Below are 72,089 nucleotides of genomic sequence, written 5' to 3'. Positions count from 1 at the left end.
TCCATGAAACCGGTCCTTCAGCCAAGAAGGTTGATGACCCTTGATCTAGACAAAGATTTTTTAGATTTCTCATCAAAAGCATGATCCAAAAAAGAATGAACTGATAAGCTGGACTTTATCAAACTAAAAATTTTTGCTTTTCAAAAAGACTTTTTTAAGAGAATAAAAAACAAGCTGTAGACTGAGAGAATCATATAATTGATAGATCAAATAGTTGATAAGGGATCTATATCCTGATTGTATTCAGAACTGACAAAACTCAATCATAAGAAAACAAGCCAATAAAAGTGGTCAAAATATTTGATAGAACAGAACTTCACCAGAGACATACAATTGGTAAATAAGCATAGAAAAAAATTCAGTCATTAATTAGCCTTTACAGAAATGTAAGTTAAAATCACCTATCACTATGATACCTATTAGAATGGTTAGAACTTCAGATTGACCACACCAAGTGTTGGTGAGGATGTGGTGAAAATATACTGCTGCTGAGAATGTAAAATTGCACAGTTACTTTAGAAAATAGCTTGTCAGTTTCTTTAAAAGTTTAAAATGTACCTACCATATGAACCTACCATTCTACTCCTAGGAATTTACCCAGAAACAAATAAAAGTATATATTCATACAAAAATATGTACATGAATATTCATAGCAGCTTTATTTTTAATAGTCAAAAACTATAAGCAACCCAAATATTCATCAACAGGTGAATTAAACCAACTGTGATATGTCCATGCAATGGAATACTACTCAACAGTAAGAAAGAATAAAATATTGATACATGCTACAAGATGATAAATCTCAATGATGCTGAGTGACAGAAACCAGGCCCCACAAAAGTGCATACTACATTACTCCATTTTTATAAAACTGTAGGAAGTGTAGACTAATGTGCACTGACAGAAGGAGAATCAGTGGGTTGTCTGGGAGGTGCACGCGAAGACCTACAAGGAAGCACAGGAAACTTTTGAGGATGATGAACACGACGATTATCTCAATTGTGAGGATTTCACTGGTATAATTCCAGGTCTGCTGCTGCTGCGTCACTTCAGTCGTGTCCGACTCTGTGTGACCCCATAGACAGCAGCCCACCAGGCTCCCCCATCCCTGGGATTCTCCAGGCAAGAACACTGGAGTGGGTTGCAATTTCCATCTCCAAATTACACACTTTAAGTATGTGCAGTTTGTTCTATGTCAATTATACCTCAAAAGATTAAGTATAATAAAAAACTTTAACTGGATGTATAGATGGATGGATAAATGAGTGGGTGGATGAATGAATGGAGTCATCTTTACTTCACTTGTAGCCTAAAAAACAGGACATTTCCCCACCAAATTTTTTCAACAAACCTTTCTTATCCTGTTGGGGGCTCATCTGTCTCCCTGTTCATACTACATTGCCTGTCCCAACTCCTGCCACCTTAAGGACCAAACCCTTGATCACTAATCACATTGTCATTAGATTAGTCTCCCCTCCAGGACTGTATAAACTTTATTAGTTCAGAGCTTTTATTTCCTTTTTTCACCACAATCACAGGACTGGCCCTAGCACACAAAAACAAGTACTCAATAAAGATTTTCTGGTAATTGATTTATTGATTAATTAATTGGAAAAGCTATAAATTCTACAAGGTGTTAATTGTTTTCACAATCCAATGAGATTTGGGGAATTGGGTTTTTACTAGACTGTTTTACCTTCAAAAAAATTATGGGACCTTTGACTTCCAACTTCCTCATAATTGCCACATAATGCTTTGATAATCAGAAAACTGGCTCCAAAAATAACTAAATGAGTACCCATACCACTTAAATTTTAAAAACAACAGCCCAGCAGATTCAGTGGCAACTCTAGCCAAATTAGACTGGTCCTTCCACTGTCTGTGTTATGCTGGAGACTGACATCCCACCCTCCTCTCCTCTTTAAGCTTAAAGTGGTTCTGTAAGAGTCCAGCAGAAACCACACAACAAATTGAAACAATGGATTCATGGAACAGAACAATCAAGAAAGGAGCCAAGGCCAATCAAAGTGGTCTGCTTAGACAAAAACTGTGATCTAGCAAATTTCTCAGAAATATTTATAGCTTTGGAAAGCTTTGAGGAACATGGAACACTCAGGCAGGTGGAACCCTGGCTTTAAATTGTAGGGGGAACAAAGTGTTCCCTCCTGGCTTAGATTCCACAGAGCTGAGCGTTTGGTTTCTGAGTCCTTCCTGACCTCAAAGATGACATTTGGCCTTTCTGAACCCCTGTTTCTTGCTTTCTTTAGTGAAATTTATTTTGCCCTACTTGACTCATAAAGCACACAATAACAACAGCCATTGCTTACTTAGTATTTATTATATCTGAAGCAGCGGACTAAGAGTTCTTTCCTTTTTACAAACAGCGCTGTTCTAATGCTCATTCTACAGATGATGTAACTGAGGTGCATGAACCCAAGATTCATACTGCCAGGTAAGTGGTAGATCAAGGATTTGAACTTGGGTCTACCTGGCTCAAGAGCCCTAGGTCTCAACCTCTGAACTGATGTGGGGTTCAGATTAAATGTAATAAAGTATACACAGGTAAATGAAGGGAAATTTTACTGAGCCTCTCTTATGAACCTCATAACATCTTGACAGATATCACAATATGAATTGCTCTCAAGTTGAAAGGTGAAAGTAATATTATGGCCCTGCCAGGGTGGCATCTCTTTAGAGACAACCTCCAGACACTGCTTTTAAGCAAATCCCTCTGAAGACCCTTCCCAGATAATTGGATCCAACAGCCTAGGATCTCAAGTACAGATATACTTCGGAGGTATTAGGGGTTCAGTCCAGACCTCTGCAATAAAACAGATATCTCAATAAAGTTAGTTACACAATATTTTTGGTTTCCCAGTACATACAAAAAGTTATATTTACACCATACTGAAGTCTATTAAGTGTGCAATAGCATTATGTCTAAAGAAAACAATGTATATACCTAATTTAAAAATGCTTTACTGGCTCTAGACTGTTACTCCCAGCTTTGGGAAATTTTCACATGGAAAGCCATTTTAAAATTAAATAAAGCTATTTTATCAGTTTTGTTGTTCAGTCACTAAGTCACATCCAGCTCTTTGCAGACTCATGGATTGCAGCACACTAGGCTTCTGAATGAGCTAAAAAATGTTTTATTGCTAAAAATGCTAACCATTATCTGAGCCTTCAGCGAATCATGGTCACTGATCACAGATCACCATGACAAACATAATATCAATGAAAAAGTTTGAAATGTTGGGAGAATCATCTAAATGTGACACAGAGACATGAAGTGAGCAAATGCTGTTGGGAAAATGGCGTTGATAGATGTGCTTAACACAGAGTTGTCACAAATCTTGAATTTGTTAAAAAGTGAAAAAAAGCACTATCTGCAAAGGGCAATAAGGCAAAGCACAATAAAATGAGATCTGCCTGTATAAACTTAAAGGACACAAAGACCCACTTATCCTCCAGGGCAAGAGAAGAAAAAGAACATCCCATCCTTTTCTGATGAGCCCCCAGCTGAGAAACAAGACGCAGTTCATTCTTGGACAGGCTATTTTGCCATATTAAATTCCTAATGAATTGCACCACTGCAGCTACATTATCTCATTTAATCCTCACACTAGCTCCAGGGAGGTTTTTCTTCAGAGGTTTGAGTAGGGGCGCACCACTTTGCTGCACTCTATCCAAGAGGGCTCCTCCTCAGGGTGGAATCAGAGCAGGAGGGTCATCAGCTAAGGTCAGATACAGTTTTCAGAGGAAGGTAACACACAAGCGAGAGGGAAGGGGAGTCTTCCCCAGCAACATTCAGATCTGCCTAACCACCCCTCCACACCCGAGGGGCGGTGAGAGACATAATTTCCAGGTAGGAACTATGGTCACTGTTAATATTTATTAAGCAGTTATCACGCGTGTGTGCTTGCTGCTCAGTAGAGTCCGACCTTTTGCAACCCTATGGACTGTAGCCTACCAGGCTCCTCTGTCCATAGAATTTTCCAGGCAAGAATACTGAAGTGGGTTGCCATGCTCTCCTCCAGGGGATCTTCCCAACCCAGGGATCAAACTCAAGTCTCCTGTGCTGGCAAATGGATTCTTTACCATTAGCACCACCTGGGAAACCCAAGCACTTATAATATCCAGGTAAACATGCTTAAACATACTAGTCCACTTCTTCTCACAACAACCAAGAGAAGTGTCGTTATCCTAGTTTTGCAGATGAGAAAACTAAAGCTAACAGAAATAAAGATTTTTTCCCCTAAAAGATTGGAGCCAGCAAGTGCTAGAGGTAAGATATGAACCCAGGCAATCAGATTCCAGAGGTTGTACTGGCTCTCGCAGAATCTTTAGAATTAAATCCACGAAGCACTGTTATTACCCTCTTTTGACAGCTGAGCAAGCAAAGAGTTGAAGAGGTGAAATAATATCCTCAAATTAGTAGGTAACAGAGCCAGAAGCCCACCCTTCATCAAGGTCAGCTTGCTAGAATCTCTGCCCACTGTAAAGGAAAGTACTTGAAAAGCTAAGGAAAATGTGCAAACCTAAACTTCCCTTTTCTCCAAAATTTGAGTTTATCCTTGCCCCAAGGGGAGAGTTAGTAAGTCTGTTCTAGGCTGTTGTATCATGGGATCTGGAAAAGAAGAAAGGCTTGTGGTTCCTCAGAGGGCTCCACTCATACACCCTTTGATCTGTGCTAGCAAATTTTGTGAAAAACCTATGAAAAAATAATAGCCAGTTTTTATGTGGTGCTTACGATGTGCCAGTCCTTGTTCAAAGCAGTTATAAACATATTAACTAGCTAATCCTCTAAGCAATTTTATTAGGTCAATACTAGTGGTGTGCTCTGAAAATTTTAACAACCAGTTCCCAGGGGAAACATTTGCCTATGTGTCTGATATAAACATTCCCTCCACCACCAGTTTCACAATGCCAGTACGGAGCCCTGGACCCACTAGCATGTCTGATCGCTGCCCCCAACCAGATGCAACACACAGAAATCGCCTCAAGGACATATATAATAGTAAAATGAAGTCAAATGATTAGGAATTGATGAGTTTTGAGGTCTTATTGCTTTGATTTTAATATAATTTAACTCCAAGTTTATAGAATTTAATTTTTAATAATGGCTTTTTTTTTTTTTTAACAACCAGCTCACAACAGTCCTGATAATTCAACAATTGGCCTTCATGCGCTTGCGCTGGCTTCAGCCTCTCTGTAGTCAGCACGGTTACTGTTATTTGGGGCGAAGAGGCACACAAAAAAAGGCCAATTTGCACACAACTTGGAAACGGGCAAAGCCAGAATTCAGCCTGGGCAGTCTGGTTCCATCATCATCTTACCAACTGCTTCTCTCGCAAAACCTGGGTGTCTTTCTGTCTAGACCAGCAACCCATAGGCCTTTCTTTCCCCTGCTTGTCTCCGGACAAACATCCACTGCATTTGACCGGTGACTCACAGAAGGGCGTGAGACTTCTTCCTAGAATCTCGGAGAAGCTAAAGGCCTCCATCTGCCTGCACACCCAAGGGTCTCCAGCGCGGCGATGAGCTGCGCAGGACCACACCTGGCCATGCGCCGCATCCCGCCAGGCGGGGCGCTGCCCTCGAGGCTTGACTGCGCCTGCGTCCAACCGTACATCCATTATGGAAAGGAGGGTCCCTTAATGTAGCGCAAATTATAGCTGGAACACAAGCAAATTGCCGGCTTTTACTAGCACATAAACTGAGCGGAACCTTTGAGATGGATCCGCATTACCCTAAACGGCATCCATAATTCATACCTGCAGCAGCAATGCCTCCCTCTCGGAGGGCCGGAGCCCATCTATTATTGATGGGCCCCTTGGAAGGCCGCGACAGAGTGTTTCTCATGCTCCAGCCATCTGCCGGCGTGGTCAATTCCTCAGGCGGCGGCAGCACATTTATTCATCAGTATCAACTCCCAATTAGTTTCCTAGCAGGACCCTGGGGGGGATTTATTTGAGGAATCAAAGTGAGTGTTTCTAGAACAGTACCCCATTCCCACCCCCGCGACGCTGATCAATACACACAGAACCAGAGAGCAGTAAGCAAGCGTTCGTTTTCCCCGTGATTTCCATCACCGGGAGCAACGCTAAAGCAATACTCAGTTTCTCCCGGCGGAGGGTCTGGATGACTGGGGGCTTCTTGACGTCTATGAGGAGGTCCCTGAATATGGAGGTCCCAGAGCACAGATATCTGCGTGATTTTTCCATCACCTAGACTTTATGAAATGCCCATTATATTCTAAGTTCTTTGTAAAAGGCCTTGTAACAATTCTTTGAGATGGTTTACTTATTATCCCACCCACTCCTCTTTTTTATAGCGGGGAAACTGAGTTTAAATAACTCACCCAAGGTCACCCCCCTAGTAAGCCGCAATGCTAAGATCTGAGCCCAGGAAAACTGATTTCCAAAATCTAGGGGTTTAACCATTACTCCATGCTGCCACCTGGAGGAAGAGGGAAGGGAACCCACAAGTGATTTCCTGTGGGTCACAAATCCCTAGTGAAACTGGGACATTTAGCTACAATAGCACTACAATAAGGCTAACCAAAACCAACAGACTGGTTGAGTGTGGAGGTAAATGCTGGGTATATGTGTGTTTCGTGTGCCTACTCTTTCATGGTGTGATTTATTGTCTTATTGAATGCCTGATTTTTAAATGGCTAAATAAATTAATGGCTATTAATAAATAAATGGCTGTAAAAGACTAGATCCTTTAAGTGAGTCTCGGGGGAGGGGATATGGAGGATGAATTGAGTACCCAGAATTTAGAAGGCTGAGATCCACTGGACAAATAAAAAACCATTCGAGTTTAGAGCTGGAAGGAAAATAGTCATCAAACACCCAGGTCCATTAAACACCTGCCCAGGTACCAGGCTTTGTGTCTGGCTCCGGGGATACAAGAATCAATAAGATGTGGATTCTAATGTCCTCAACAGACTAATCAGGTAGATTAAATAGACAAGTAGATAACTGTAACATGTGGCAGAATAACACAGGGCTGAATATAAACAAGTCTCCCCACAACCATGCCTTCTCCTTCCCTCTGCAAGGCAGGCTGAGCACAGGTGGAGGAAATCACACCATGGTGTGGTCTGGTGAGACTGCGTGCTCTGCAGGGCTCTCACCGTGTCTGGCTATCCTTTTAAGAGTCCCTGGCCAGTTTCTAAAACCTCATGTCTTCCTTCTAGAAAATTGTGGCCAGCAGTAAGAAGAGCTTAAAGCTTCTACCACTTCACCAGAAAACTTCTCTACATCTGTGTCTCCCAACCTTTGTGTCTCGTCTCCATCATCTCCACCTGGGGACCGCACCACAGAGATGGTCCAGTTGGTGTGAGGTTCCTGATGGGCCCTAGGCCATGGAGCTGCCCCTGAACAGAAACCGAGATGGTGTCCAGAGTTGAGAGTGGAACAGAAAGGGGAGACTGTGGTGCCAAGGGGAGGGTTTGCATAACCATGGGAGATCAACTTCAAGGTCCAAAGGAGTTGCCCAAATGAGGAGACCTTCCAGCACATAAAACCAGGGATAGAAAACCCACAGACAGACGAGCTGGATGGTGGGTCAAGCAGGCTAGCGATTGTTTACAATACTTCAATGCCCCTATCTCCCATGACCTATAGGAGAAAGTCCAAAATGGGAAAGAGTGGTATGAAGGTAGGAAATGGAAATATCCCAAGAGCCCTAAATATTTCCCCACTACTTTTTTTTAAAACTGCCAGATAGATTATAAATAGCAGTGACTGCAGATGGTGAGAAGCAATGAGAGTGAGGTGCTGCCATGTTGATTGTGTCTGGCCCAGCCTGCTCAGGAGGCCAGCACCCCATCATTCCCCAATAAATCAGCAGGTCATTTTTCACTGAACTGAAGCTCAATACTCCCATCGTTTTCTCCCCTAACCAGCCCCGAGATTGCTCTGTGCTCTTTATTACCTTTCAATGACTTAAGCCCCTGAACTGAATAACTTCATCAAGGTGTCAACCTAAACAGATTTTCCCCATAATGGCCCAACTCTCACAGGTTCTTAATGAAAAATATTGATTCCCAAGGATTAGTTGCAGATTTATGTGTTGGGATGCTGATCTCTCTGTCACCTGGCACCTTATCAGGAGATGAAAGGACCTAGCTCCCCTTCGTTGTTTTAAAAAAGCAATCACTGGCTATGTCAGGGGGCAGCTTAGGTCCAGAAAAACAAATAAAATTCTGTGTCTGGATCCCATGGAATACTTAACAGATAGCGAAGGGAGTGGCAGGGCCTGGCACCAACACACCTGTCTCTCTTTCCTCATTAAGCATCTTCACTGGTTGGGTTCTGGGGAGACCAGGCATGGAGGAGCTGGGAGCAAATGTGACAAGCAGCCCTCTTGGTATGACTGATCTCTGGGACACAGTCTGGAGGCTGGTACACCCTGTCTGGGGCTGGAGACACTAACTGGAAGGAATTCAGCAGCTGCTGTCTCCAAATGGCATTCAGCCAGCATCAGCCTAAGTTGGCTCTGCCAACTCACTCTGATAAACATGACTCTCAAGGGATGAAGTTGAGACTCTGGCACCTAAAACCTCAGAATCTCTCCCATCACCCAGAGGTGGCTGGGATGACGTGATTCATCCTTTATCTATTTGATAAATATTTATGGAGGGTCTACTATGCGCCAGGCACTGTGCAAGGCATTGGGAACACAGTGGTCAGCAGAGTCAGATATGGGTTCCTCCTCTCGTGGAAAAGGCCCCCCCCACCAAAAAAAACCTACATAAATAAATGTAAAATGGCAGCTGTGATGAGACAAGGTCCCACGTGGGGATGAGCACAGGGCTGCAAGAGCCTGAGAGGCCCTACCTTGTGAGAGAGGTCAAGAGAGATTCTCCAAGGAAGTGATGGTCAAGGTAACACCAGAAGAATGGGGAGTGTTTTGGAAAAGAAGGGAGGCTGGGGAGCACTTTGGCAGAGAAATGGTGTCTGCATAACGCCTTTGGGGTCATTTTCCTAAGAACAATAATAAGCCATTGAAGGATTTTAAGCAGGAGGGTGACCTGACCTGATCTTTACTTTACAAAGATCACTTTGGCTGCTCTGTGAAGAACAGATGGAGCAAAAACAAGAAGAAGAGGAAGGCTTAGGAAGGTGATCTAGGCAAGAGACAAAGCAATGATGAAGATGGAGATGGAGAGAATGGACAGAATGAAGGAGACTTGGGAGGAAAAATCTACAGGCCTGATGCTGAATTGAATGTGGGACAGGGATAGGCTGAGGGGAAGGAGGAACAAGGATAATTCCCACAGTTCTTGACTGAGCCATTGCTTCTCTGAAATGATGGTCTCTCACTAGGGGCCCCCATGAGGTTCCCTAACCACTGGAAAGCACTGCAGAGCAATGTGCTCATGAGCTTTTCACCTCCTACAGCAGGGTTGGCAAAAGTCTTCCGTAAACAGCCAGGTAGAAAATATGTGTAGCTCTGAAAGCCATCCTTTCTCTGTTATTCAGCTCTGCTGTTGTAAAGTAAAAGCAACCACAGGCAATATGTAACAAATGAGTGTGGCTGTGTTCCAATAAAACTTTATTTACAAAAACAAAAGGCCAACAGGGTTGACCTCTGCCCAAGAGAACCTGGATGAATGGGATGCATGTGAAAACTCAGCTGACCCCAGAATTTCCCAGTCTCAGTAAACTGGAGTATTCCACTGAAACAGGGCGTTCATTCCCAGGCCTGGAAACTTTGGACCTGCCCAGGAAAATGAAGCGGAACATTGAGAACTCTGAGGGCCCAGGTCCCCACGAAAGACTTCAGGTCAGGGGAAGACTCACAGAGCTGGAGCTGGGCTCATAAAATAGAACTTCAGCTTCTTCAGGCCTCCTGGGGGGGGCGGGGGGCAACAACTTCCAGAGAGAAACCCAGGACAAGTCTTTCCCATATATATCCATCTGTATTTATAACAGAATTTTTTTTTTTTTTAAGCACCAGAAGGGTACATACATAAGAAACTAGTAAGTGCTTATCTATATGCCTGGGAGTGGAAAGAGACTTTCACATGTATACATTTGTATATCATTTTAGGTTTTGAACTCAAGCATTGACTACTTGAAAAAATTCATAAGTATGTTTGTTCATAAAACACCCTCTGTTTCTAGATAGAGTTGCCTAGTTGCCTACCATCAGAATTTTTTAACTATTGAAAAATACTCATACTTATCTGAAAAATCACAACCTAAAATTAGGCCTGGGCCACAGCTTCGCGAACATCCCTGTAAAGCTGGGCTGTAAGAATGAGGGGCACAGCCAGCTGCTGGGGTACAGAGCTGACTGTGTAACACAAGGGGCTTCAGAGCCTCAGGCAACCAGGAACTCCTGGAGGATGAGGTGTTGTCCCACGCCCCCTGTGCCTTCCCCCAGCCCTGGATTGAGTTGAATCAAGGACCAGCTGCTCTCCACTTCCCTGCTCCCACTCTGCCCTCTCACCTCCAGCCATGGCTCCTCTACCCGCCCTGGTCCTGGTGGCTCTGGTGTGCTGACTTGTAGCCCAGGCTCTGGACTGCCACGTATGCACCTACAGTGCAGAGAACTGCTTCAAGCCCATGTGCTGCCTGGCCCTGGTCACCTACGGCACAACTACAGACTTACTACACCCCAATCAGGATGAAGGTGAGCAAGTCTTATGTGCCCAGCTGCTTTGAGACCATATACAAGGCCGCTCCAAGCTCATATGCACCACATCCTGCTGCCATCCTGTAATGGCTCTGGCCTCTTGGCTCCCTGGACCCTGGCCCTGGCCCTCATACTCCTGGCCACCCTTGGGGGTCTGCTCTAAAGCCCTGTTGCACTGGCTACAGACTCACTGGGGGGCAAAGCACAGAGCAGCGTGGCCCCAACCTCTCCCACTGCACTCCCCACCCACCCTTCCCCTCCCCAGACCTCCCCAGCTACACACAGGACTATCTGCAAAAGGACCCTAGACCTCCCCCAACCACCCTGGGATCTGCTTCCAGGCCATGACCTGTTGTTTTTCTAAAGGCTGATGTGGGACCACAAAATAAATGGATAAAAATAAAATAAAATTAGGCATAAAGCAGATTTTAAGCACAGCTCCAATGTACACAGGACTGCAGATTATCCGGTAAAAGGTTAACAAAAGCACTGTTTTCCAGTTTGGTTCTCAGGTCTGCTGTCTCAGTTAGTAGAAGTCTGCTTCCAACTTCTCCCCTTGTGTTTTCAACAACTTCCTGTCTTCAGGTAAGAGCATCCACTTTTACTTAGGGAACTTACCCTAGTGCATTGAAGATTGTTGGCCAAGACTGTCAATAGAGAGGTTGCTGCCCTTCTAGTGTTGGTCATGTGACCCAGGCTAAGCCAATCAGATTATTTCTCCCTGGACTACAGCTGGAGGTGGTTCTTGCAGAGAAAGAAAAATAGTGAAGTTTCTTTGAGGGGTTTTCTGTTACTTCTTGTTGCCTAGATCTTTGGGGCAAATCTTTCAAAAATATGATTGTTTGACTTCTGTTTCAATTTTAATTGAATTTTTTAGCCTAGGTTGGCCAAAATCCATGCTTGTGGCTTAATACCAATGCTGCTGCTGCTGCTGCTAAGTCGCTTCAGTCATGTCCAACTCTGTCCGACCCCATAGACGGCAGCCCACCAGGCTCCCCCATTCCTGGGATTCTCCAGGCAAGAACACTGGAGTGGGTTGCCATTTCCTTCTCCAATGCATGCAAGCGAAAAGTGAAAGTGAAGTCGCTCAGTCGTGTCCGACTCTTAGGGACCCCATGGACTGCAGCTCCCCAGGCTCCTCTGTCCATGGGATTTTCCAGGCAAGAGTACTGGAGTGGGGTGCCATTGCCTTCTCCTAAAACTGATGAGGATATCCTATTTAAAAATCTCCAATATCTCCCTGTGGCTTGCAACACAAAGGGCAGGCAAGACATACAAATCCCAATGACCACTAGTGTGGCATGTCGCCCCCATATCAGACACCCTCTGCTTCAGCACCACTAGAATTTCTGCCTTCTCCAAATGCATCCATATATAAATCAGTGCTGTATTCCCACTTTGTCACCTGGGGGAAAAAAAAGTCCCTACTCATCATTTGAGGCAGCAGATGGTGGCAGATCAGGGTGTCAGTCCTGGTGTAGACAGGACTGTTGGCCAGCAGTTGCTTTTTGATAAGCCTTGCTCTCCAAATGTGAGATTAGCCAGGCTCCCTTCCCTTGAGAAACACATCAGAATCTATCAAGCTCTGAGACCCCCCTAAGCCCATTTTAGAGATCCAAAATGATAGCATTGTGATTAGGACAGCACTGAATTCAAGGGGTTCTGCCAGCCAACCTCTGTTCCTTCAAGGTCTTGATTTTCTTGTCTGTAACATGAGGAAATTAATTCTATCTATATCTTAGAGAGAGTTTATTCATATGTTTAACGAACAGTCTGCACCAGACAGTGTTCTGAATGCTTTAAATATATTAATTCATTTAATACTCATAACAACACAATAAGGCAAGTATTTTGCAGATGAGGAAACTGAGGCATAGAGAGGTTAAGTAACTCATCCAAGGTTGCAATGGCATGGGGATGAAATGGAAGATTGCATGGGAGTTACTTAGCACAGGGCCCAGGAGATAATACATGGTTCATAAAATGATAGCTATTTGTTATGGACTGAATTGTGTATCCCCCTCTCTGAATTCATATGTTGAAATCTTAACCCCCACTGTGACTATATTTGGAGCTAGGGCATTTAAGAAGTAACTAAGATAGATGGGGTCATAAGTGAGGGTTCCTAATTCAATATGACTGGTGTCCTTTGAACAAGAAAGAGAGACACCGTGGTGGGCATCTCAGAAAAAAGGCCATGTGAGGACATAGTGAGACAGCCATCTGCAACCCAAGGAGACAGGGCTCCGGAGAAACCAGACTTGTCAACAGCTCCATCTTGGACCTCCAGTCTCCTGAACTGTGAGAGGTAAATTTCTCTTGTTTAAGCCACCTAGTCTGCTGTGTTAGTGGGAAGACACACTACTGAAGAAGAACCCACCTTGTGGTGGAAATCACAGCTGCATTTTCAATCTTAATCCAACACTACCTCAGGGTGTAATCTCCTTCAGAGTGTCTCTGTCCCACCCAGGATAGAGTAAAACATCCTCTGCAAGATATATGCATGAGCGTTAAGTCGCTTCAGTCAGGTCCAGCTCTTTGCGATCCTGTGGACAATAGCCCCCCAGGCTCCTCTGTCCATGGGATTCTCCATGGGTTGCCATGCCCTCCTCCAGGGGATCTTCCTGACCCAGGAATCAAACCTGCATCTCTTACACCTCCTGCATCGGCAGGCGGGTTCTTTACCGCTAGCGCCACCTGGAAGCCCACATGGTATATACGGCCCTTGAAAATACCCAGATTCATCTGTCACCCATCCACTCTTACCCTCCATTCAACCACAACAAACTTCACACTTCCCTGAACGTGGCAGACCCTTGTATATACTATTACCGCCTCGTGTGTCCTCCTCCTCTCATGCCTTCACACGTCCCCTTTGCTGGCAAATGCCTATGCATGCTGCAAGGCCTAGCCTCAGTATTCCTTCTGAATCTTTCATTGAACTTCTCAGGCAGAGTTGGATATCTCCCTTCCTGTGCCACTACCATGCCTTGTACATGTGCTGTGCTGTGCTTAGTCGCTCAGTCATGTCCAGCTCTTTGTGACCCCATGAACTGTAGCCTGCCAGGCTCCTCTGTCCATGGGGCTTCTCCAGGCAAGAATACTGGAGTGGGTAGCTTTTTCCTTCTCCAGGGGATCTTCTTGACCCAGGAATCGAACCAGGGTCTCCTTCATTGCAGGCGGATTCTTTACCAGCTGAGCTTCCAGGGAAGCCCTACCTTGTACATAGTTCTATTACAATTGTTTTATCTTATGTCTCTATCATTAGAATTTTGAACCCCTTGAGGTCTTAGGTATCTCTGGCATAGTGCCTGACACAGGGTAGATGTTCAGTAGATGTCTAATGATGCAATAAATGAAAGAGAACCTGAATCCAGGTTAGTTTATTCTCCTTCCCATGAAAAGCTATAAAGCCAATCTTGATCCATCTCAAATAAGACTACTGATGGGAAGTTTCTAAGAAATTCTTCAGGATTAAAGAGAGTAGACATCTCTCTAAGGAATTTTACTCAAACTCATTCTCAAGCTCTTTCTTTTGGCTTCCTTGGGTGGTACATCCTCACCTAACTTTGGTTCCCACAAGACTGTCACGGTGGTATATACAGCCTCTAAGAGAATCCCCAGTGTTCCCCCTCCAAATATTCATGCCCTCTTTTTATCCCTTCCCTTTGAGTGTGGGTTGGATTTACTAATTGACTTCTTACAAACAGAAATGCAGAAGTGATGCCATGTCACATCTGAGATACAGTTATAAAAAGACTCTACTAGGCATACACCCCGAGAAAACCAAAATTGAAAAAGACACGTGTACCCCAATCTTCACTGCAGCACTATTTACAATAGAGAGAACACAGAAGCAACCTAGATGTCCATCGACAGATTAATGAATAAAGAAGCTGTGTTACATATATACAATGGAGTATTAGTCAGCCATAGAAAGGAATGCATTCAAGTTAGTTCTAATGAGGTGGATGAACATAGAGCATATTATATAGACTGAAGTAAGTCAGAAAGAGAAAAACAAATACCTTATACTAATGTATATATATATGGAATCTAGAAAGATGATACTGATGAAATTATTTGCAGGGCAGCAGTGGAGACACTGCTTCCCTTGTAGCTCAGTTGGTAAAGAATCTGCCTGCAGTGTGGAAGACCCGGGTTCGATCCCTGGGTTGGGAAGATCCCCTGGAGAAGGAAATGGAGACCCACTCCAGTATCCTTGCCCGAAAAATCTCATGGACAGGGGAGCCTGGTGGGCTGCAATCCATGGGCAGAGTCGGGCACAACTGAGTGACTAACTCTTAGTGGAGACGTAGACACAGAGAACAGACTTATGGACAGGGTGTAGGGGGAGAAGGAGAGGGGGGGATGTATGGAGAGAATAACAAGGAAACTTATATTACCATATGAAAAATAGATAGCCAATGGGAATTTGCTGTATGACTCTGAGAACTCAAACTGGGGCTCTGTGGAAACAGTGTCAGACTTTATTTTTCTGGGCTCCAAAATCACTACAGATGGTGACTGCAGCCATGAAATTAAAAGACGCTTACTCCTTGGAAGGAAAGTTATGTCCAACCTAGATAGCATATTCAAAAGCAGAGACATTACTCTGCCAACAGAGGTTAGTCTAGTCAGGGCTATGGTTTTTCCTGTGGTCATGTATGGATGTGAGAGTTGGACTGTGAAGAAGGCTGAGGGCTGAAGAATTGATGCTTTTGAACTGTGGTGTTGGAGAAGACTCTTGAGAGTCCCTTGGACTGCAAGGAGATCCAACCAGTCCATCCTGAAGGAGATCAACCCTGGGATTTCTTTGGAAGGAATGATGCTAAAGCTGAAACTCCAGTACTTTGACCACCTCATGTGAAGAGTTGACTCATTGGAAAAGACTCTGATGCTGGGAGGGATTGGGGGCAAGAGGAGAAGGGGATGACAGAGGATGAGATGGCTGGATGGCATCACTGACTCGATGGATGTGAGTCTGAGTGAACTCCAGGAGTTGGTGATGGACAGGGAGGCCTGGCGTGCTGCGATTCATGGGGTCGCAAAGAGTCGGACACGTCTGAGCGACTGATCTGATCTAATCTGAACAACCTAGAGGGGTGGGATGGGGAGGGAGATGGGAGGGAGACTCAAGAGGGAGGGGATTTGTGTATACCTATGGCTGATTCCTGTTGATGTTTGGCAGAAACCAGCACAGTTCTATAAAGCAATTATCCATCAATTACAAAGTAAATTAATTAAAAAAATTTTTTTAAGTTATAAAAGTACTGAGGCTTCCATTTTGGGCACTCCATCTTGCTCTCTCTTGGATCACTTGCCCTGGGGAAAGCCAGCTGCCATGTCACATGAAATTCTATGTCAAAGCCCACATGCCAAGGAACTGAGGCTTGCCAGCAACCACATAAGTGAGGTTGGTAGCAGATACACTTCCCTACCAGTCTAGCCTTCAGATAATAATAAAGCCCAAGCCAGTAGCCTGTTTGCAGGCTCATGGGAGACTTATTCCTGATCCACAGATGCTGTGGGGTCAATGTTGTGTTAAGCTGATACACTTTGGGATAATTTGTTATACACCAATAGATAATGAATACAGCCACCAAATGGACCCTGCCATAAGGCCAAGTCCAAGTAAGATATCCTTTCTCTTGCTTTTCATTCCTGGATTTGGATCCCTAGGTTTAGGGCTTGATAAGACACATATTTTTATATTAGCATCATTTTCCCCACCATCATCACTATCTTCATCATCATCATCATCTCTGAGATCTACTGATGTGCTATGTCCTAGTACTGCACTTAGTGGGTGACCTGCATCATCTTTCTTAAATCCCTGCTGTGACTTTGTGAATTGGACTTATTAAGGGGCTTTGGTTGAGGAAACAAAAACTGCCTGTAGGTAATTCAGACACAGGTGATTTACTGGGAGGAAATGGGGATTGGACCCTCTAAGGTCGCCTCCAGACTATACCCAGGCCTTGGAGTAGGCAGGAACAAAAACACCTCCACAGGTTAGGAAAGAGGAAGCTCAACCAAGATAGGATAGCCTGAGGTTTAAAGGCATGGTCTCTGGAATCAGATTTCCTGGTTCAAATCATAGCCTTGCTACATACTGGTTTTGAGGTTGGGCAATTTACTTAGAACCAATCATTTCTAGATGTACAAGCTGGATTTAGAAAAGGCAGAGGAACCAGAGATCAAATTGCCAATATCTGCTGGACCACAGAAAAATAAAAAGAATTACAAAAAAAAAAAAATCTACTTCTGCTTCACCAACTATGCCAAAGCCTTTCACAGTGTGGATCACAACAAACTGTGGAAAATTCTTAAAGAGATGTGAATACCAGACCACCTTACCTGTCTCCTAAGACCTATATGCAGGACAAGAAGCAACAGTTAGAACTGAACATGGAACAACAGACTGGTTCAAAATTGAGAAAGGAGTACATCAAGAGCTGTCACCCTGTTGTTTAACTTATATGCAGAGGACATCATGCCAAGTGCTGGGTTGGATGAAGCACAAGCTGGAATCAAGAATGCCAGGAGAAATATCAACCTCAGATGTGCAGATGATACCACCCTAATGGCAGAAAGTGAAGAAGAACTAAACAGCCTCTTGATAAAGATGAAAGAGAGAGTGAAAAAGCTGGCTTAAAACTCAACATTCTAAAAACAAAGATCATGATATCTGGTCCCATCACTTCATGGCAAATAGATTGGGGGAAAAGTGGAAACAGTGATAGATTTTATTTTCTTGGGCTCCAAAATCGCTGCAGACGGTGACTGCGGCCATGAAATTAAAAGATTCTTGCTCCTTGGGAAAAAAGCTATGACAAACCTAGATAGCATATTAAAAAGCAGAGACATTACTTTGCCGACAAAGGTCCATATAGTCCAAGCTATGGTTTTACCAGTAGTCATGTATGGATGTGCGAGTTGGAACCATAAGGAAGGCTGAGCACTGAGGAATTGATGCTTTCAAATTGTGGTGCTGGAGAAGACTTTTGAGAGTACCTTTTGGACAGCAAGGAGATCCAACCTGTTAATCCTAAAGGAAATCAACCCTGAATATTCATTGGAAGGACTATGCTGAAGTTGAATCTCCAATCCTTCACCTGATATGAAGAGCTGATTTGTTGGACAAGACTCTGATGCTGGGAAAGATTGAGGGCAAGAGGAGAAGGGGGCAACAGAGAATGAGATGGTTGGATGGAATCACTGACTCAATGGACATGAGTTTGAGCAAACTCAGGGAGATAATGAAGGACAGGGAAGCCTGGCGTGCTGCAGTTCATGGAGTCACAAGGAGTTAGAGGTGACTTAGTGACTAAACAACCACAACAAAGTTACTTACACTCTGCCTGCTTTGGTTTTCCCAACTATAAAATGAGGACAATAGTAGTCTGTGTCTTACAGCTTTGGTGTAAGCATTTATGAGTTTATAGAATTAGTGTTTAGGATAATGCTGGGCACTTAGTAGGGCTTCCCAGATGGTGGTTGTGAAAAAGAACCCACCTGCCAGTGCAAGAGATGTAAAAGACACAGGTTCAATCTCCGGATCAGGAAGGTCCCCTGGAGGAGGGCATAGCAATGTGAGGTACTAATGTACCTCACACTACACACAAACATTAACTCAAAATGGATCATAATCTAAATATAGGAGCAAAAATTTCTAGCAGAAAATATAAGAGAGAGTTTTGTGACCTTGGACTAGACAAACATTTCTTAGCTATGACATTAAAAGTACAATCCATAAAAGAAAAAATTGAAAAATTATACTTCATCAAAATTTTAACCTTTTGCTCTTTAAAGGATAACACTAAGAAAAATTAAAAGGTAAGCCACAGGCTGAAAGACAATGTTTGCAAAACACATATCTAAAAAAGGACTTGTATCCAGAAAAACGAATGCTTATGATTCAGTAGGAAGAAGACAATCCAATTTTTTTAATGGGCAAAAGATTTACATGAACCCTTCACCAAAAAAGATATACCAGTGGATAATCAGTGTATGAAAATGTGCTCAACACCATTAGCCATGACAGAGATGGAAATTTAAACCACAACACACCCTTTAGAATAGTTAAGTTAAAAAGACTGACAAATCAAGTGCTAGTGAGAATGTACAAAGCAACTGCAATCTTCATGTTGATGGTGGAAATGTTAAATGGCATAACCACTTCAGAAAACAATTTGATAGCTTCCTAAAAAGTTACTTACCATACAACCCAGCAATTCTACTCCTAGATGTCTATTCAAGAGAGATGAAAATACGTGTCCACACAAAGACACCCATACAATTGTCCACAGCAATTCATAACAGCCAAAAACTACACAATCCAAATTACTTATTAAACAAAATGTGATGTTTCCATACTAGCAATAAAAGAAAACAAACCATTGCTAAGCAGTGACACAGATCTCAAAAAGAGTATGCTAAGTGAAAGAAGTCAAACTCATAGACCACATACCGTATGATTCTATTTACATGAAACTTCTAGAACAGAGATGGCAAATACATCCATAGTTACCTTGAACTGGAGGTGGGAGCTGGAATCGACTGTAAATGGGCATGAGGCTCTTGCTTGCAGACTGGTCTCTGTCTCTCCATACAGAGCTCCTATTCAGACCTCACGTTGCCCTTCATGCTCTGACTGCATCCCCGTTTCTTCCTCCCCATCAGACTATTTACGCCAGAAACAACAAATTTCCTGCAAGCAGCCAATGTCGGTGGTCCTCGCACTCCTTTGGGGGTTGGGGTGGGGGGCTGCAAATCTGGTTGGGATTCAAGAAAACCCAGGCAGCTGGACTTATACATCCTCCTGAATCATAACCATCGGTCAGGGTTCTCTGGAAAAATCTGGATGCCTAAGAGCAACACTCATAACCAACATGGCTTCTCCATGGCTGAGGTGTCTGCTTGACCTGATGCCAGAGCCATTTGGAATGGTGGTGAACATCTCTATGAAACCCCAGGTCTTCGGTTGTAAAGAAGAAATTATTTGGAGAAGCTTCCTTGAATCATTGTCATAGAGTGGATTAGACCATTCTTAGCTTCTACATCGAATATTCTGCCAGAGGAAAGAATGTGCTGAGATGGAAAAGCAATTAAGTGGATTTCCATGGAGGCATTTTTAAAGGCATCTTTTTAGAAGGACAATGTAATGAGATCAAGCCCTGAGCCTTTGGAGTGAGAGCACTGACTCCAAGACCCTAGACTACCAGAGAATTAACCCTAGGGAGTATCAAATAGTGAGAACTCACACAAAGGAAATCACTTGAATATAAGACCTGACATCACCCAACCACCAGTAGCACCCTGTGCAGTATGCCTCATCTAAACAACAAACAAAACAAAAATACAAACCAAATCATCAGCAGACAGGATTACCACCTCACTCAGCCTTGCCCTTCAGAGGAAAAACAAACAAACAAAAACTCAGCACAAATATCACCCTATATGAAGCTTACACAAACCACTGGACCAACCTTCAGAGGGCAGAAACCAAAAGGTAGAAAGAATTCAACCGTGAAGACTGGGAAAAGGAGACTTCAAACACAGTAAGTTAAAAAAAAAATTAAAATGCAGAGAAATACTATACAAATGAAGGAACAAACTAGAAACACAGAAGTCCAAACAAATGAAGAGGAAATAGGCAAACTACATGAAAAAGAATTCAGAATAATGATGGTAAAGATGATCAAAAACCTTGAAAACAAAATGGAGAAAATGCAAGAATCAATTAAAGACCTAGAAGAATTAAAGAATAAACATGCAGAGACAAACAACACAATCACTGAAATTAAAAAATATTCCATGAGGAATCAATAGCAGAATATCTGAAGCAGAAGAATGAATCAGTGAGCTGGAAGATAAAGTGGTGGAAATAATTTCTGAAGAGCATAATAAAGTAAAAAGGATGAAAAGCATGGAAGATAGTCTCAGAGACCTCTGGGACAATATCAAATGCACCAACATTCAAATTATAGGCGTCCCAGAAGAAGAAGAGAAAAAGAAAGGTTATGAGAAATTTTTTGAAGAGGTTATAGTTGAAAATTTCCCCAACATGGAAAAGGAAATAGTCAATCAAGTCCAAGAGGCACAAAGAATCCCATACAGAGTAAACCCAAGGAGAAACACACCAAGACACACACTGATCAAACTAACAAAGACTAAATACAAAGAAAGAATATTAAAAGCAGCAAGGGAGAAGCAACAAGTAACATACAAGGGAAACCCCATATGCTTAACAACTGATCTTTCAGCAGAAACTCTGCAGGGCAGAAGGGAATGGCAGGATATATTTAAAGTACTGAAAAGGAAAAATCTACAACCAAGATTACTGTACCCAACAATAATCTCATTCAAAATTGATGAAGAAATAAAAAGCTTTTCAGATAATCAAAAGTTAAGAGAATTCAGTACCACCAAACCAGCTTTACAGCAAATGTGAAAGGGACTTATATAGTGAAGAAATAGAAGAGAAGAAAAAAGACCTACAAAATCAACCCCAAACAATTAAGAAAATGGCAATAGGAACATATATATCAATAATTACTTTAAATATGAATGGACTAAATGCTCCAACCAGAAGACACAGACTGGCTGAATGGATACAAAAACAAGACCCATATATATGCTGTCTACAAGAAACCCACTTCAGATCTCAAGACACATATAGACTGAAAGTGAAAGGATGGAAAAATATATTCCATGCAAATGGGAAGCAAAAGAAAGCTGGAGTAGCAATCCTCATATCAGACAAAATATACCTTAAAATAAAGAATATTACAAGAGATAAGGAAGGACACTACATAATGATCAAGGGATCAATCCAAGAGGAAGACATAACAATTGTAAATATCTATGCACCCAACATTCTGAAAGAGATGGGAATACCAGACCACCTGACCTGCCTCTTGAGAAATCTGTATGCAGGTCAGGAAGCAACAGTTAGAACTGGACATGGAACAACAGACTGGTTCCAAATAGGAAAAGGAGTACATCAAGGATTTACATTATCACCCTGCTTGTTTAACTTATATGCAGACTACATCATGAGAAGCACTGGACTGGAAGAAACACAAGCTGGAATCAAGATTGCTGGGAGAAATATCAATAACCTCAGATATGCAGATGACACCACCCTTATGGCAGAAAGTGAAGAGGAACTAAAAAGCCTCTTGATGAAAGTGAAAGTAAAGAGTGAAAAAGTTGGCTTAAAGCTCAACATTCAGAAAATGAAGATCATGGCATCCGGTCCCATCACTTCATGGCAAATAGATGGGGAAACAGTGGAAACAGTGTCAGACTTTATTTTTGGGGGCTCCAAAATCACTGAAGATGGTGACTGCAGCCATGAAATTAAAAGATGCTTACTCCTTGGAAGGAAAGTTATGTCCAACCTAGATAGCATATTCAAAAGCAGAGACATCACTTTGCCAACAAAGGTCCGTCTAGTCAAGGCTATGGTTTTTCCTGTAGTCATGTATGGATGTGAGAATTGGACTGTGAAGAAGGCTGAGTGCCAAAGAATTGATGCTTTTGAACTGTGGTGTTGGAGAAGACTCTTGAGAGTCCCTTGGACTGCAAGGAGATCCAACCAGTCCATTCTAAAGGAGATCAGCCCTGGGATTTCTTTGGAGGGAATGATGCTGAAGCTGAAACTCCAGTACTTTGGCCACCTCATGCGAAGAGTTGACTCATTGGAAAAGACTCTGATGCTGGGAGGGATTGGGGGCAGGAGGAGAAGGGGACGACAGAGGATGAGATGGCTGGATGGCATCACTGACTCGATGGACGTGAGTCTGGGTGAACTCCGGGAGTTGGTGATGGACAGGGAGGCCTGGCGTGCTGCAATTCATGGGGTCATGAAGAGTTGGACACGACTGAGCAACTGAACTGATGAACTGATGATGCACCCAACAGAGGAGCACCTCAATACATAAGACAAACACTAACAGACATAAAAGGAGAAATTGACAGTAACACAATAATAGTAGGAGACTTTAACACCCCACTCACACCACTGGACAGATCATCAAAACAGAAAGTTAATGAGGAAACAAAGTCTTAAATGGTACATTGGATGAGATGGATCTCATTGATATCTTCAGGACATTCCATCCAAATGCAGAAGAATACACCTTCTTCTCAAGTGCACACGGAACATTGTCCAGGATAGACCACATCTTAGGTCACAAATCAAACCTCAGTAAATTTATGAAAATTGAAATTGAATCAAGCATCTTCTCTGATGACAATGCTATAAGACTAGATATCAATTACAAGGGAAAAAAAACAAGAAACACAAACACATGGAGATTAAACAACATGTTTCTAAATAACCAACAGGTTACTGAAGAAATCAAAAGGGAAATAAAAAAATTTCTAGAAACAAACAACAATGAAAATACAACAACTCAAAACCTATGAGATGCAGCAAAAGCAGTTCTAAAAGAGAAGTTTATAGCAATACAATCTTACCTCAAGAAACAAGAAAAACATTGAATAGACAACCTAACTTTACACCTAAAATAGTTGGAAAAAGAAGAAGAACAACAACAAAAAAAACAAAAATTAATAGAAGTAAATAAATCATAAAGATCTGAGCATAAATAAATGAAAAAGAAATGAAAGAAACAATAGTAAAGATTAATAAAACTTAACGCTGGTCCTTGAGAAGACAAACAAAATTGACAAGCCTTTAGCCAGACTCATCAAGAAAAAAAGAGAGAAGAATCAAATCAACAAAATTAGTAATGAAAAAGGAGAGGTTACAACAGACAAGGCAGAAATACAAAGGATTATAACAGACTATTATGAACAACTATATGGCAATAAAATGGATAACCTGAAAGAAATGGACAGATTCTTAGAAAAGCTCAATCTTCCAAGACACAATCAGGAAGAATTAGAAATTATGAACAACCCAATTATAAGCACTGAAATTGAACCTGTGATCAAAAATCTCCCCAAAAAACAAAGCCCAGGACCAGATGGCTTCACAGGAGAATTCTATCAAATATTTAGAGAAGAGCTAATGCCTATCCTTCTAAAACTCTTCCAAAAAATTTCAGAGGAAGGAACACTTCCAAACTCATTCTACAAGGCCACCATCACCCTGATACCAAAACCAGACAAAGACAACACAAAAAAAGAAAACCACAGACCAATATCACTGGTGAACATAGATGCAAAAATCCTAACAGAATTTTAGCAAACAATTCAGCAACACATCAAAAAGCTCATACACCGTGATCAAGTTGGGTTTATTCCAGGAATGCAAGGACTCTTCAATATATGCAAATCAATCAATGTGATACACCATATTAACAAATTGAAAAATAAAAACCATATGATAATCTCAATAGATGAAGAAAAAGCCTTTGACAAAATTCAGCACTGATTTATGATTGAAACTCTTCCAAAAATGGGCATAGAAGGAACCTACCTCAACATAGTAAAGGCCATATAGCAAACATTATTCTCAATGGTGAAAAACTGAAAGCATTCCCTCTAAAATCAGGAACAAGACAAGGATGTCCACTTTCACCACTATTATTCAACATAGTTCTGGAAGTCCTAGCTACAGCAATCAGAGAAGAAAAAGAAATAAAAGGAGACCAGATCAGGAAAGAAGTAAAGCTCTCACTGTTTGCAGATGACATGATACTGTACATGCTGCTGCTGCTAAGTCGCTTCAGTCGTGTCCAACTCTGTGTGACCCCACAGACGGCAGCCCACCAGGCTCCCCCGTCCTTGGGATTCTCCAGGCAAGAACACTGGAGTGGGTTGCCATTTCCTTCTCCAATGCATGAAAGTGAAAAGTCAAAGTGAAGTCGCTCAGTCATGTCCGACTCTAGCAACCCCATGGACTACAGCCTACCAGGCTCCTCCAACCATGGGATTTTCCAGGCAAGAGTACTGGAGTGGGGTGCCATTGCCTTCTCCGGATACTGTACATAGAAAACCCTAAAGATAGTATCAGAATTACTAGAGCTAATCAGTTAATTTAGCAAAGTTGCAGTATATAAAATCAATACACAGAAATCACTTGTGTTTGTATATACTAACAAAGAAAAATCAGAAAGAGAAATTAAGGAATCAATCTGATTCACCATTGCAATGAAAAGAATTAAACATCTAGGAATAAACTTACCTAAGAAGACAAAAGAACTGTACATAAAAAATTATAAGACACTAATGAAAGAAATCAAAGATGACTTAAAGAGATGGAGAGATATTCCATGTTCCTGGGTAGGAAGAATCAATATTGTGGAAATGACTATACTACCAAATGCAATCTACAGATTCAGTGCAATCCCTATCAAATTACCAATGGCATTTTTCACAGAACTAGAACAAAAATTTTCACAATTCATATGGAAACACAAAAGAGCCCAAATAGGCAAAGCAGCCCTGAGAAAGAAGAATGGAGCTGAAGGAATCAACCTTCCTGACTTCAGATTATACTATAAAACTACAGTCATCAAGACAGTATGGTACAGACACAAAAACATAAACACAGACCAATGAAACAAGATAGAAAATCCAGAAATAAACCCATGCACCTATGGGTACCTTATTTTCAACAAAGAAGGCAAAATATACAATGGGGCAAAGACAGTCTCTTCAATAAACGGTGCTGGGAAAACTGGACAGCTACATGTAAAAGAATGAAATTAGAACACTTCCTAACAGCATACACAAAGATAAACTAAAAATGGATTAAAGACCTAAATGTAAGAACAGAAACTATAAAACTCTTAGAGGAAAACATAGGCAGAACACTCAATGACATAAATCAAAGCAAGATCCTCTATGACACACCTCCTAGAATAACGGGAATAAAAGTAAACAAGTGGGACCTCATTAAACTGAAAAGCTTTTTCACAGCAAAGGAAACTATAAGCCAGGTGAAAAGACAACCCTCAGAATGGGAGAAAAGAACAGCAAATGAAACAACTGACAAAGGATTAATTTCCCAAATATACAAGCAGCTCATACAACTCAATGCCAGAAAAACAAACAACCCAATCATAAAAGAAGTTGTGGTACATATATGCAAAGGAATATTACTCGGCCATAAAAAGGAATACATTTGATTCAGCTCTGATGAGGTGGATGAACCTAGAACCTATTATACAGAGTGAAGTGAATCAGAATGACAAAGATAAATATCATATTCTAACGCATATATACAGAATCTAGAAAAATGGTACTGAAGAATTTATTTACAGGAGGGCCATGGAGGAACCAGAGATCAAATTGCCAACATGCACTGGATCATGGAAAAAGCAAGAGAGTTCCAGAAAAACATCTATTTCTGCTTTATTGACTATACCAAAGCCTTTGACTGTGTGGATCACAATAAACTGGAAAATTCTAAAAGAGGTGGGAATACCAGACCACCTGACCTGCCTCTTGAGAAATCTGTATGCAGGTCAGGAAACAACAGTTAGAACTGGACATGGAACAACAGACTGGTTCCAAATAGGAAAAGGAGTATGTCAAGGCTGTATATTGTCACCTGGCTTATTTAACTTACATGCAGAGTACATCATGAGAAACACTGGGCTGAATGAAGCACAAGCTGGAATCAAGATTGCCAGGAGAAATATCAATAACCTCAGATAAGCAGATGACACCACCCTTATGGCAGATAGTGAAGATGAACTAAAGAGCCTCTTGATGAAAATGAAAGAGGAGAGTGAAAAAGTTGGCTTAAAACTCATTCAGAAAACTAAGATCATGGCATCCACTTCATGGCAAATAGATGGGGAAAGAGTGGAAACAGTGACTGACTTTATTTTTGGGGCTCCAAAATCACTGCAAATGGTGACTGCAACCATGAAATTAAAAGATGCTTACTCCTTGGAAGGAAAGTTACAACCAACCTAGACAGCATATTAAAAAACAGAGATATTACTTTGCCAACAAATGTCCATCTCGTCAAGGCTATGGTTTTCCCAGTAATATTGTGTGGATGTGAGGGTTAGACTATAAAGAAAGCTGAGCGCCGAAGAATTGATGCTTTTGAACTGTGGTGTTGGAGAAGACTCTTGAGAGTCCCTTGGACTGCAAGGAGATCCAATCAGTCCATCCTAAAGGAGATCAGTCCTGGGTGTTCATTGGAAGGACTGATGTTGAAGGTGAAACTCCAAAACTTTGGCCACCTCATGCGAAGAACTGACTCATTTGAAAAGACCCTGATGCTGGGAGGGATTAGGGGCAGGAGGGAAAGGGGACGACAGAGGATGAGATGGTTGGATGGCATCACCAACTCAATGGACATGAGTTTGAGTAAACTCCGGGAGTTGGTGATGGACAGGGAGGCCTGCTGTGCTGTGGTCCACGGGGTTGTGAAGAGTTGGACACGACTGAGTGATTGAACTGAACTGAACTGAATGGAGAAACAGACATAGAAAATAGACTTATGGACATGGGGAGAGGGGAGGAAAGGGTGAGATGTATGGAAAAGGTAACATGGAAACTTACATTACCATATGTAAAATAGATAGCCAATGGGAGTTTGCTGTATGGCTCAGGAAACTCAAACAGGGACTCTGTATCAATCTAAAGGGGTGGGATGGGGTGGGAGATGGGAGGGAGGTTCAAAAGGGAGTGGATATATGTATACCTATGGCTGATTCATGTTGAGGTTTGACAGAAAACAACAAAATTCTAAAAGCAATTATCCTTCAATAAAAAATAAATTAAAATAAGTAAATAAATGAGAGTGAGGAAACTGTGGGGAGTGATGGAAGGATCCTAAAACTGGATTGTGGAGATAGTAATGATTGCACCATTATATAAATTTGCTAAAAACTCATCGAACTGTACATTTAAATGGGTGAATTTTAATATATGTAAATCGTACCTTAATAAAGCCTTTAAAAATTAATGATAGACCATGAAAAAGGAAAGAAGATAAAACTAATGTTGTGGGGGAAAGGGTGCTTGGCTAGGAGAGAGAAATACACATGTATTATCCCATTAGGAAAGTTAGGAACAATGACTTGCCTGATGTTGCTCAACTAGTAAGCGGCAGGACCCACATGCAAACCTCAACTCTTTGGCCCCGGTCCCATGCTCCTGATCCCTCCATAAAGCCAACTTTCTTCCCTTATCATATTACCTGTCTTCAGTCAGCACGCACTCACCTCACCATGTGACCAGAACGTTCGTCCAAATAGCATGTAAGCAAGAGACACTCCGAGGCCGATGTTCTCCGACAGTTCATTTAGGTTGCCATTGTTACTTTCCCACGAGCTCGGTGTGATTTGGTGCTTTTTGTATATTGCTCATCTGGCACAAAATTACTGCTCTGCTCTACAAGTTCCCACAGATGGCTTTATTTTCCATTGCTATTAAATTGGTTTTGAACAAGACATAATTCTTCAAGTGCCTGGTGAGCTCTCTGGGTTTGCTCAGGCAAGATTCCATAAAAATGTAAATAATAGGAACACTTCTGGGATTATTTATCACAACTGACTTGCAGCTGTAAATTTATGTATTAATTTCAGCTATAAGCTTCAGTGGGGAAAAGATGAACAGTTGAAAATAGACTCTCCCACCTAACATCCTCTTTATGTCCCCATTTCCCCTCAGCTTCCAGGGAGCATATTGTAGAATGGGCCACAGATCTGAGTCTGGAAGATATTGGACAGAAATGAAAGGAAATCAGGCAGGAAAGAATCATCCATAGGCCACAGGCTCGTCTCTTATTCCCCTTACTCTTGGTACTCCCAACATACTAGCCTTCTTTCTGTTCCTCCTGCTGATTCCTGCCTCAGGACCCTTGAACATGCTCCCTTGGCTTATAATGTTTTTTCCTCCCTTGTTTGCCTGGTTCAGTCTCATCCTCCTTCAACTCCAAGCTCAGCATCATTTATTCAGAGAAACCTTCCATGCCCAGCCATTCACCAGACTTAATGTCTGTCTCTCCTACTCGACCATAAACTTCATGAGGGCTGGGACCATGTCTTCACGACCTGCATCTCCAGAGTCTGGCACAGAGTGGAAGATGGAGGAATACGTATTGAAAGAACTAATGGGCCCACTTGGAGCTGGAGAACATAGCAGGGCTCTCAATGCCCTGCCCATGTGCCCTCAGATCCCTTGGCCATTTCTGCACATAAGCACAGGTGTGCAGACCCAGATCCCTTCACCGCTGTCTGCACACAGGTATGGGTGTGCTTTTCCGCAGCCAGGACCTGCATTGCATTGTCAAGGACTGCTGTCACTTTGTCTGTTTGTGCCAAGAGCTTGCAGTGCCTAGGTTCCCTTGAGAGGAAAGCACTTAACCAATTAGTGATGGGTGAAAGTGAAAGTCACTCAGTCATGTCCGACTCTTTGAGATCCCATGGACTCTACAGTCCATGAGCTTCTCCAGGCCAGAATACTGGCGTGAGTAACCTTTCCTTTCTCAAGGGGATCTTCCCAACCCAGGGATCGAACCCACATTGCAGGCGGACTCTATACCAGCTGAGCCACAAGGCAAACCCAAGAATACTGGAGTGGGTAGCCTATCCCTTCTCCAACAGATCTTCCTGACCCAGGAATAGAACCGGGGTCTGCTGCATTGCCGGCGGATTCTTTACCAGGCTTATAAACCTGCCTGCTCTCTTGTCTTGATGGGACTACTGTGAGGGATACCCTTGCTTCCCTTAGGGCTCTCCTGTGGGACTGAGCCAAGCTGATCATCCATTTGTCCTGGTTTGACAACATCACACTTCCCTGGCCTCTGCCAGTCCCCACCCTACTTACCCACTCCTACCAGTGTTCCCTGAGAACCCCTCCTAATAAATCACTTTTACACACAGCCTCAACTCAGGGTCTAGTTCTGGGAAACCCACTCTAAAACAGAGAGCCTTTAGCTGGAAACTGTTCTCACTGAGCTGTGATTAGTATCATAAATTTTAGTGCATGAAAGCACACCAACCAGACAGACCATTTGCTGGTTCACATGAGGATAGGTCCTGCCAGTAGCTCTCTAACTGGTGAGGGGGAGGAGGGAGAGTTAACCCCTTCCACATTTGAATCTTCACCCCCTGCCCACGACCTAGTGCCCCACTGGAAAGGGATCAGCAGCCTGGGCCCCTGGCATCCAAAACATTCTGGACATGAGAGCCTGTTGGCAAGACTGATTTGGGTGGAAGCCAAGATCTAATCCACCTGCTCCTTCTCCAGGATTTCAGCTGAGGCCAGGGCAGGGCAAGATCGGGCTTATATGTGGGGAGTAAGGGGCCCCTCTGGCCAGAGAATCTTTGGAGGACACAGGTGCAGGTTATTAAGGCCTATGCTAAGAATGCCTTCAGTTTTAAGGAACAAAATATCCTATTAAAAGAGGCTTAAATAATAGGGACATAGTTAATGAGGAATTTGCTACAAAGAAAAGTAACAGGGTGTCATGAGAGAGAAAATTTGAAGAATCCAATATAGATGGGGTGGGCAGAAAGCCCTCTCTGAGGAGGTGCATTAAATTTAAAGCCAGAGGTGGAAAGGAATCAGCTCCACAAGGAAGAGGAGCATGGTCATCAGAATACAACAATATGTCCTAATCCCCAGACCCTGTGAATCTGTTACCTTACATGGGAGAAGGCACTTAGCAGATGTGATTAAGTCCAGGACAGTGAGGTGAACAAATTATCCTGTATATTCGCCTGGGCTTACTGTAACAACAGTCCTTATAAAGGAAAGTGGGAGGCAGGAGAACCCAAAGAGATGTGACATTGAAAGCCAAGGTCAGCATGATGTGCCCATGAGCCAAGGAAAGCACGCAGCCCCTACTTCTGGAAAAGGCAAGGAAATGGATTCTCTCCTTAGGGCCTCTAGAAGGAACACATCTTGACCCTGTGAGACCTATTTTGGACTCATGGCCTCCAGAACTATTGGATAAGAAATGTGTGTTGTTTTAAGCCAGGAAGTTTGTGGTCATTTGTTACAGCAGCAAGAAGAAACTCACACAGGTGTTGTCACAGAGGGAAGTTGGTCCTGAGGCAGGAGGGATTTTAGTGTATTTGAGAAATATGAAGTGACTGAACCAAGTAGGCCAGGCAACACGATGAGGTGAGAGAGGTGGGCAGGGCCTTGTAGACCACCATAACGAGTTTGGATTTTATTCTAAGACTGAGGGGAAGCCATTAAAATATTTTATTATAATCTACTCTCCATTTTTCCAAGATCACTCTGGCTGCTGTGTAGAGAAATGGGTGGGGGCTCTGTGGTGAGGAACTGTAAGAGCGAAAGCATAGGTACCAGTCAGGAAGCTGGTCTCATAATCCAGGAGTGAGATGATGGTGTCCCCCCACCAAGGCAGTGGGGATGCGCATAGGAGATGGCTGCAAGATATATTTCAGGAGACACTGATTTATTGCCTCTGAAAAAAAATCAAATAAAATAATTTGGACATCTTAATGCCAGAGGCCCTTTGATCAAATTAAAGCCAGCTTTTCAGAGACCACATGTTGGCTCCTGACAATGACAAAACAATGTCGCCACAGAAGTAGTCCCCAGAGAAGGGACTTGGGGATGCTCTGATGCAGCAGAGAGGGTAGAAGGGAAATATATGTCTTCCTAAATGTCCAGGGCAACAAATGACTGCCTGGTGAGAAAGAAATTTAGCCAACGTGCAGAAGGATGGTTTGGCTGTGTTATGGACACTTGAAAAGTCAGAATGTTATTTATGGGGACAATGTCTTGTATCTTCTAAACAACAAAAAAGTCCTGACGTGAGTTCTGTGAAAACCACTAGTTCAGCCTCTGATTTGAAGTTTCAAAGATGACCATCGATCCTTCAGGAATTCAGATTTGATGCGAAGAGTAGCCAAAGACCTGCCAACAGATGTTACAGAGTTTTAGAAATGTTAAAGACTCATGTCTACTGACGAAAGTGTTAAGTAGAATTGGTGTTCTGATTTTATTTTTAATCCAGGAGAGAGACAGTGTCTGTCCTGGGATGACCTTCCTGAGTGCCTTCTTCTCACAAAAAACAATATTTATAATGAGGACTCTGACAACAAAGCGACAAGAAAGCTGACTTTCTTGAGCACTAACTATGTGCAACAATCCTATAGACTAGGGGTCCCCAATCCTGGGAACCAGTAGCAGTCCATGGCCTGTTAGGAACCAGGTTTCACGGCAGGAGGTGAGTGGTAGGTGAGTGAGTGAAGCTTCATCTGTATTTACAGCCTCTTACTATCTCTGAGCTCCACCTCCTGCTCAGGGAACTCAAGAAATGTAATGAGTTTGAATTACCCTGTAACCATACCCCACAACCCCTAGTCCATGGAAAAAAATGTCTTCCATGAAACCTGTCCCTGGTGCCAAAAAGATTGGGGACCACTGCTCCAGACCTATCATTTCCCCCCATAATAGACATGAGGAAACAAACTCAAGAAATAATGTGTCAGTGTCGTACAAGACACAGCAAAGCTGTGGAGATGGGTTTAACTGCAAACTCAAGTTCTAAATGAGGGATCCGCAAACTACAGCCCAAGGGCCAAACCTCACTTGCCACTTGTTTTTGTAAATAAAGTTTTATCGGAACACACATTTGCTTCTCTACCACCTATGGCTGCTTTCACAGTCTGAGAGCAGAGTTGAGCTGAGTAATTGCAACGACGTGATCCTCAGAGCCTAAAATATTTACTATCTGACCCCTTCCAGTAAACGTTTGCGAATTCCTAGAGTTGACTCATTGGAAAAGACTCTGATGCTGGGAGGGATTGGGGGCAGGAGGAGAAGGGGACGACAGAGGATGAGATGGCTGGATGGCATCACTGACTCGATGGACGTGAGTCTGAGTGAACTCCGGGAGTTGGTGATGGACAGGGAGGCCTGGCGTGCTGCGATTCATGGGGTCTCGAAGAGTCGGACACGACTGAGTGACTGAACTGAGCTGATGCTAGATCACGCGTTACACTGGGAGCGTTCCCTCATAACTCACCCTCCTACTCCTTCATGCCACTTTCACACTATCCATCCCACTCACAACTTAGAGTCTTTTCCAGATCATTGAATGAGACAACCAACTTCCTTCCACTTCCCAGATTCCTCCCACTCCCACAGTTAGCCTTGTAAGACCCCTGCCATCCCTCCTCCACAGGCTGCTCTGTGGTTGAGAGGAGAGGTGAGGTGAGTCCCCTCCAAAGCCTATGCCACACCTGAGAGAGTGAGCCAGAGACTTACTTGGGGGAACACACCCCACACCCCGCCCCGCCCAGGCATGATTTACTGTTCCAGCCAACCATAAAGACCTGACCCGCCCGAGCTGGATGAAACACATCCCAAGTATGATTTCTATTCCTTGAAATCTTTCCACTGGGGGGCCCTCATAGAAACTCCACACAGCCATAGGGAAGGGCAACAATGATTAGGGTGATCCTGACCATCTTGCAGCCCCGCTCTAAAGCAAACAGAAATAGATGTAAGAGGAAGATGGTGGTCAGAATCAGGCCCTGCAGTTGCCTCTGACTGGTTGATAACTGTACCCCTTGCTCTATTCTGGCCTTACTTGCTCTACATTGTTCCTCTAATCCAGCTTCCACTCCTCTTTGATTTTTAAAAGATTATCTTTGCATCATTTGTTTTCCACTTCCCGTTTTTGGTGACTGTTCAAATATCTGACCCGCTTACCTGGTTCTGAACTCTTGAGCCATGCCATCCTATTTCATTACTAGGGCTTTGTAATAAGTAATAACATCTGGCGTTTCAAGTCCTCCATTATGACTCTTTCTCAAACTGCCCTAACTGAACCATAGAATTATTTTATTAAGCTACTAAAAAATGTAAATTCCAGGGGTAAAGTCTGTAAGCCAATTTTAGAGGAATTTAAATCTCTGAATGCTTTAGGTTCCCATTCAAGCAATTAATACCATTTTTTATTTATTTTAACCATCTGTATTGCTCAGTAAATTTTTATAGTTTTTTTCATGCACATCTCCCATCACAAGCAGTCTGGTTATTTTATATTCTGTTGCTATTGCAAATAAGACATTTAATAATAGTTTGCTTACTGATTATTGAGTTCTAGATGCTTATCTGATAACTACTTCTGTTATCAGACAAACTGTCCTATTGATGCTGCTATAGTTCTTATCATATATCATTCATAAATAATACATTGGTCTCTTTCTTTCTCAGAGTTGTGTCTCATTTCTCTGTTACACCATATGGTCATTGGTCAAATATGCCACAACACACCCACATAATATTGGTAAAGGTGAGTGTATTAGTTTACTAGGGCTGACATTACAAATTAATGAAATTAAAAGATGCTTGCTCCTTGGAAGAAAAGTTATGACCAATCTAGACAGCATATTAAAAAGCAGAGACATTACATTGCCAACAAAGGTCCATCTAGTCAAAGCTTTGGTTTTTCCAGTAGTCATGTATGGATGTGAGAGTTGGACTATAAAGAAAGCTGAGCACCAAAGAATTGATGCTTTTGAACTGTGGTGTTGGAGAAGACTCTTGAGAGTCCCTTGGACTGCAAGGAGATCCAACCAGTCAACCCTAAAGGAAATTAGCCTTGAATATTCATTGGAAGGACTGATGTTGAAACTGAAACTCTGATACTTTGGCCACCTGATGCGAAGAACTGACTCATTTGAAAAGACCCTGATGCTGGGAAAGATTGAAGGTGGGAGGAGAAGGGGATGACAGAGGATGAGATGGTTAGATGGCCTCACTGACTCAATGGACATGAGTTTGAGTAACTCTGGGAGTTGGTGTTGGACATGGAAGCCTGGCGTGCTGCAGTCCATGGGGTCACAAAGAGTCAGACAGAACTGAGCAACTGAACTCAACTGACTGACATCACAAAGTCTCACAGACTGGGTGGCCTTAACAACAACAGACATTTATTTTCTCACATTTCAGGAGGCTACAATTCTAAGACTAAGATATTGGCAGAGTTGGTTTCTTCCGAGGCCTCTCTCCTTGGCTTGTAGATGGCTGTCTTCTCCCTCTGTCTTTACATGGTCATCTCTCTGTGTCCCCTTCTTAGAACAATATTAGTCATATTGGATTAAGGCCCATCCTAGTGACCTCATTTTAAATTATGCATGCACCTCTTTAAAGACTGTACCTCCAAACACAGTCACATTCTGGGTACTAGGAGTTAGAACTTGACCATAGGAATTTGAGTAGCAGTGGGGGGTGGGAGTGGGGGTGGGGGGAACAGTTCAGCCCATAACAGTAAGCATCCTTATCTCTAATGGGAATGCATTTGATGTCTCAACAGCAAGTCTGATGTACACCTTGTTTAAAAGAGGTACTTTTCTTGTGCTTTTATTCTTAAATTTTCAAAGAGTTTTTTTTACCAGGAATACATATCAAGTTCTAGAGAAAAATGTCTTTTGAGTACCTATTGACATATCACATGGGGTATTTTTTTAAATCTATTTCTGTGATATAATATATTAATAGATTTTCTGTTATTAAATAGTTCTGGATCAGCATCCAGAATATATAAAGAAATCCTAAAAATCAGTAGGAAAAAGATTTTTTAACTCTAGGCAAAGGGGAATCCCCTGGCAGTCCAATGGTTAAGACTCAATTTCACTGCCGAGGCCCAGGTTCAACCTTTGGTGGGGGAACTAAGATCCCACAAGCCTTGTAGCATGCCCCACCCCCCACCCCAAAATAGACAAAGGATATAAACAGATAATTCAGAGAGAAGAATATAACTGGTGATCAATGAACATTGAAAAAACCTCCACCTTGCTAGTAATCAGGGAGATGCAAATTAAAACGGAAATAAAAACTCATCCCATACAAGGGTTAGCAAGGATGTGGAAAAGCGAACTCATACCCTGATGACAGGAGAGGAGACCACTGCAACAGGCAAGTGGGGAAGGGTACACAATGTTTGCTGTATTATTGTTGACAGCAGCCACCGAAAGAAGGAAATAACCTAAATGTGCAGGTGCAAAAAATAATAGTTAAAATAAAATATGGTGCATTTATACAATGAATGAGCAAGTTCTGCTTGTATCAGCATGGATCCATCTTAAGAAAGTGATGCCAAGCAAGTTCTGGTGGGACACATTTAGAATAAAATCAGCTATGGGATATTGAGGACACATAGAGTAATATGTCGGAGAAGGCAATGGCACCCCACTCCAGTACTCTTGCTTGGAAAATCCCATGGATGGAGGAGCCTGGTAGGCTGCAGTCCATGGGGTCGCTAAGAATCGGATACAACTGAGCGACTTCCCTTTCACTTTTCACTTTCATGCATTGGAGAAGGAAATGGCAACCCACTCCAGTGTTCTTGCCTGGAGAATCCCAGGGACGGGGGAGCTTGGTGGGCTGCTGTCTATGGGGTCGCACAGAGTTGGACACAACTGAAGTGACTTAGCAGTAGCAGCAGAGTAATATGTAGCTAAATATTTGTGAACACATAAAAGTTGTAGAGATTCCAAATCCAGATTAGGAGGATAAATACCAACTCCAAAATAGTTGTTATCACTGTTGTTTAAAAGGGGGTGAGGGATGGACGGAGGGCGGGAGCAAAGGAGGAAGAGGATGGAGTCCAGAAGAGGCACAAAAAGGGCTCCTCAACTAGTTGAAAGTTTTATTTCTTTTTAAATAAAATGATCTGAAAGACGAAAGTCTGTGCATTCTGGGGCTGAATCTGACATGGTCATGGCGAATGATTCTATTAATGTATTATTGAGTTCTGTTTGCTATTATTTTATTTATAGTTTTTCATCTAGTTCCTTGGTCTTCTATTCTCTCCTTTTTTTCCACTAACTTCTTCAAGATTGGATTTCAGGGTTGCTTTATCCTCATAAAATGAATTAGAGAATTTTCCATGCTTTTTTATAATCTGGAACCATTTGTCAAGTGCAAGAATAATCTGTCGCTGGAAAATATGAAAAAAAACACATTAGAAAAATTTCTGTTCAAGGAGGTTATTTCAGAGCTCCCAGTTAGTAACACTTTAACTTTTTTATTTTTAATATGGTTATTTTCTCTTTAGACTTATTACTTTTTCATGAGTCAATTTTTATAATTCATACTTCACTAAAGAATTTGCAGCACTGAGGTTTTTTCATTTCTTTACAAAGAGTTGTACATTGTAATATCTTGGGTTTTAAGAGTTCCTCATCATTTAAAATTTTATTTTGTTTTTTCCCCTCTTCAGTCAATTTGCCAGAGATTTATCCATATTATTGGTTTTCTTCCAAAAGTCACCTCTTGGATGTATTTATCCTTGAGCGTGTGTGTTTTCAAACCCATGAATTTCTGCTTTGTTCTTGAAAGGATTTATCTTTCTTCACCTTTAAAATTTTGTGCTAATTTTCATACTTCTTTTAAAGCTAACTTTACTCATTTTTATTTTCAACAATAAAAAGCAAATTAAGAGCTCTGGCTACATCCTATAAGTTTTCGTATGTATTATTCACATTCTCATTATTCTCTAAATGGTCTTTGATTATATATTTTATTTCTCCTTTGACTCAATTATTACTTAGGAGGCTGTTCTTTTTTCCTCATTTCCATATAGTAATAGCTGTTTAGTATTAATGTGGAAAACACAGAGCAGAAGGTCAATGGCGTGCCTAGCACCATGCCTAACACACCAGGAGCATTTGCTAGATGGATGTGCTGACTAATGGGGACACAGATATAAATCCCCAAGAATAATATCAGCTCCTTGGTTATGTCTCACAATGCTGTTGTTATTATTGAAATAAGAATAACAACGGGGACTTCCCTGGTTGTCTGGTGGTTAAGAATCCACCTTTCAACGCAGGGGTCGCAGGTTGGATCCCTGGTCAGAGAACTAAGATCCCGTATGATGTAAAGAAAAATCACGTGTGCTGCACTTAAGACCCGACACAGCCAAAAATAAACAAATAAATAATAACAATGAAGTGAAAGGGAAAATAAGCCAAAAGTCCTCTGCCCTTTAGTCCATTACTCAGTTTGAATATCAGGCCTCCATGCATGATCTATGGACAACATTAACAATAGGAGCCTTCACACAACCAAATAAAATCACAAGGCTTGGATCTCATGAACACAAAGACCTTTTGGCAACCAGACTCAACAGATTCACTTCATAAGAGAACCTATGAATTGCAGGCACAGCATATATCACATTTGCTGAAATATAAGATGGAGGCCCCCCATGAATCCAATGTGTCCATTCTTCAGACAGAAGGCCCAGTGTGATCAGGGTCAACAGATGACAGATACATCCCCTTGTGGCAGAGCTTGGCAGTGCAAACATCACAGCCAGTACTGGCCAGAAGGAGCTTTAAACCAACTTTCCATGAAAAGAGCCTTGATGAGACATGCATATTCCCCTATGCCCACCCTAAGATTTAGGATGCCACTCTGTACCTGACCCTTGTTATAATGTGTTTCAGGGACATGAGAACACTTTTTCCTTTTTTTATATAAACTATAATGATTTTTTTTTCAAACTACAATAGCAATATATACCCACAAGACCCCTTCCCTTCAAAGTAACTAATATCAACTATTTAGTATGTATCTTTCCATATTTTTCCCCATCTCATGCAAACCTTCACCCACTCCAGTGTTATTACCTGGAGAATACCAGGGACGGGGGAGCCTGGTGGGCTGTCGTCTATGGGGTCACACAGAGTCGGACACGACTGAAGCGACGCAGCAGCAGCAGCATGCAAACCTTCATATATAAAAAGTCACTGCAATAAATTTTTGTTTTTTTCAAAAATGGGGTCTTACTGTATCAATTTGCTATTTTTACTTAGAAAGAGATTATAGATGTATAGCCAAATACTATTTTTAATAGCTGCATAAAACTCCAGAACACAAATAATATTAGTTATTCAATAATTCCCTATTTTGGACTTTCAGATTGCTTCCATATTTTTGCAAGTATCAGATATTGTGTAATAAACATTTTGCTACTGATATGGTATTTTTATTTCTATTTATCCAAAGTTAAATGGCTGGGTCAAAGAGTATATGTATTTTAAATTTCAGCAGCTACTTCTAGATTTTTTTTTGAATGGTTAAAGCAATCTTACTCATTCCAGCAAAATATGAGAGCCTTTATTTATCCCACACAATCACAAATCATGGATTATGAATCATTTCAGTTTTAGCCAAACTGATGAATTTCTAACATGATCTTATTGTCAGTTTTATTTACATTTTCCTTCCCCCATAAAAATGAGCATAATTTAGTTTGCTTATTGGCCATCTGCACTTCCTCTTCTGAAAATTGCCTACTCCTACCCTTTGCCTATTTCTTTATTGAATTTTTTAAATCTTTTCAATTTGCATAAATTCTTTGTAGATTAGAAAAATTAACCCCCGAGTTCTCCTCAGTACTTTTCCTGGAACTATTGAAATAGAGGCACAGCTTTTTTGCTGGGGTCATTGGCGTAAGAGAAACAGAAGTCTAGAGGTGTTGATGCTGTCCTTGCCACCATGTGAAACATTGATGAAAAGCAAATCAATACAGAGAAAGTAAGTCAGAGTAGGGCTTGAGAGAGAGCCAATGATATCATTTGGATATGCAGATACAGCCATACTTGAAGCTGGTACTTTTCCTCATTACAGTATCTCAGTGATGACAGCCAATAACTTTCCTTTTTAGTCTGTGCTGGTTTTTTGTTTCTTGCAACCAAAACATTCCTGACTGTAGTGAGTTTGTACACACAGGGCCAATTTGGATTTTGCATCAGTACAAAAGAATTGGTCACTTTAAATTCTGGATGCAGGCAATACTTGAACTAGTCTTATCGTTGTTCCCAAATGTCCCTCAGGTTTCCTACTACATCAGATCAGATCAGATCAGATCAGTCGCTCAGTCATGTCCGACTCTTTGCGACCCATGAATCACAGCACGCCAGGCCTCCCTGTCCATCACCAACTCCCGGAGTTCACCCAGACTCACGTCCATCGAGTCAATGATGCCATCCAGCCATCTCATCCTCTGTCGTCCCCTTCTCCTCCTGCCCCCAATCCCTCCCAGCATCAGAGTCTTTTCCAATGAGTCAACTCTTCGCATGAGGTGGCCAAAGTACTGGAGTTTCAGCTTTAGCATCATTCCTTCCAAAGAAATCCCAGGGCTGATCTCCTTCAGAATGGACTGATCAGATCTCCTTGCAGTCCAAGGGACTCTCAAGAGTCTTCTCCAACACCACAGTTCAAAAGCATCAATTCTTCAGCGCTCAGCCTTCTTCACAGTCCAACTCTCACATCCATACATGACCACAGGATTGACTAGACGAATCTTTGTTGGCAAAGTAATGTCTCTGCTTTTGAATATGCTGTCTAGGTTGGTCATAACTTTCCTTCCAAGGAGTAAGCGTCTTTTAATTTCATGGTTGCAGTCACCATCTGTAGTGATTTTGGAGCCCAGAAAAATAAAGTCTGACACTGTTTCCACTGTTTCCCCATCTATTTCCCACGAAGTGATGGGACCGGATGCCATGATCTTCGTTTTCTGAATGTTGAGCTTTAAGCCAACTTTTTCACTCTCCACTTTCAATTTCATCAAGAGGCTTTTGAGTTCCTCCTCACTTTCTGCCATAAGGGTGCTGTCATCTGCATATCTGAGGTTATTGATATTTCTCCCGGCAATCTTGATTCCAGCTTGTGTTTCTTCCAATCCAGCGTTTCTCATGATGTACTCTCCATATAAGTTAAATAAATAGGGTGACAATATACAGCCTTGATGAATTCCTTTTCCTATTCGGAACCAGTCTGTTGTAGTTTCCTGACCTGCATAGCACTCAATATGCCAGCAAATTTGGAAAACTCAGCAGTGGCCACAGGACTGGAAAAGGTCAGTTTTCATTCCAATCCCAAAGAAAGGCAATGCCAAAGAATGCTCAGTTTTCATTCCTACTACATGGCAACCTCTAAAGGTTTTCTGGGACAACAGCACATCAAGCCCATGGGAAGAGTTCACAACACACACCTGCTTATTGGTCACCAGTGGAATTCAAGTCTCTTCAAGTCAGTTGGTTTGCACCTTGTGTGTAGACTGGACACACTTAAATGAGACTCAGGCCAGAACATGTACAGAGGCCCAAGTCAGACAAATCACAAGTTACTCTTCCAACTGCTGGATATTTGTGGGAAAGGGGTCCTTGAAATCACAGACATACTAGAGGGCCTGTGCAGGCTAGGTCTCCAGCTGCCCACTGAAAGGCCAGTGCCTCCTGGGCTATCATCACAAGGTTGATTTTTGTACTTTATTAAACTATATATTACAGGATTACTAGGTAGTGGTGTCAGAGAGAAGAGAAGGTCAATAGGACCAGGCATTATAAGGCTCTGTCTACTCTGGAAACTGTTCTAATAGGAGGGAATCAAGGGTGCCTCACATGGAATTTCTGATTAGGTGAGAGGGCAAGATACCAAAATTCTAAAAGTTTAAATAAACTCTGACCACAGTATCACATGTGCTAAATCACTTCAGTCGTGTCTGATTCTTTGTGACCCTGTGGACTATAGCCTGCCAGGCTCCTCTGTCCATGGGATTCTCCGGGCAAGAATACTGGAGTGGCTTGCCATGTTCTCCTCCAGGGGATCTTCCTGACCCAGGGATCGAACCCACATCTTTTATGTCTCCTGTATTGGCAGACAGGTTCTTTACCACTAGCGCCTCCTGGGAAACCCACACAGTATTGCAAAGTCATTTAGGCATAATATATAGGCATCCCCAACCTCAACAACAATAACAGCAAGCATTAACATTTATTAAGTACCTACTGTGTGCCAGACATTAAGTGAAACACTTTTTGTAAATTATTTCTTTTCCCCATATAATAACCCAATGAGGTAGGTACCAAAGCTTAGAAGAAATCAAAGCTTAGAGACAGTTTATTGGGCAGAATAAACTGTGTTATGCCGAAGTAGCCAAACCTTCAACATCTCAGTGGTTTGACCAAAAAGTTTACTTCTTGCTCCTGCTACATGACCTGTGCAAGCTGGCAGGGAGGACTCTGCCCATCTTAGGCTGGTGGATGCTCTAGCTAAATCATGTTTCCATGATTTCTGCAGCAGGAGGCAGAAACCATGGCAAATGGTGTGCTACCCCTTACACAGAACTGATGCCCATCACTTCTTGCATCTCATCGACCAGGCAAGTCTCATGCCCTGATTCAAGGTGGAAGGAAGGGTGGGGTGTAATCCTCCTTGTGCCCAGAAAGCAGAGAACTTGAAATATTTGAAGCACTCTGAACTGGCCTCACCAAATACAATCACGGTTGTTCTGGCCTCTTCTGGGAGCAGTGGTGTTTCAATAACTGTGGTGCATTCTGTTTCTTTCTGCAACCACTCCAGGCTAACACTGCAAAGCTGAAAGTCTCTTTGCCTCAACTACCCAGAGCCTGACTGCTTCTCCATTGCTTTTGCTGTTCTCATAGCCAATGGCACTTATTTATTATAAATTTTCTAACAAATCTATATCTGGCCAGAGTTTCAGAAGGAAAACCTTTTGATGTAGTCCCACCAAGTATAATCATTCTGCCAATTCAGGTCCTTTGCACCTCCTTGGGGAAGGGTTTTATCGAACTCATGGTTAGAGATGGGAAAATGGATTTATCCTTTAGATTGCCTGCTGTCTTGATGCAGGAGAGAGATGGATCCCAGGGGACAAACTCCAGGCTGAGTAGCTGGAGTCTATCCCCTATGGACAGATACTCCAAAACAGCAAGCGCAAGAGAGGAGCTGAGCCCTGCCCAGATAAAAGATAGACCATATATTTCTCATTCTCAAGATCAAGGACACCTTCCCAACTATACACTTGCAAAGAGGCTCCTTGGAGGTCAAAAAGAGAGTGGTGTCAGCATACGCATAGGCCTTCCCACCAGAATCCACCTTGGCTGGGAGATGTGTGCACACACATGGGAGGTTTCTGAGATACACCAAATACGGACTCAGAAGCAGGCAAAGCAAGATGATTCACCAAAGGAAACCCAGCAGCAATTATCCATATGAGTGATTCAAACTACCACCAGGGTGAGACTCTCTCTCAAGTCTGCCCATGTGTCTACCCACACGTACCGTACACTTTTTCCTCCTAATAAACACTTTACCTGTTTCACCACTTTCTGTCTTTGTGGGAATTCATTCTACAAAGCTGAAGGGCCAGGCCTTGTCACTGGTCACTGGTCTAGTGGCTAGGATACAGTGCTTTCATTGCCACAGCCTGACTTCAATCTTTGGCCAGGAACCGAAATCCTGTCTCAAGAAGCTGAAGGCAAAGGCCATCAGAGATCAGTTCAGGTCAGTCGCTCAGTTGTGTCCAAGTCTTTATGACTCCATGGACCACAGCACGTCAGGCTTCCCCATCCATAACCAACTCCTGGAGCTTGCTCAAACTGATGTCCATTGAGTCAGTGATGCCATCCAACCATCTCATCTTTGGTCCCCTTCTCCTCCTGCCTTCAATATTTCCCAGCATCAGGGTCTTTTCCAATGAGTTGGCTCTTCTCATCAGGTGGCTGAAGTATTGGAACTTAAGCTTCAGCATCAGTCCTTCCAATGAATATTCAGGGTTGATTTCCTTTAGGATTGACAGGTTTGATCTCCTTGCAATCCAAGGGACTCTCAAGAGTATTCTCCAACACCACAGTTCAAAAGCATCAATTCTTCAGCACTCAACTTTCTTTATGGTCCAACTTTCACAACCATACGTGATTACTGGAAAAACTATAGCTTTGACTATACACACCTTTGTTTGCAAAATGATGTCTCTACTTTTTAATATGCTATCTAGGTTTGGCATAGCTTTCATCCCAAGGAGCAAGCATCTTTTAATTTCATGGCTCTAATCACCATCTGCAGTGATTTTGGAGCCCAAGAAAAGAATCTGTCACTGCTTCCATTGTTTCTCCATCTATTTGCATGAAGTGATGGGACCAGATGCCATGATCTTAGTTTTTTGAATGTTGAGTTTTAAACCAGCTTTTTCATGCTCCTCTTTCACCTTCATCAAGATATTCTTTAGTTCCTCTTCGTTTTCTGCCATTAGGGTGGTATCATCTGCATATCTGGAGTTGTTGATATTTCTCCTGGCATTCTTGATTCCAGCTTGTGCTTCACCCAGCCTGGCATTTCACATGATGCACTCTGCATATAAGTTAAATAAGCAGGGTGACAATATGCAGCCTTGACACACTCCTTTCCCAATTTAGAACCAGTCTGTTGTTCCATCTCTGATTCTAACTGTTACTTCTTGACCTGCATACCAGTTTCTCAAAAGACAGGTAAGATGGTCTGCTATTCCCATCTCTTTAAGAATTTTCCACAGTTTCTTGAGATCCACACAGTCAAAGGCTTTAGGTAGTCAATGAAGCAGAAGTAAATGTTTTTCTGGAATTCTCTTGCTTTTTCTGTGATCCAATGGATGTTGGCAATTTGATCTCTGGTTCTTCTGCCTTTTCTAAATCCAGCTTGAACTTCTGGAAGCTCTCCATTCACGTACTGTTGAGGCCTAGCTTGGAGAACTTTGAACATTACTTTGCTAGCGTGTGAGATGAGTGCAACTGTGTGGCAGTTTGAGCATTCTTTGGCATTGCCTTTCTTTGGGATTGGAATGAAAACTGACCTTTTCCAGTCCTGTGGCCACTGCTGAGTTTTCAGTCTGTGAAAATAGAAAATGCAGGTTTCTTGAAACTCCTCCCAGACAACAACTTTATTTGTAATTCGGGCCACCTCTTCTTCCCTTCACCACTCCCATTTTCTGTCTATAGCACCTTTCTACAGGAATTTTCATCCGTTCACTTCATTTTAATAGAATTCTTAGCTTTGGGGCATAAAACTCTTTAAACTGTATATTTGGTTCAGTGGGGTTGTATTTTTTCCTCCAAAGGAAGTTTAAAAACCTTCATTTTGTATTCAGGAATAAATGAGAAGTGGTGTTATTTATAATTGGCTTCCTCTAATTCAGACTAAATGTAGATTAATCCTAATTGATAACACATAAAATTTAATTAAACCTTAATAAAGAACCTGGGAAAGAGTTCTCAATAGATGATATCAATGGTAATGTTGCGCGTCGCACGCTGCAGTCCTTGAGATAAAAACACAATTCGTAGAAGTATTTTCAGGGCTTTGTGCAAGTCCAGATACAGGTCATTATCTCAAACACGACATTCATTAAAGTTGTTGATAAATCTGAGAGATGGAGTACTCCCTACAGCTCACCGATAAGAAGCTTGGACCACTACAGCTCCCAGCAACCTCTTCAATCCTCCTTCCTCTCCCCAGCCTGTTGGTCAGATGGCTGCCCAGTTCCCTGACCATGAAGCCACCCCCAGGTCATTGCCAGGAGCTGCTGTCACAGCCCACGTTTCATCAGATAGACTCCAACCAACAGAACATCTCATTCTAGAAATCCAATTAACAATGCTCCATAAACATCACCCTGCTGATGAATGTTCCCAGCACAGTAACATTTTTATTTCATGTCTTCACAAATATTTTATGTGTTCAGGAGTGATTGAGAACTGATCTTCCGTGGTCAATCACCCCACTATCTAATTACTTAAAGCAGGAATAGATAGCCCCGGCAGAGGGGAGACCCCACCCACAGGATGGAACTCCTGCCGTAGAGATGGGAACAGAGACATTCCAGCTGTGAGCAACTAGTCAAAGATAGCGAATCCAGACAGCTCCAGGGTCCAGGAAGGTAACCTAGGTGAAGAAAGTGGGTGCCGTTGGTACCAGGTCAAACCAAATGACAAAGCATTTCTCCACTCTGACCGCAGTGTCCTTTAGAGACTGTGGGTCTATTGTTACCAGATCACTTAATTCTTCATTAAATTTTTAATCTGGATTGTAATCTGCAAAATGTGCTGTGTGTGTTCAGACGCTCAGTGGTATCCAACTTTTTGCAACCCTATGGCTGTGGCCTGCCGTGCTCCTCTGTCCATGAGATTCTCCCAACAAGAACACTGGAGTGGGATGCTATTTCCTCTTCCAGGGGATCTTCCCCACCCAGGAATCAAACCTAACTCCCTTATGTCTCCCACATTGGCAGGCAGATGCTTTACCACTAGCACCAGCTGAGAAACTTTACTTTGGATTATAATTTGCCAAATAAAACCAGATTTTCTTTTTTCTTTTTTTTCTTTTTCTAGATGCAACATTTAATCTCTTCCCTCCCCTCTGTTTTTTCTCTCTAACACCATACACAAAAATAAACTCAAAATGGATTAAAGATCTAAACGTAAGACCAGAAACTATAAAACTCCTAGAGGAGAACACAGGCAAAATACTCTCCGACATACATCACAGCAGGATCCTCTATGACCCACCTCCCAGAATATTGGAAATAAAAGCAAAAATAAACAAATGGGACCTAATTAACCTTAAAAGCTTCTGCACATCAAAGGAAACTATTAGCAAGGTGAAAAGACAGCCTTCAGAATGGGAGAAAATAATAGCAAATGAAGCAACCAACAAACAACTAATCTCAAAAATATACAAGCAACTCCTACAGCTCAACTCCAGAAAAATAAATGACCCAATCAAAAAATGGGCCAAAGAACTAAATAGACATTTCTCCAAAGAAGACATACAGATGGCTAACAAACACATGAAAAGATGCTCAACATCACTCATTATCAGAGAAATGCAAATCAAAACCACTATGAGGTACCATTTCACACCAGTCAGAATGGCTGCGATCCAAAAGTCTACAAATAATAAATGCTGGAGAGGGTGTGGAGAAAAGGGAACCCTCTTACACTGTTGGTGAGAATGCAAACTAGTACAGCCACTATGGAGAACAGTGTGGAGATTCCTTAAAAAACTGGAAATAGAACTGCCTTATGATCCAGCAACCCCACTGCTGGGCATACACACTGAGGAAACCAGAAGGGAAAGAGACACGTGTACCCCAATGTTCATCGCAGCACTGTTTATAATAGCCAAGACTTGGAAGCAACCTAGATGTCCATCAGCAGATGAATGGATAAGAAAGCTGTGGTACATATACACAATGGAGTATTACTCAGCCATTAAAAAGAATACATTTGAATCAGTTCTAATGAGGTGGATGAAACTGGAGCCTATTATACAGAGTGAAGTAAGCCAGAAGGAAAAACATAAATACAGTATACTAACGCATATATATGGAATTTAGAAAGATGGTAACAATAACCCGGTGTACGAGACAGCAAAAGAGACAGTGATGTATAGAACAGTCTTATGGACTCTGTGGGAGAGGGAGAGGGTGGGAAGATTTGGGAGAATGGCAATGAAACATGAAAAATATCACGTAGGAAACGAGTTGCCAGTCCAGGTTCGATGCACGATGCTGGATGCTTGGGGCTGGTGCACTGGGACAGCCCAGAGGGATGGTATGGGGAGGGAGGAGGGAGGAGGGTTCGGGATGGGGAACACATGTATACCTGTGGTGGATTCATTTTGATATTTGGCAAAACTAATACAATTATGTAAAGTTTAAAAATAAAATAAAATTAGAAAAAAAAAAACAGAAAAAAACAACAGATTTTCAAGTTAGAGTTCAATGTGTAAATACCTTGAGGACCTTATGATTCATTTCTTTTTTTACTTATTTTTAAATTGAAGGATAATTGCTTCACAGAATCTTGTTGTTTTCTGTCACACATCAACATGAATCAGTCATGGGTGTACATATGTCCCCTCCCTCTTGAAGCTCCCTTCCATCTCCCACACCATCCCACCCCTCTAGGTTGATACAGAACCCCTGTTTGAGTTCCCTGAGACATACAGAAAATTCCCATTGGCCATCTATTTTACATATGGCAATATAAGTTTCCATGTCTTCATTTCTTTATTTGGCTGTGCCAGGTCTTAGTTATGGCACACGAATCACGTTTCTTAATTGCAGCATACAGGATCTTCTAACTGTGGCATGCAAGATCTAGTTCCCTGACCAGAGATTAAACCCCAGCCCTCTGCATTGGGAGCTCAGAGTCTTAGCCACTGAACTACCAGGGAAGTCCTATGATTTCTCATTTATAAGTTGTCTCTAGATCTTTACAGTTGTTCCTTCCCTTGGGTGCAATCTTTCCTTTAACACCCATTTATCAAATGCCTACTGTGTGCCGGACTGCAAGATCAAACCAGTCAATCCTAAAGGAAATCAGTCCTGAATATTCATTGGAAGGACTGATACTGAAGCTGAAACTCCAGTACTCTGGCCCCCTGATCCGAAGAACTGACTCTTTGGAAAAGACTCTGATTCTGGGAAAGATTAAAGGCGGGAGGAGAACGGGAAGACAGAGGATGAGATGGTTGGATGGCATCACTGACTCAATGGACATGAGTTTGAGCAAGCTCTGGGAGTTGGTGATGGACAGAGAAGCCTGGCATGCTGCAGTCCATGGGGTCACAAAGAATTGGACATGACTGAGGGGCTGAACTGAACTGAACTGTGTGCCCAGTGCTGTCCTAGGCTTTGGAGATAGACTGATGAACAAAAAAAAAAAGATCCTTGTCCTTATGGAGCTTGAATTCTAGCAGGAGAAGTCTGCCAACAAGCAGTAAATATAATATGTAAGTAAGTGTAAGGTATGTTGGGTGGGATGCGTGTTAAGAAAAGATAGAAGCAAAGAGCAGGACAAGAGGAATTTGAAATTGTCAGGGGGGCTGCCTGTTGATATTTTGGCAGGTGATCAAGAAAGACCTTGTGGAGAAGACAACATCTGAGCAGAGACGGGAAGAATGGGAGAGAATGAACCATGGAAATGTCTAAGAGAAGAGCATTCCAGGAACAGAGGAACAACCCATGCAAAGTGCTCAAAATAGGAGTATGCCTGGTGTGTTCAAGAAACAGCAGATAAACTAGTGTGGCTGGAATGAACGGAGTGAGAAAGGGAGTGGTGGGAGGTGAGGACAGAGAGGAGCAAAGGAGGGAGCAGATCACATAGGGAGAGACCTACAGGGCCTTGTTTGGTTCTTGTTCTGGGGGAGTTGGGGAACTAGTGGAGGGTTTTGAGTAGAGATGAAATGGAACTGACTTGTGTTTTTAAGCATGATCCCTCTGGCTACTGTGTTGATGAAAGACTGTTGGGGGTAAGGATAGAAGCAGGGAGCCCAGCTACTGGGTAGTGCCCAGGAGTGAGGTGATGGTGGCTCAGACAGGAGTGGTAGAAATGGAGGTGGTGAGAAGATGCTAGATTCTACCTCTATTTTAAAGATAGATCCAACAGGAATGTCTAATCGACTGGTTGTGGGGAGTGAGAAAAACAGAAGATTTAAGAATAATTCCAAGCTTTTTAGCTTGAACAACTGGGAGGGTGAGAATTCTCTATATATACTCACCCAACCCAAATTTTCCCATATAATTTCAAACAACCAACGATGACATTAATGAGTACTGTCTTTTTTTGAGCACTGACTATATGCATTTAATTCAATTATTGCATTTAATTTAATTATTGCATTTAATCCTACACCAACTCTGTGAGTTAGACACTGTTAGTAGTGCCATTTTCTCTGAGGACACTGAGGTTCAGAAAAGTTAAATATGTTGTCAAGTTAGCAAAGCTAGTAAGTGACAGAGGGACAATATAAGCCCAGGGCTCTATGAACACAAGATTCATGATCAAAACCACCATGACGTACTGCTTCTTCAGACCTATAATTTTATAACTACCACCCAGGTATCAGGCATGGACTGGGGCCATTTACATGTGTGATTTTACTTAATGTTGACAACAACCTTATGAAGTTGGTATTCATCTTCCCATTGGGAATGGAAGCAAACTGAGATACCTTCCCAAGTCCTACTTCCCTTATTCAGAAATTCTTGTTTTTCAGGAAAATATGATAGGGTAGTTGACATCTATGTACCTGCCCAACATTAGCTTGGATAGAACAAGAAACTGAATAAATTGGGGGTGGATATAAGGAGGATATAAAAAAGCATAAAATGCAGTTTTTGCTCTTAAGGGGTCAGACTGCCCTGGGAAGATGATCAATAATTCACTGTCACTTAATGCCATTACATCTCAGGATATGCATTCCTTCAGTGGGCAGCCCCCCTCTCCACTCCAGCATGCAGGGGGCTCACTCCACACCCACACTCTCTACTAGACACTGAGGATAGAAAGATGAACTAGAGGAAGTTCCTACAAAATCCACAAGCAATTAAGAACTTTGGAGGCATCTGCATTTCTGTAAATGATTTGCAAGACTTATTTAAATGCATCATAACTGCCACTGAGCCGAGTGTCTATTCCCAGTTTTTCCCTTAAATGTTAAAGACTAAAGACAGCATTCACCATCTGCTACAGCTTGGGATCTGCTCCTTCCCCCAAGGTCTCCTGACACGGCAGCCCTGCCTGGCAGCCCCATCTGACACAGCCTGCGAGCAACAGCCAGAAGCAGTCAGAACATCTGCTGGCCTTTCCTTTGAAATAGGCAGCTGTTGTAGACTTGTCACTCTCACCTCTCAGGTCACTGCAACCTGTGGACAATCGGGACCCTGAGCCCGAGGGCATTCAGCTCAGTTCTCAACCAGTCGGGATCCTTTTCGTCCTGGCTGTTTATTCAAATGTTTACTAAGCACCTGCCATGTTCCAGGCAGGGTGGTGATGATACCATGGAGAACAAGAAAGATGCAGCTTCTTCCTTGTGGAACAAAATCCTCAAGGGCAACAAACTTTAAGTTCACTGGATGTTAGGAAGATGTACGGAATACTTCAGGAACATAGAGGTAGATCTATTCCCATTACTTACAGCTAGAAACCCAAACAACCCAATCTTGAATTTCAAGACTTCTCCCAACCATCTGGCTCCTGATGAGCAACCACAAGACTAGCTTATGGAGAAAGAGGGACAGAAGATCCAGGAGGATCTTTCCAGCGTCTGACAGGGTACCTAGGAAAGAACACTGCTAAGTCGCCTCAGTCATGTCCGACTCTGTGTGACCCCATAGACAGCAGCCCACCAGGCTCCCCCATCCCTGGGATTCTCCAGACAAGAACACTGGAGTGGGTTGCCATTTCCTTCTCCAATGCGTGAAAGTGAAAAGTGAAAGTGAAGTCGCTCAGTCGTGTCTGACTCTTCGAGACCCCATGGACTGCAGCCTACCAGGCTCCTCCGTCCGTGGGATTTTCCAAGCAAGAGTACTGGAGTGGGGTGCCATGACCTTCTCCGAGGAAAGAACACTAGGACCAGGAAATTATGAAGGGAGAGAAACGTACAAGAAACTGACTGAGGGCTTCCTGTGGCTCAGTAGTTAAGAGTCCACCTGCCAGTGCAGGAGACATGGATTTGATCTCTGGTTGGGAAGATCCCAGGTGCCACAGAGCCACAAAACCCATTCGCCACAACTATTGAGCCTGTGCTCTAGAGCCTGGGAACTCGACTACTGAAGCCCGTGTGCCCTAGAGCCCATGCTCCGCAACAAGAGAAGCCACTGCAATGAGAAACCTGTGCATTGCAATGAAGAGTAGCCCCCTCTGGCCGCAACTAGAGAAAAGCCTGAGCAGCAACAAAAACCCAGCACAGCCAAAATAAATAAATTAATTAAATTTTAAAAAAAGACACTGACTGAGAGGGACTTCCCTGGTGGTCTAGTGGCTAAGACTCCACACTTCCAATGTAAGGGGCCCAAGTTTGATCCCTGGTTTGGGAACTAGCCCACACATGCTGCAACTAAGAATTTGCATGCCATAGTGAAGACCTGGTGCTGCCACCTAAATAGACATATAAATTTTAAAAATATATTTTTTTTAAAAGACATTGAGGAATTAACAACACACAGTGGATCCTTCCATATACTAAAGTTCCCTTAGGAGGTCAAGACAAGAGTGAGCCCTCCAGGGTATGGAGAGAGTGAGACCAGAAGAACAACAAGGGAGGATAATGAGGGGACAGTAGCTGCAGGAGGGGACCTTTGCTGTGCCTTCCCCAACAACCTCCAAAGAACAATGTACACTTAAAATGCTGCATGAGTTTGAGACTGAAGTTTGGGAGTGCCTAAAACACTTCAATAATGGTATTGATTTAGGTCCACAACTTCTCATTAAGAGATAAAAGAAAAAGCAAGAACATAGGTAATTATGTGTGCACATAACATAGTGTTCATAATATACTCTTTTTTTTAAGAGGGATGAAAAGAGCAGAATGCATAATATGATGTTATTTATGTTTGCACAGAAAACTTTTTAAGTCTGGAAGGATATATCCTAAATTTTTAGTGATAATCATCTCTGAGAGGTGGGAACAGAGTGAGATTCCTTGTCAGCAGTGTTTTCACTTTTTATAATGATTCTGTATTGGGTTGATGTTTGGCCAGTATCCCCAGGTACAGCTGTGAGGATTGTTAATGATGATCCAGCAGGTGAAGAGTTAATACCACCTACAGTTGGGAGCTTCCAGGTCCCCTCTAAGGGCCTAGTCTATTCTGATTGGTCAGCTTGTAAGCTGAGCAAATTCTTAATTTTTAAAATACCTACTTTGCCCCAAAATTTATATTCCATTTTTTTTTAAGCATGGCTTTGTCTCCAACAGAATTGCATAATGACTATCCTGCAGGAAGAATTTTAGGATGCTGGTTTGCAGTTTTTATTGTGGTCACTACTTACATGTCAAATGACATTTAATAAATAAGGACTCATTTTATAGGCTTACCCAAATTCTAAAACTTATTTTAAAAATTTTAAAGCAAGCGGTGCTGCAGAGATTTTATTTTTATTTGCATTTTGCCCTGATGTAAGCTGCTAAAATGAGATTCTTGCCCAGGACTCTCTGTTATGTCACAAGCCCAAGTGTGGTTGCTTCCTCCTGAAGGCCTGTGTCAGCTCCCTTCTTACCACTAATTTTACACTTGGCCTTTGTACCTTAATATTTCTTATTATTATGTTCTGTCAGCCTGACTGCTTTGTAAGCACTCTGAAGACATATAATTTGGCAGCGTTTTTTTTTTTTTTTTTTTGTCCTCGCTCTACCTAGACGACTGCCTAGTTTGTGGAGACTTTCAAGGATATTTATTGCTACTGGTACTGAAATGTGTTATTTGCAAAGTGATCCTCTTCCCTGGTGACTGCCAGAACTGTCTCTGTATGGTTAGTGCAGGGAAAGATACAAAGTCTGTTATCAGAGGCTTAAACAGGACAAGAGTAGAAAATATTCCCCCATCTTACAGGGCAGAAATCATTCATCTACCTGCCTGTCCCAATGTGCATCACTTTCACAGTCTTCTTTCATCCTTGATATCTTTCTACTATTCATACCACTCTCTGGTAACAAATATTCTCTTTTCTCTTAGAGTGGTTGCTGTACATGCATGCTAAGTCTCTTAAGTCGTGTCCAACTCTTTGTGACCCCATGGACCCCAAGCCCACCAAGATAGAGGAGCCCACCAAGCTCCTCTATCCATGGGGTTCTCCAGGCAAGAATATTGGAGTGGGTTGCCATTTTCTTATTCAGGGGATCTTCCCAACCCAGGGATCGAACCCGTCTCTCCCACAGCTCCTGCATTGCAGGCAGATTCTTTACCTCTGAGCCACCGGGGAAACCCAGAATGGTTGTCACAAGATGAAAATTCTTTACTGATCCCAGATGTCCCATGCTGGACATGAGAAGGAGTCACTGCTCTTATCAGCACTTCTGGGTCAGGAGGTCAAAGTGCCTTAAACCAGATGCAAGTTTTCAGCTGATCAGTACAATTAATGAGCAACTCTCAAACTCCAGAAGTTCAACATAGTGAGAACTTACTTCTCATTCACATGAAAGCTCAGTGATGGAATTTCTGGTCAGCAGGCAACTTCCTTACATACCGTGATTCAGGGACCCAGCCTCTTTCCACATGATGATTCCACTGCCCCCCAAGTCTTTGAAATTATCTGTGCACAGTTGACAGATAAAGAGAAATGGAAAACGCACCCACTTATTTTTTTTTAAAGTGACACACATCACTTCTACTCATATCCCATTGGTCAGGACTCATCGGACAACCACACGCTGAAATGGGTCAGGGAACCACACAGGGAAACAACCACACAGGGAAATGGGTCACGTGGTCCCTGGATGGGATGCTCTCTCCCAGTAGAATGTTATGCTATAGAAAGGGGATCACGAGGTCTGGGTGGATAGCTGGCCATCTGCCACTATAAATGAATATCAAAGGTTTAGAAGATTAACCAACAAGACTCTTAAAGAAAATCATCTCCAAGTGGAGGCAAATACAACAATTTCAGGTTTATCTTTCCCAAGACTTTTAACAACACTCCTGTTACTTATCACAGGATGTGGGTTTCTATAGTAATGGGGAAAGGTTTTGAATTGGGAGGGGATTACACAATGTGACAAGGGTATAATCTACATAAACCCTCAAATTGAGGCTTATAGCATCGTCTGGCTACTTCCATAAAGCTTGTGGGCATCAGGAACTCAATAAAACATCCTGTAATTCTTTGAGCCAAATTGGTCTCCATTCTCTCTATATTACTGCTACCCGCCAGAGCACCCTGGCACTAGAATCATCCACGCTTCCTGTTCTCAATGCAAGAATCAAGCCTGTGAGGGAAGCCTCAAGAAAACTCACAAAACGTGTCTCTAATAAGCTATCCTTTTAAAAATATAAGCAACTGCTATTGGTTCATAATGAGTATTTTTATTTTTAAAGTATTTTCGTTCTGGGGGAAGAAATGTAATTCATTCTTTTCCCCAAAATAATACAGAAAATTGCTACTGGGAACAGTTTGGCATTTGAAACCTAGTGGGAGATTTCACCAGCAGATGGTTTAGTGGCAAAAAGCTTTGAAGAATTTCTAACTGCTAGGAAAAAAAAATATATGAGAGACAGAGAGAGAGAGAGAGAGAGAGTGACTTAATATGATAAAGGAAAGATGTAGCCAAAGAAAGCAATCTTTATTCAAGGTCTGATGACTCAAATGATCCATTTGACTAGATCACAGATTTCAAAACCTGGCTAAGCATCAGAATAGCAAGGGAAGCTTGTTTAAAATATCCATGGAATCAGAATATCTGTGGGTGGTGACCAGACACGCTTATTTTTCAAAGCTCCATTGATGATTCTGTGGAAATCCAATGGCGTAGTTGTTTTCTCATTTCTGTGGTAGTTATAGAGCCAGGCAGTCTTTTTAGCTTGGCAAATATTCTGCATTCTCAGTCACTTGGCTATCATTTGTTACACACTCAAGTCCACCAACAGCCAGTTTTTCACCAGGCCCCTCATCTTTTCACACAAAGCATTTGAATGATGTACTTGAGAACCCCACAGGCAAAGATGCCAGTGTGTCTGACTATCTTATTTGGAAGCAAGGCAGACAGAGTTCACAGCCAATCCACCCAGCACTACCTGCAGAGAATCAGAACCATGGCACAGCCACTGCTGTGTCGAACACCATTGGCCACATCCTCTGGGAATGCAGGGTGGTATCCTGGGAGAAGCACAGGCTTGAGCAGATCAGCTTTAACTCCCAGGATGACCACCTGCCAGCTAGGGCCCAGAATAAGTACCCCCAACTCATTTTGTTTATTTGTAAAATAGCAATTAATAATCCTGGCCTCATGCTGTTACGAGTTGTAAATGGGGAAAAGAGGAGAAACGCATCTGGAAAAGGACCTACCATAGAAGGAACTTGATTGATGGTACTTTCCTTACCATGTTTCTTTTAACTTTCTTCCCCCTGGGAAAAGGAGAAACAATGATCAAAGGCCAACAGAATGCATTCATATTTTCCCAGTACTCCATGTATTGTCTATGGGAGGGTTATCCAAGATGGAATTACAGAGGGCTTCCCTTGTAGCTCAGTCAGTAAAGAATCTGCCTGCAGTACAGGAGACCCGGGTTTGATCCCTGGGTTGGGAAGATCCCCTGGAGAAGGAAATGGCAATCCACTCCAGTATTCTTGCCTAGAGAATTCCATGGACAGAGTAACCTGGTGGGCTACAGTCCATGGGGTCACAAAGAGTTGGACATGACTGAGGTGACTGAGCACTCCAACATCCAGGGTAGAGGGTTTCCCAGGTGGCTCCCTGGTAAAGAATCTACCTGCAATGCAGGAGATGTGGGTTTGATCCCTGAGTTGGGAAGATCCCCTGGAGGAGGACATAGCAACCCACTCCAGTATTCTTGCCTGGAAAATCCCATGGACAGAGGAGTCTGGTGGGCTACAGTCCATGGGGTCACAAGAGTTTGACACGACTATAGCGACTAAGCACATACACACATCCAGGATAGAATATGAAGACAGGTGTCCCTCTCTATGATCCTTTATGTGAGGTGGCTACCACTGACCCATACTCTTTCCTGTAGTCCCAGTTGTCACACCAACCAGAAATCATCTCTAAGTACCTACAGCCAATAGCAGGAAATCCCAGATATCGTTTTTGCAGCTGTAACTTGGATTATGGGCATGATCTCTGTGAGTCCCACATGGTCAAATACTAAATTATATGAGATTCAAATTAATCACATAGTCGTAAAACACCAGACTCTAACTATTATTTACCCAGCACCAAGCAGATGTTTGTTTCCAAAGCTACAATCTCCTCTAATTGGCTGACACTGTGCTGCATAAACTCCAATGCAAGCTTATGTTTTATAATGAATGACAAATGCGTAGAAGAATCCTCTGTGAACTGGCAGCCTCCCCCTCCAGCATGCAAATTCCATCGGCAGATGCAGATAAGCTCATCTGCATGATTGGCAGACTAGTGGATAAACACACCCATGAATTCATTGTCCAAATTCAATTTCATTGGTTCATCTGTGTTTTTACTGATCACTTACTCACTAATGTATTCATTCAGCCAACTTTTATTGAGCACCTATTGCACAAAAGGCACTGTCTTAGGTTTTAGGAATGAAGCCTGAATGAAGAAGTGGTCTCATCCTTCAAGAAGTCCATCAAGAAGGAAAGGAGACAAGACTGGGAAAGAAAGAAAATGTACCATAAGATGTTCAAAAATAGAGATGTAGGCAAGTGCCCAAGAGAGGGAATAATCGACTCTACCACAGGGGTTGGTAGCTTCATAGATTTTCCAGGCAAAATGTAGAGGAAGGTTTTAGAGTCAGCTAGACAGACAAGGTGTAGAAAGGGAGGCTCCAACAAAGAGAATAGAAAGGACACGTGGCAAAACATTCTGTGTTCTGGAGCTGCTGGAGCTTAAGTTGCAAGCAAGTGTCTGCTCTGTTTTGGCTTCTTAAAAAGGCACCCAGGTGGGCATGCAAACAACACAGCCCCTTAAACTGGCAATGGGGCTATATCTATTAACATTTTAAAACGTGCATTTCTTGTTGTCATCATGAAAGAAAGATGAAAAAGAGTGATCCCCTATAAGGAACTAGTAAAATTAAGTAGGGTACATCAATGGAAAGAATACTACACAGACCAAATGCTGTGTTTAAAAGGCATGAGTACACATTCTATATACTTATATAAGAAGATTTACAGTTATGGGAAGATAACTGTAAACTCCACAATATACTGTCAAGTGAAAAGATAGTGAAATAAAGAAATATATATATAGTGTGTGCTAGGAGTACATAGTCTCCTTTGCTCTGTTTTCATCAGGAAACTCTAAAAGGATGAATAAAAAACTAATACCTTATTAGGGATGGGCGACTTCACTTTCACTTTTCACTTTCATGCATTGGAGAAGGAAATGGCAACCCACTCCAGTGTTCTTGCCTGGAGAATCCCAGGGACGGGGGAGCCTGGTGGGCTGCCGTCTGTGGGGTCACACAGAGTCGGACACGACTGAAGTGACTTAGCAGCAGCAGCAGCAGCAGCAGCAGCAGGTATGGGAGATGGCAGAAAACAGGGAGAGGTGAGGCTTTGCAGTGTGTACCTTATATTATCATTTTTTAAATTTTTTTGAATCACATAAATGTATCACCTACTTGAAAAATAGGACTAAATTTTAAAATGCGTTTGCCTCAGGGCCTAGCAATCTCCGTCTTGGTTTAGTCACAGAGAGTCACTCAAACATAGGTATAAGGAGATGTCATACAAGGTATTTGTTTTGCTGTTGGTGTGTTTTTTGTAGTGAAAAAAACTGGAAATAACCAGTGAAAGTGAAAGTCACTCAGTTGTGTCCAATTCCTTGCAACCCCATGGACTGTATTGTCCATGGAATTCTCCAGGCCAGAATACTGGAGTGGGTTGCCGTTCCCTTCTCCAGGGGATCTTCCCAACCCAGGGATCAAACCCAGGTCTCCCACATTGCAGGTGGATTCTTTACCAGCTGAGCCACCAGGGAAGCCCAAGAATACAGGAGCGGGTAGCCTATACCATCTCCAGCAGATCTTCCTGACCCAGGACTAGAAGCGGGGTCTCCTGCATAGCAAGCAGATTCTTTACCAACTGAGATACCGGGGAAGCCTCCATTAGTAAAATCATGGAATAAACTGTGGTATGTTAAAACTTTGGAATATTATGCAGCAGTTAAAACTTTGGAATATTATGCAGCAGTTAAAACAATGAAGTAGACAGACCTATGTCTACCAACATGGACAAATCTCCAAGGCTTATTGTTGTCTGAAAAAGAGATACAGAAAAAGATCCCACCATGGCTGTAACACATACAGTGCTATATAATACAGAATGATATAAGCAGAAATAATTCACACAAACTGTAACAGTGCTTGTTTGTGGGCACGGTCTAGAGCAGGGGTCAGCAATATCCTTTTGTAAAGGGCCACAGAGTTAATATTTTAGGCTTATCAGGTCTTACTTTCTCTATTGTGACTAATCCACTCTTCTAATGGAGTTATATGCCGTCACTGACAATATATAAATGAAAGAGGTGTGCTCCAATAGAACTATTTCAAAAACATAGAGTCAGATTGGGCCTGTGGGCCATAGTTTACCAACCTCTGCACTAGAGAATCAAGATGGGAGGTGTTGGTTAAAGACTCTTTCATGTTTACTTCTGTTTGCAAGGAGAATGGAAGTATCCCTTACTCATATAACTAAAATCGATTAAAAACAATATATGGGGACATTAGTCTGCTGATGTTTCATAATAAAATACCATGACCGAGCAGCTTAACAAACATTTATTTTTGCATGGTTCTGAGAGTTAGAAGTCCAAGATCAAGTTGCCAGGGTTGGCTTGGGGTTGGAACTCTCTTCTTGGCTTGCAAACTTGCTGTGTTCTCACGTGGTCCTTCCTCTGTGAGCATGGAGAGAGAGAGCTCACTGGTGTCTCTTCCTCTTCTTGTAAGGACATCAGTCTATTAGATCATCCTTATGATTATATTCCCTCCCATCAGATGGGATGCTTCCACAAGCCTCTTATCCTCATCCATCAGAGGGCAGGCTTAATGAAAACCACAATCATAGAAAGCTAACCAGACTGATCACATGGATTACAGCCTTGTCTAACTCAATGAAACAATGAACCAATCCATGCAGGGCCACCCAAGATGGTCATGGTGGAGATTTCTGGCAAAATGTGGTCCACCAGAGAAGGGAATGGCAAACCACTTCAGCATTCTTACCTTGAGAACTCCCATGAACAGTATGAAAAAGTAGAAAGATATGACACTGAAAGATGAACTCCCCACATCAGTAGGTGCCCAATATGCTACTGGAGAAGAGCAGAGAAATAGCTTCAGAAGGAATGAGGCTGAGGCAAAGCAGAAACAATGCCCAGTTGTGGATGTGACTGGTGGTGAAAGTAAAGTCCGATGCTGTAAAGAACAACATCGCATAGGAACCTGGAATGTTAGGTCCATGAATCAAGGTAAGTTGGAAGTGGTCAAACAGGAGATGGCAAGAGTGAACACTGACATTTTAGGAATCAGTGAACTAAAATGGACAAGAATGGGTGAATTTAATTCAAATGACCATTATATCTACTACTGTGGGCAAGATGCCCTTAGAAAAAATGGAGTAGCCCTCATAGTCAATGAAAGACTTTGAAATGCAGTACTTGGGTGCAATCTGAAACAACAGAATGATCTCTGTTCATCTCCAAGGCAAAACATTCAGTATCACAGTAATCCAAGTCTATGCCCCAACCATCAATGCCAAAGAAGCTGAAGCTGAATTGTGCTATGAAGATCTACAAGACTTTCTAGAACTAACACCAAAAAAAGATGTCCTTTTCTTCATAGTGGACTGGAATGCAAAAGTAGGAAGTCAAGAGATACCTAGAGTAACAGGCAAGTTTGGCCTTGGAGTACAAAATGAAGCAGGGCAAAGGCTAACAGAATTTTGCCAAGAGAACACACTGGTCATAGCAAACATCCTCTTCCAACAATATAAGAGATGACTCTACACATGGACATCACCAGATGTTCAAAACAAAATCAGATTGATTATATCCTTTGTAGTCAAAGATGGAAAAGCTCTATGCAGTCAGCAAAACCAAGACTGGGAGCTGACTGTGGCTCAGATCATGAACTCCTTATTGCCAAATTCAGACTTCAGTTTAAGAAACATGGTCTAGGGAAAACCACTAGACCATTCAGGTATGACCTAAATCAAATCCCTAACAATTATACGGTAGAAGTGACAAACAGATTCAAGGTATTAGAACTGACAGACACAGTGCCTGAAGAATTATGGACGGAAGTTAATAACATTGTACAGGAGGTGGTGATCAAAACCATTCCCAAGAAAAAGAAATGCAAAAGGGCAAAATTGTTGCCTGGGGAAGGCTTATGAATAGCTGGGAAAAGAAGAGAAGCTAAAGCAAAAGGGGAAAAGGAAAGATATCCCCATCTGAATGCAGAGTTCCAAATAATAGCAAGGAGAGATAAGAAAGACTTCCTCAGTGATCAATGCAAAGAAATAGAGGGAAAAAATAGAATAGGGAAGTCTAGAGATATCCTCAAGAAAATTACAAATACCAAGGGAACATTTCATGCAATGATGGGCACAATAAAGGACAGAAACAGTATGGACCTAATAGAAGCAGAAGATATTAAGAAGAGGTGGCAAGAATACACAGAAGAGCTATACAAAAAAGATCTTAATGACCCAAATAACTATGATGACATGATAACTCATCTAGAGCCAGATATCCCGGACTGTAAATCAAGTTGGCCTTAAGAAGCATCACTACAAACAAAGCTAGAGGAGGTGATGGAATTCTGGTTGAGCTATTTCAAATCCTAGATGATGCTGTGAAAGTACTTCACTCAATATGCCAGCAAATTTGGAAAACTCAGCAGTGGCCACAGGACTAGAAAAGGTCAGTTTTCATTCCAATCCCAAAGAAGGGAAATGCCAAAGAATGTTCAAACTACCACACAATTGCACTCATCTCACACACCAGCAAAGTAAGGCTCAAAATTCTCCAAGCTAGGCTTCAACAGTATGTGAAAACTGAGAACTTCCAGATGTTCAAGCTGTATTTAGAAAAGGCAGAGTAACCAGAGATCAACTTGCCAACATCTGTTGGATCATAGAAAAAGCAAGAGAATTCTACAAAAGCATCCACTTCTGCTTCATTGACTATGCTAAAGCCTTTGACTGTGTGGATCACAACTGTGGAAAATTCTTAACCTGCCTCCTGAGAAACCTGTATGCAAGTCAAGAAACCACAGTTAGAGCCAGACGTGGAACAATGGACTGGTTGCAAACTGGGAAAGGAGTATGTCAAGGCTGCATATTGTCACTTTGCTTATTTATCTTCAATGCAGAGCACATCATGAGAAATGCTGGGCTGGATGAAGCACAAGCTGGAATCAAGATTGCCAGGAGAAATATTAATAACCTCAGATATGCAGATGACACCACCCTAATGGCAGAATGCAAAGAGAAACTAAAGAGCCTCTTGATGAAAGTGAAATAGGAGAGTGAAAAAGCTGGTTTAAATCTCACCATACAAAAAACTACAATCATGGCATCTAGTCCCATTTCTTCATGGCAAATAGATGGGGGAACAATGGAAACAGTGACAGACTCTATTTTCTTGGGCTTCAAAATCACTGCAGATGTCAACTGCAGCCATAAAATTGAAAGATGCTTGCCCCTTGGAAGAAAAGCTACGACAAACCTAGATAGCATTTTAAAAAGCAGAGACATCACTTTGCCGACAAAGGTCCATATTCTCAAAGCTATGGTTTTTCCCATAGTCATGTATGGATATGAGAGTTGGACTATAAAGACAGCTGAGCACCAAAGAATTGATGCTTTTGAACTGTGGTGTTGGAGAAGACTCTTAAGAGTCCCTTGGACTGCAAGGAGATCAAACCAGTCAATCCTAAAGGAAATCAGTCCTGAATATTCATTAGAAGGACTGATACTGAAGCTCCAATACTTTGGCCACCTGATGTGAAGAGCCAACTCGTTGGAAAAGACCCTGATGCTGGGAAAGATTGAAGGCAGGAGGAGAAAGGGATGATGGAGGATGAGATGGTTGGAAGGCATCACTGACTCAATGGACATGAGTTTAAGCAAGCTCAGGGAAATGGTTGAGGACAGGAAGCCTGGCTTGCTGCAGTCCATGGGGTCACAAAGAGTTGGACATGACTAAGGGATTGAACAGGAACAACAATGATTCATTTAACCTTATTTACTTCCATAAAGACCCTACCTCCACAGACAGTCACATTGGGGGGTTAGGCCTTCAACATATGAGTCTTAAGGAAACACAAGTCAGTCTGTAACAGTGGGTCAAGACATGTACCCTTTAATAATTATATGCATAGGTTCCTCTTACTAAAATCCAGGAGAAAGGTCACAACCATGATGGTTTTTGAGATCAGGAGGCCCAGACAGAGGTTTTACCTTCCTTCCCTAGCATTCTCTCCTCCTTCTCTCTGACAGGATCATTTCTCTCCCTAAGGAGGTTCTGTTGCCCTGCTTGGGTAGAAAGTTTTCCGCCCTCTTCCCCTCATACTCTCTCTGACTGGATTCCTCCTTAACCTGTCAGAGGTGCTAGAAATGCATGTATTGAGAGAAAACCATGACAAGAGATCCAGATCCCCTTTGGAACTTAAATCTATATATCTCTGTATCTTTCCATATTTATTGAGAGAGAGATTGGCTTGAGGAATTGGTCCTTACGATTATGGAGGCTGAGAAGTCCTGATCCAGGAGAGCCAATGGCATGGTTCCAATCTGAGTCTGAGACCAAATGCAGGAGAAGACCAATTCCCAGCTCAGAGACAATCAGGCAGAGAGAGAATTCTTTCTTACTCAGCTGTTTATTCTCTTCAGACATTCAGTGGATTGGCTGAGACCCACCCACATTGGGGAAGGTGATATGCCTATTCAGTCCACTGGATCAGATGTTAATCTCATACAAAAACCCTCAAAAACACACCCAGAAATAATATTTAACCAAATATTTGGCACCTTATGGCCAAACCAATTGCACATAAAATTAACCATCATAGCAAATGACTGGTGACAACTCAAATGTCCTTTGGTAGAAGGCTGGTTAAATCATAATGGGACAGCCAGACAATGGAACACTGCAATTGTAAGTTAAAAAAAAGAAAAGAAAAAATGAAGTTCTCTCAATCTTGTCATGGAAAGATCAAAAGTGAAAAAAATTCAGAATGTTTATAATATGGCACATTTGAAGGAAAAAGGAGGAAAAACTGCCATTTCTATTTTCTGGTACAGGAGCCCCTCTAGAAGGAATCATAAGAGACCAGGAATAACCTTCTAGGAAAAACCAAACTAGGCAGATGCAAGACCAAGAAGGAAGGAGGAATTTATACTGATTGTTTATACTGTCTTGGTTTTAACTATGAAAATGTAGGATCTGTTCATAAAGTTTGTAAAGAGCTGAGAAGGGAAGAACAAGTGGGAAGATACAGTTTGGAAGCATCAGCACATGGCTAGTCGTGAGTCAAAGCCGCAGAGAAGATGAGGTAGTCCAGGCAGGCTGTCCTTCCAGAAAAGAAGGAAATGGTGTAGAAAACAGACTCAGGACACGGTGGGCTGGGGGAGGTCATGCAGAGCAGTCAGAAAGAGAACAGGGGAGGCCAGTCATCTTGGAGGGCATATACAGTCATCCTTGCTTATCCAAAGTTTCTCTGCCCTGTCTGCAGGTTCAGTTACCTGTGGTCAAAGATACTAAAAGGGAAATTTTAGAAATAAAGAGTCTATACATTTTAAACAAGGGTCTATATATTTTAAACAGTGGGCTGTTCTGAGCAGTGTGATGAAATCTCACACCTTCCAACTCCATCCTGAGTGACATCCCTTTGCCCAGCACATGCCACTCGCTGCCCTGTTAGTCAGTTGGTAGTCCTTTATTTTATCAGGTTGCCTGTCTTGGTACCTCAGCCCTTGTGTTCCAGGAACCCTGATTTTACCCAACACTGGCCCCAACACACAACAGTGGTGATGCTGGCAATACGGATGTGCCTAAGAGAACCCTTAAAGTGCTCCCTTTAAGTGAAGAGGTTAAAGTTCTTGACTTAATAAGGGAAAAAGAAAAACCCATATGCTAAGTTTGCCTATGGGAAGAACAGATTTTCTATCCATGAGACTGTGAGAAAGAAAAAGAAACCAGGGCTGCTTTTGCTGTCGCACCTCAAACTGCAAAAGTTACAGCCACAATGAAGGTTGCTGCTGCTGCTAAGTCGCTTCAGTCGTGTCCGACTCTGTGCCACCCCATAGACGGCAGCCAACTAGGCTCCTCTGTCCCTGGGATTCTCCAGGCAAGAATACTGGAGTGGGTTGCCATATCCTTCTCCAATGCATGAAAGTGAAAAGTGAAAGTGAAGTCGTTCAGTCATACCAGGCTCCTCTGTCCATGGGATTTTCCAGGCAAGAGTACCAGAGTGGGGTGCCATTGCCTTCTCCAACAAGGAAGGATACATGTTTAATTAAGATGGAAAAGGCGTTAAATTTGTACACTACTTTGACAGAGAGAAACCACATTCATGAAACTCTTATTATGGTACATTACTATCATTTTTTATTATTAGCTATTATTGTTAACCCCTTCCAGTGCCTAACTTATAAATTAAAGTTTATAATACCTATGGATGTAGGTAAAGGGGAAAACATGGTATAGAGGGTTGAGTACTATCCACAGCTTCAGGCATCTACAGGAGGTTTGGGGCATATCCCCCATGGCTAAGCGGGAACTGTTGTAATGATCTCACGCCAAGAAATATAAAGTGCAGACTTAAGCTTTCAGCAGTTGGATCCTTTCTGAGATGATATATTTAACCAGATAGTCAGTATTGTGTTTGCACTTTCTGTAGGAAATATATCATGTAGTTACATTTCTTCCCTGGAAGCCCTTTCACTCCTTGTCAGTACAACCTGATTTGAGATGTAAATAAACAGCAGAGATAATGCCCGGATCTGAGAAGACTCCTGTTCTGCCACCAACCCCGGACGTGAGCCATGATGGATGACACGAAGGCTGCTGCATAATCTCTGCTGCCTTCATACCCTATTATCGTATCCCTCATCTTCCCCACAACTGAGACCCAACACATTAAAATCTCTTTGTTCCTCCCACAATGCTGTATCTCCACTGCATCTCTAGCCTCCTTTAATATTGTTCATTATTGAAATGAACACAGAAAACCAATTACCCAGGTGACGGCAGGAGCTGGTCATGTGCCCAGTCTGCCACACTGAGAGCCTGATTCCCTGTTGAGATAAACAAGAATCCCCACCAGCAGCCCAGCCCCTCACCTGTCCTTGGGCTCCTCAGGAGTCACCCGACACAGCCACAAGGCTTTCCACGCACTCAGCTAACTCAGTACGTGTTTGTTCTCACCAGAAGCTGCAGCAGGGCCGCGGCGTGTCTGAAGTACCAGGCAAGGCAGCTCTGCGGGCAAAGCAGTTGTTGACACAGTAGTTCGGGTTACAGCCTCCCATAATATCTGAGTTCAAATCCTGGCTCTGCTAATAAAGCTGTGTGACCTCAGATAGATTCTTAACCTCTCGGTACCTGGAATCCTCATGCGGTGAAATGGAAATAATAATAGTACCTCCCTGTTGTGGGTTGAATTTTATCCCCCCAGAGTTGAAGTCCTATCTGCCCCCTGTCACAGGGCCTGTGTATGTGACCTTTTTTTTTTTTGGAAATGTGATTAAGATAAGATCCTCCTTTGTAGACATATGGATGGACCTAGAGACTGTCACCCAGAGTGCAGTAAGTCAGAAAGAGAAAAACGAGTATTGCCTATTAATGCATATATGTGGAATCTGAAGAAAATAGTATGGGTAATCTTATTTACAAGCAGAAATAGAGACACAGATGTAGAGAAAAAACATATGAACACCAAGGAGGGATGGGGGAAGATGAATTGGGAGACTGAGATTGACATTTATACACTATTGATACTATGTAGAAAATAGATAATTAATGAGAACTAGATAATTAATGAGAACCTACTGTGTAGCTCAGGGAGCTCTATTCAATGCTCTGTGGTGACCTAAATACCAAGGAAATCCAAAAAAAAAAGGAGATATATGTATATATCTAGCTGATTCACTTTACTGTACAGTAGAACCTAATACAATATTGAAAAGCAACTATATTCCAATAAAAAATTGTTTAAAAATATGAGGTCCTCCTGGATTAGGGTGGCCCTGAACTCAATGGCTTCTGTCCTTATGAAGAGAGGAAGCGATTTGGAGCCATGGAGACAGACTCACAGGGAAGAGCACCATGTGAGGACAGAGGCAGAAATTGAAGTGATGAAACTAAAAGACACGAAGATGAAAGAGGCAAGGATAGATCCTCCCCTGGAGCCTTTGGAGGGAACGTGGCCCTGCTGACACCTGCATCTCAGACTTGTAGAGTCCAGAGCCACGAGAGAGTAAATTTCTGTCGTTGCAAGCCCCCAGTTTGCAGCAATTTGTTATGGCAGCCCCAGGAAACTAACACACACCCTCAAAGCCTTGTTATGAGGATTAATTAATTATACATGCAAGCCATGCAAAGTGTCTAAAGTCTAGCAACTCACACAGAGGTGTAGCATCATTCTCGTTACTAATTATTACTATTATTATCACTGTGGTTGCTTTGTCCTGTAAGCAAGCAAGCATCCCTCAGCACGTTGACTGGATGCATGTACGCTCAGTCGCTCAGTGTCCGACTCTGCGATCTAATGGACTGTAACCAGCCAGGCTCCTCTGTCCATGGAATTTTTCAGGCAAGAATACTGGAGTGGGTTGCCATTTCCTCCTCCAAGGGATCTTCCCAACACAGGGATTGAACCCGCGTCTCTTGTGTCTCCTGAATTGGCAGGCAAATTCTTTACCACCTGGGAATCCCCAGCACATTGAGTAACAGCTGACAAATAGACAGACTAGGTGCCTCCCGTCCTCACAGAAACCTGGAGTTTCTGGTTGCTAAGTCCTATGTCCAGAGAAGGCACTGGCGACCCACTCCAGTACTCTTGCCTGGAAAATCCCATGGGCAGAGGAGCCTGGTGAGCTGCAGTCCATGGGGTCGCTAAGAGTCGGGCACGACTGAGTGACTTCACTTTCACTTTTCACTTTCATGCATTGGAGAAGGAAATGCAATGCGCTCCAGTGTTCTTGCCTGGAGAATCCCAGGGATGGGAGCCTCGTGGGCTGCCGTCTATGGGGTTGCACAGAGTCAGACACAACTGAAGCGACTTAGCAGCAGCAGCAAATCCTATGTCCACCTCTAGTGCAGGTGAAGAGACCCAGTTCCCCGTCCATGTTACAAGAGTCACCTTAGCAGGGTGACAATGTGAGCAGGACACCCAGGGCATTTGTGTAAGTTGATGACTTTCCAAAGACTGATCTGGTTTCCGTTGTATGAAATCATCCCAAAGGGAGGGACCAATTCTTTAGTTTAAGTAATTGGGGCCTGGGTAGCGCTGCGGTTACATACACGGGTCTTGGAGTCAGACTGGCTGGTTCAAATCCTGCTCCCTCCACTTACCAGCTCTGTGACCTTCAGTAACTCTTTAACCTCTCTGAACCTCAGTTTCCTCATCTATAAAATGGGCAAAGGTTGACATAAATTATATAATCATGTACAAGTGAATAGTCTAGGGAGGGTGAGAAAGGGCAGTTTTTTCAGGATCAACATAGCCCCTCTTCTTCCTCCTCCTACACACGCATACACAGTCACACACATACACATCTCCAGTAGCGCTTCTGAGGTCAACAGCCAAGTGTAACTTTCTGTCCTTTGGTCTGTCTGTGTAGACTAAGCTCTTCAAAAAAAGGGATGCGTGTTTCCAGGTTTCTGAATGGACAAAGTAGTTGTTCACATAGCGAACAAAGTGACAGCTTAAACCAAAGCATCTCACTCCTGAGGCATTTCTATTTCAGCTTTATGGTTTCTACTATATCCACTTACTCCCTGAGTTCTAGTCATCATAAAAACTTTTTTCGATCAGGGATCAGCAAACAAAGCCTACAGGCCAGATCTGGCCACACAATTGTGTACACGTTGTCAGTGGCTGCTTTCAAGCTACAACAGCAGAAATGAGTGACTGCAATGGAGATATTTGCCCAAAAAACTGAAACATATTTACTATCTAACCCTTTACAGAGAAAGTGTGTTGATCTCTGCTTTCAATCAAGTCATTTTTACTTAAAATGCATTTTTAAATAGAAAATCTCATATAACTAATATAACTGGAAAATAGTATTCCCTGCCATAGATGGATTTCCATAATCACAGAGTGTGTGTGTATTCTGTGTACATGTTCAGTCGCCAAGTAGTGCCCGACTCCTTGTGACCCCATGGACTGCAGTATGCCAGGCTTCCCTGTCCTTCACTATCTCCCAGAGTTTGCTCAAATTCATGTCCTTTGAGTCCGTGATGCTATCTAACCATCTCATCCTCTGCCACCCTCATCTCCTTTTGCCCTTAATCTTTCCCAACATCAGGCTCTTTTCCAAAGAGTCAGCTCTTCGCATAGGTGGCCAAAATATTGGAGCTTTAGCTTCAGCATCAGTCCTTTCAATGAATATTCAGGGTTGACTTCCTTTAGGATTAACTGGTTGGATCTCCTTGCAGTCCAAGAGGCTCTCGAGAGTCTTCTCCAGCACCACAGTTTGAAAGCATCAGTCCTTCAGTTCTCAGCCTTCTTTAATGGTCCAACTCTCACATCTGTACACGACTACTGGAAAAACCATAGCTTTGACTATATGGACCTCTGTCGGCAAAGTGATGTCTCTGGTTTTTAATACGCTGTCTAGGTTTGTCATGGCCTTCCTTTCAAGGAGCAAGTGTCTTTTAATTTCATGGCTGTAGTCACCATTTGCAGTGATTTTAGAGACCAAGAAAATAAAATCTGTCAGTGCTTCTACTTTTTACCCTGATCATGAACAGTATCACATAAATAAGTAACTATTAAACCACATATGAGCTAAAAGTATCCACCACACCTCAGGAAACTAAGTTATAGTGGAGAAAGCAGAAAAATAGGTCTTGATGGAGCTGACGGATGGTGGAAACTTGGTGGCTGAGTTCTCTACAGAGACAAATATAGAAAGATTAAGGCAGAAGGGTCAGTACTGAATCTTGTAAGGCACCCATGTCATCGTGTGGAAGGAAGAAGAATACACCAGTAAATGAGTCAAAGCAGAAATGCTCTGGGCAGAAGGAGAACCAGGATTTAAAAGAGCAGAGCATCAGAGGGGACACAGGCAATGGGACCACTGAGAAAGGCAGGGAAGGCTCCTCAGATGACAGAGGAAATGAAGGCATAAAGGAAAAAGGACACTGGGAACCAAAATAATTCTTTTCCACACCTCAAAGTAATAAGCATAATTTATAAACTAGATTAGAAAAGAACATCTCAGCACATTTATAATGAAAACAGCTGATGCTAATGAGAGCAATAACATTTAAATAGAAATCTGTTTACCTTTGGGAAATTTATGCATAACTTCAATGATGTACTGATTGATTTAAGGACCAGGGACTGGGACTGATTAACCTTCCTGGTTTGTTTTTAACAGGTATCTTGGCTGGGATGCAAAGGAGTGCTGAGAACTCAACAGCCTGACCAATGATTAGGAATAATTGGAAGCAGGTGGAGCTGAGGCCAGCTCACCCAACCTGGCCTGTGCTACAGTCCTTTCCTCTATGAGCATCACAGACTTCAAAAAGCTGGAGAAAGCTGTGTCCCATCTTCCCAGGAAAAAATGCACAGAAATACATATACCAAAACTTTTGCATTTAGATTTTTCTACATTGGAAATGTATTTCCTGCACATGAAGAGAAGTTAAAAGTAATCTTAAAAAAAAAAAAAAGCCTTGGTCTCATTTTTTATCTTATTTTAAGATTCAAGGTCTATTTGAGTGGTAGAGGGAATAGATCTAAAACTGCACATAAAACAAAAATTTTCAATTCTTCTTCAAATCACATGTTAATGAGATTGCTGTGATTTCTTGGCTTGAATAAAAAGTTGGAATTGTGGCATGGTCTTTGATATCAATACCAAATCAATTTTAAATTTGAATTTAAATGGAACCTGAATGATCAAAAATCCTGGACCCCAAAAATGCATTGGAAAAGAAAAGATTAACATTCCCAAACGTTTCTCTGAGTTCTGTGAGCCACTCTAGCAAATAAATGGAACCCAAGGAGAGGGTCATAGGAACCTCTGATATATAGCCAGTCAGTCAGAAGCCAGGTAACACCCTGGACTTGCCACTGGCGTGTGAAGTGAATGGGTGGACAGGAGTCCTGTAGGGTCAAACACTTAATCTCTGGAATCGGATGCTGTCTATGGGTAGAGAGTGTTGGAACTAAATTAATTGTAGGACACCCAACAGGTGTCTGGAGAACTAGTGTGGGGAACACCCCCCTCCTCATTGGAATTGGTACCAGAGTCTGTCTAATTCTTCAATGTCTTTAGATTTTAACACACCAAGAAATCAATAAAGCTCTATCATTCTCAACTCCAGTTTTCAGAAACTCTTTCTTTTAACTTTGTCCAGTTTGGAGAGTTGTCTTCCCGCAGGGTAACTGGCCAAAGAGTTCAGGGTTTCTCTGCAACATCCATCATGGTAACCGAAGCACCCTAAATGGAAACATGTGCTTCATTCAGATGGTTAATAAGGTCCCCTAAGTAAGACCAGTGGTGAAGACTGCAGCCAAATTATTTCACAAGGCGGCTTTTCCTTCCCTTATAGAGGTAAAAAATCTGTCCAGTGTTCAATCAAGAGCTTGCGGATTTGTTTTCTGCAAAGGCCACATGTTTGTGTTGAAATAAGAACATAATATTATGCATCCATTTTGTGACAAAAACTCCTCCAACGACCAGCTTTTATGGCACTATACAAGACTTCTTTCAAGATTTTGGCAGAGTCTTTGATGCCAACGTAGACAGCAATGAAGCGTGCAGCATCTCCACCCAAGCAAGGAAGCCATGGGTTGTCAAGCATGCCAGATGCTCCCTTCCATGCCCAGATGGTTGTGCCAGTTAAAGTCGTGCCTTAAAAAAAATAAACTTGTAGTCATTAATGTTTCCAAAAGAACCCATTAAAAGAAAGCCTTTCTTCTGATGGCACCAGAATACACATAACAAAGAGTCATAGCTCCACGCTGAAAATTATAGGCAGTTTCAATGCAATTGCAGGCCTAAGGGAAGAGGAATAATTGTACCTCTTGCTATAAAACATCAGGAAATAATGTTTATCTCTTAGAGTAGGTGAGGTTATTTGATAAAGGCATTGGATTGACATCTCTTCTCCAAGTCATAATACAGCCTGATTATTGCTAGGGCATGGGTCTTCTCCAAGACATCCCCTATTGTGCAGATTCTCTGCTGTTTGGGGATGTGAGAGACAAAGTTGTGGGGTCTTCCAAGATATGATTTGGGGCAGAGGCAAAGGGAACTAAGTCCAGGTGAAGTTTCAGCCTTTCCAAATCTCACCTTCTTCTCAGGAAATACACTTGCACTGCAGGATGCTCCACAGGGATGCTGGGCTGGAAGGTGCTCCTTCAGCATGTTTGTTTCATGGGCCCTTTGACAAGTCATCTGTAGTCCAAGTCCTTTTGCTGCCTTAGTGACCCAGTGTGTTCAGTAATGAAAGTGAAAGCGAGGGATACATAAATTTTACATAAATTTCTCCATGCTTTTAATTCTTGAAACTTCCCAAATTAGCTAAGCTTAAGATTCCTGTAAAAATTATGACAAAATATTCCTTCTTCAATTTAAAGCAGTGAGAAATTAATATAGGCATTGACATGTGATAAACACAAACTTTGTATATTGCCTTAAGGAACAAGCATCCCATTCCACAGCACAATTGTTTGAAATGAAACACCACCTGAATTTGACAACAAAAATGTTTTTTTTCAGAGATGTCTTCTATTATTTCAAAGTAATAGAAACAAAGCTGGAAGAAAAGCTTTGTGATCGCATGTGTGTGTGTATGTGTGCATGAACATGACAATCATCCACTGGCCTCATATCTGCCTTCCCTCCCCCTGCCCCGGGTTAAGAAACTCTGCGATTCATATTGACTAATCACTGATGCTTATACAGTGTAAGGGGACATGCATTTCAAGGAGGGATAGTCAAACAATTGCAGAGAAC

General features: G+C 42.3%; 2 long non-coding RNA genes and 1 pseudogene across 2 annotated transcripts; all 3 read left to right on the top strand.

Annotated features, from left to right (window-relative positions):
- Nucleotides 1-11,143, top strand: part of LOC107131364 (ly-6/neurotoxin-like protein 1) — a 22,659-nt pseudogene extending 11,516 nt beyond the window's left edge.
- Nucleotides 3,185-6,710, top strand: LOC132343852 (uncharacterized). The gene is made up of 2 exons (XR_009492851.1): nt 3,185-4,143; nt 5,151-6,710. It is a non-coding gene; the product is annotated as an uncharacterized lncRNA (long non-coding RNA).
- A 1,285-nt stretch (nt 11,144-12,428) lies between the features above and the next one.
- On the top strand, nt 12,429-70,446 carry LOC132343853 (uncharacterized). The gene is made up of 2 exons (XR_009492852.1): nt 12,429-12,964; nt 69,501-70,446. It is a non-coding gene; the product is annotated as an uncharacterized lncRNA (long non-coding RNA).
- The last annotated feature ends 1,643 nt before the right edge of the window (nt 70,447-72,089 follow it).

Source organism: Bos taurus, chromosome 25, assembly GCF_002263795.3.
Source record: "Bos taurus isolate L1 Dominette 01449 registration number 42190680 breed Hereford chromosome 25, ARS-UCD2.0, whole genome shotgun sequence".
Lineage (NCBI taxonomy): Eukaryota > Metazoa > Chordata > Mammalia > Artiodactyla > Bovidae > Bos > Bos taurus.
Note: the sequence above shows the minus strand (reverse complement) of the source record. Positions and strands in the feature narration are given on the sequence as shown.